Source organism: Haliotis cracherodii, unplaced genomic scaffold (assembly GCF_022045235.1).
Source record: "Haliotis cracherodii isolate W230 unplaced genomic scaffold, xgHalCrac1.p SCAF_9, whole genome shotgun sequence".
In the NCBI taxonomy this organism is placed as follows: domain Eukaryota; kingdom Metazoa; phylum Mollusca; class Gastropoda; order Lepetellida; family Haliotidae; genus Haliotis; species Haliotis cracherodii.
The window spans coordinates 59,779,958-59,852,046 of NW_027266343.1; the positions used below are offsets into that span (position 1 = coordinate 59,779,958).

The 72,089-nt window shown below is 42.6% G+C and overlaps 3 protein-coding genes across 3 annotated transcripts in view; 1 reads left to right on the forward strand and 2 right to left on the reverse strand.

Moving 5' to 3' along the window:
• Positions 1-32,836: 32,836 nt before the first annotated feature.
• LOC139452018 (uncharacterized) lies at positions 32,837-34,089 on the reverse strand. The gene is made up of 2 exons (XM_071233296.1): positions 33,756-34,089; positions 32,837-33,690 (listed from the first exon to the last, which is right to left on the reverse strand). Exons 1-2 carry the CDS (start codon positions 34,087-34,089, stop codon positions 32,837-32,839), a joined length of 1,188 nt encoding a protein of 395 aa, XP_071089397.1.
• Positions 34,090-34,570: 481 nt separating this feature from the next.
• On the reverse strand, positions 34,571-35,743 carry LOC139452019 (uncharacterized). Its single transcript, XM_071233298.1, has one exon. The coding sequence runs from the start codon at positions 35,741-35,743 to the stop codon at positions 34,571-34,573; it is 1,173 nt and encodes a 390-aa protein (XP_071089399.1).
• A 34,534-nt stretch (positions 35,744-70,277) lies between these two features.
• The window catches only part of LOC139452586 (uncharacterized), a 9,068-nt gene continuing 7,256 nt past the window's right edge, over positions 70,278-72,089 (forward strand). The window contains exon 1 of the mRNA XM_071234111.1: positions 70,278-71,302. Within this exon, the coding sequence (XP_071090212.1) occupies positions 70,322-71,302 (981 nt within the window). The 5' untranslated portion in view covers positions 70,278-70,321. The remainder of the gene's footprint in view (positions 71,303-72,089) is intronic.

Genomic DNA, 72,089 nt, shown 5'->3' on the forward strand with positions numbered 1-72,089 from the left:
GACAAAAGGGATCGGGTAGTCAGGCTCGCTGATTTGGTTGATGCATGTCATCGTATCCCAATTACGTGGATCCATGCTCATGATGTCAATCACTGGATTGTCTGGTCCAGACTCGATTATTTACAGACCGCCGTCATAAGCTGGCATATTGCTAAATACGGCGGTAAACAACAAACAAAAAACTTATTGCAGTAGTATTGCGATTTTTATTCCGCCATCATCATAACCATCAACGAAGCTGTGGCAGAGAGCGGGTCCATGTTGAGTGAGTGAGTATGGTTTTACGCCGCATTTAGCATTAGTATATCAATACCACGACGGGTGACACAAGAAATGTTAGTTAGTTATAGTCACATCGGCCATATTTCAGCCATATCGTGACACCAGAAATGTGCACGGTATCTATAAAATTTGAACAGAGATATGGTACACTGATTTATCGAGGATATAATTATTTGTGATGTCAAATGATACATTCATTAATTATCCCTGACATATAATGGCGTATTCATGAAGTTCAATGACAAGTGAGTGAGTTTGGTTCTTGTGATAGCCTCTTTGGGAGTAATAGGAAAATTAGATGGAACGATTGTAGACTGTAGATGTATTTCAATAATTTTTGTACAGTTAAAGACAACATGTTTAAAATTCTGACGAAAATGATATTTTTCTTGGCCATGTCTTGGAGTAACATTTGCTTGTTGCCAGTCAAAACATTCACTGATTGGGAGTTTCTGCATTAGTTTCTATACACTTATGAAAACTGGCGTTGTATATAATAAAAAAAAAAAAAAGAAGTATTTTGTACACATGAAGGAAGAAACTCTGAAAGGCGAGCAAGACGACTAGCCCAATCGTGTCACCGATAATGATTTATTCATGAACTAAAATGACGATTTATTCATGAATTACAATGACATATTCTAAAATTATTCCTGTAGTCCAAAGACGTATTCATGAATTATTCATGAAGTAAACTGAAGTATTCAAGACCCAAGTACAAATATTTATTTTTGAAGTGCAGGAGATACCCAGGTTGAGTTCAATACTGAGCGAGTTTTACCCATTTAGATAGGAAATGCACCTGTTGGGTTGTAGGGTAAATTGGGGAGTATAGTATCCATTTTCGAAATACTAAGGTCAGACAGTGTAACAGTGCGATGCTAATTCTCATCATTTATTATCAAAAGTGCTCGTTGGTAAGTTGACGAATGTGATTATTTCTGTGAAATCTACTTTCAATGTTTGATATTATTATCGGACCTTCTAAGGAACACTCCATGAATAATTATATTACCCTGAGAATATTAACTAGAACCCCAATGATTCATGATTTCGAATAAAGCGGGGATCGGGTGGCAATTTTTGATGCTATTAATAGATTATACTACCATGAGTTTTGAAAATACTCTATTCTGACTGGTCAATCAGAGATTACAAATTACAATAGCCACCTCTGATTGCAACAGCTGATTTGTCGGCCGCATAACCGCGGAGTCTTATATCTCAGTTATGGCTGGTGTCCCTGTATAAACACTCCCCCGAACAAATTCTCCCCCCGGAGCTTTTATACCGTTACAAATTCTACCCCGGAGAATCTGTTCTGAAAAAAAATCTCCCCCGGGCGGATATATTTCGCGCCCCCCTCAGAAGAAATTCTCCCCCCTGATTATTCGGTTTGTTGCAATGTCTTTAAGTACTATATTCTTTAAATAGTTATCTTTTATGTAAGGAGGGTTACTTTAAAAAATAGATTAGGAAATATGGTCATAATGAATTGATAAATTAGAATATTTTATTTGGTAACTGTACCTTCCATCCTAAAATATTATAAGACATGATCATACCAAACAAAGGATGGGAGACAAGAGTCTCTAAAGAGTTTGTTGTTTCTAATACAGTTGTTGTTGTCCGTATACATTTTTTAATATACCAGTTTGAGTCTACAATCGATGGTTGAAATGTTAGTCTAAGAACAAAACATGAACTAATTCTCAAGAACTCTGATGTATAAAGTTACCTTCATCTTTGATTGACTGATGTATTTTCAATCTTTATTCAGCACTGAAGAGGCCACAGGCCTATAGTACGAAGCATTACGTTTATGAATAATCAGCATTGATTTTGATTCCATAAACTGTTATAAAGTATTCATAAAGTATCAGGGGTCATTTCAACTTGCAAAATGATTGACATAGTCCTTTATAGAGCGAGGATTGGGCTGTTTTCCGAACCGATTGACTGATATTACAACATTCATATGGTTTAGAACGGTACAATGAATGGTAAAGCATGCACATTACACTAATACGCGATATTTCATCAGGAAATATCATATCTCCGTTGAAACATAAAACCAATATTTATGAGTCTACATATTGATATAAGACTTTATCACTGTATCCAATTCCAAAATTTTAGATATAAACTTTCGGACATTTCAGTTCAAAATTCTTCAACCTTTATTACATCACAGGATTTGTAGCTAGACGACGGGAATCTACAGTCTTGACTGTGTGTTTTTTTTATGAGAATGTTTCTCACCGAACTTAGCGTGTAGGGCTGTGATGTCCTGGGCAGGTGTGACAGTGTTTTGACTACTCGTCTTACATTAATTAACGTTATGGGCATCCCTAATAAACCTTTACTAATTCATGTTAAATCAACACAGGATATTTTCTGGAAGTGGACAATCGCGAATGTCATAGGGCTGACACGGCACGTGTTAATAACTGTCATAGAACTTCTTAAGTAACTAAACATTCTTTATATCTAACGACTAATATTATAATATATACCACTTTATTGTCTCATATTGCGGTAGTTAAAAAAACACAGTGCTCAAAGTGAAGCCCTTTTCACTCCACATTCTCAACATCGTCTCTATCAGAAGTGTTTGAACTGCATGGCAAGTATTTATAAAACGACCGGGGGAGGAAATATTCTGAAGGGTTGGGGGGGGGGAAGAGTTTATTTCGAGAGGGGCAGAACTGTACCGGTATAAATTCGCCGGGGGGAGATTTTATTCTGGGGGCGAATATATTTCGTGACATGTATAAGGCGTTCTGATACAATGATATGTACAATTATAGGTTACAAAATGCAACGTTGCTGTTGCAACAAATGGTCAAAGTATGTGTGGCAAATATGTTTATTATAATTAACTGCAACCGACAGCAAGAGCAATGCCTCAGTCTATCGATCACCGGATTGTTTGGTCCAGGCTGGTCCAGCCACACTACAACGCAACCCCCTCAATCCGTACGGTACACGAGTTTGGGATAAGGGAATTGTAGATTGGGGATTAGGGCTTGGGGAATGTTTATGCAAGTTTGAGATGAGAGGGTTAGGGTATTTTACGGCTCATGAATTAGATTATGAGAACAATGATCAAATATTGTAACAAACTGACCAAAAACAACACGGATATCGTTATATATATTTTTCTCAACTCAATTCCTTCGAATGAAACTCATCTAATGCGAACTCTGTTATCACGAACTCACCTAATGCGAATTTCTTTTATCACAAACTCACCAAATGCGAACCTTTTTATCACAAAATCACTTCAAGTGAACTCACGATCTCACCTTATGTAAATTCTTTTCTAACAAACTCACATAATATAAACTCTGTTATCACAAACTCACTATTCAACCACATGCAATAAATTATTAACATTCATGACCCATATTGCATCACATTACAAATTGTTAAAAAGGAAAAACATTTGTCAAGAAAGGATTGCTTTGTGTAAACAACTAAAATCGATACCAGGTTATTTTAACAGTCAAACAAAACACTTGAAAAGAATTTTGCACATTAATATGGTCTGTTTCCAGATGCCAACCTTTTAAACGTTACGAGCACCAAATTAACAACTGATTATGCAAGCTGCTGTGGGTTATCAGATTTGTTTAATAAACCTAATTTAAAATTGATAAGCATGCATAAAAATAGTCAGAAAAGCGAACAGAAAAATGCATTTAATAGAAATAGCATTCAAACCTAATTCATAAACATGTTTTAAGCATTACTCAAGAGTCGATTATCCCAACACTGCATACAATAAATAATCCCTTATCTCAAGAAATCGTCTCTCGAAGCAAAGATTACCCCTTACGTAGAAACACATCGAACAAGTCTTGCAATATGTTTATTTATTTTAAAGTAATTAAGAATGACGTGTTTCTATTAATCACAGCAAGAGCATAAGCGTTGCGATAACATGTTATAGGTTTGCGTTTCAGCCCCCAGAACGCCAGTGTTTTGCCGAGGCAGCTCGTGAAGACGGCCGAGGTCGAGGGGCCACCGCGTGCACCGACTCAAACTGTGTCATGCACACGTGATAGTCGGAAACTAGTCTTGCTCGAAGGCTGTACTGAACGAAAAGTCCATGGATGTGTAGTGATTTTTTCCTCCTAACAGGCAAGTCTAGATATGTGGACAGTACAAGGACTCCAGTCTCTTATTGGGACAACTTGTTGTTATTATTTTCATAGTCTAGAAATTATGATTAAAACTAATAATTTTTGCATTAGAAACTTATGCAAGGCTAGTCGCTCACACGTAACGACAGTTTTGGGGAAAATCTAACACAATGCGTATTTGTTTACTTTGGTTTGTATGAAGTTTGTCACACGTCACATTAAATGTTCTGTCTATTTCTTTGTTTTGATAAGTTTGAAACACTTAGAATCAGTTTTCTCTGTTTCATCAGTGAGCTGGGGTGTTCGGATGGTTTGGCTGTTAAAGAACGTAGAGGTAGAAATACCATACAGGTAGGTGTGATTCACACTGCATACGCCCATCCCTTATATGAGCAGTTACTAGCACATGTGAGCTGGGTGTGTGGATGTCGTACACGGGGTTCATTCATTCACGTGTGTCTCCTGACACGAGCATACATGGTGAAATCGTCTGCAGCAATTGTAGTCGTGCATGTGCATCTTTAATATTCACTCACGTACCTGTTACCCCTCTCCCCCTTGTGTGAGTGTTCATGTTTACATATGCACGTGCGCACGGGAACATAGGCGCTCCGCCGTGCATTATCACAGAACGCTTGCAATGCAGGTTACGTTTTCAAAACAACTTCGGATGTGACATTAAATGCATCTATTTCCAGTAACAGTCCAGTATCTTCGTGAAACACATTCATCTTCAAACATGACATAAAATACCCTTATCCACATTTGCTTAAGCTGATTCAGATATGTATATATCTTTCATTTCGACATGACATAAGACGGTACACTTAATGACATCGAGCACCGGGAGTATTCGTGGGAATTGTCAGAAAAGAAAGTTTTCATTATTGAACTTTCTTAAATATTTAATCCCTTGGGTCAGATACCTATGATCGTGGGTTCGGTTTGCCCAGATTATATTTCTAGGTTTGTCCGCACCATAGCCCTACTATGTGGTAAACGTCTGAGACCTGCATCAATTCGGGCTTACCTCCCACATTAAGCTGACACGCCGCGATATAACTAGAATACTGTTCAAAGCGGCGTTAAACCCAACTCACTCACTCACTTATATTTATGTTCTTTTCTTCTATTTTCTATAATGTAAACCTAATAACTTTAAGACGTATGATTCTGTAGCTTTTCTTTATCCACAATGGATGCGGCAGTCCTGAAACTAAACTGTATAACGTGAATATATAATTGAACGTGAACCACTGACACACACTGCTTTTTAACGAGTTTGATCAATGCTTCGGATCGGTTGCTTTTCTCCTGCAAATATGATATAGTTCATTCATAATACCATCACACAATCGTAGGAACCGTTTTAGTCTGGATTAACGACTGTCCACATTAGACTGATAAAGTTTAACTTTTTGGGGATATTGTACGAGAGTCTCATTTACACGACCCGCGGTCGGCATTTTCCAAGGAAATTAGAATGATGTGTCTCTGCCTAATGTGCATGGTATGAGTTATTATGCAGACATACGTATATACTTGACCCCCATAACCATATAGCTGATGACAAATAGCAGCAATAGACATGTTCCAACATAGGTTAATGGCGTCAGGTGAATGAGTGTGAATATATTATTTACGTTGCCTTATTACATACATGGTTGCATGCTGGTTCTCCCGCTATTGCATAAATGGCTGTATATGGATCTCTCCCGTTATAACGTACACTGAGAGTGAAAGGCGAAATAGCAGTGAAAATTATATGAATAGATCACTGAAAACCAGTGTTCGAGAAAAAGGTAAGTATGTCCTGCTCTACCGGTAGCACCCGCCACTCTCACATTTTGCATTACAAAGTAAGTTTGTTTGTTGCCTGCTTACAAAATAGCACAGTAATGTATGATGTTTTGTCTGCTTGTATTTTAATTAAGACTGCATTATCAGCAAAGTCCTATCTGTCAGAGTACGATGTCACACAACCAACCAAGTAACCATGCGTGGCCATTCCATCCATCCAGTCTCCTGTCAATTCAAGCACAGGTTGCTGTGACTGAAGCCGGAATCCCAACATGGAAGCATGGTATCTGACGGGCTTACACAGTTTCATCAAGAATTGTTGAAAGTTATCTTCGTCTTCCTAGGAAAAAAACTTCCATTTGAAGTCCAACTTGTTATAACCTTAGAAACTCAAAATTAAAGCTCGGTATAAAAACTTGAACAGGAAAATGTATCATTTCAGGGTATGCCCCATGTATATACAAAATGTCACAAAGAAATAATGTACAGTTGAGTTATGCTCAGAAACGATCCCAACTTGTTGCCATGGAAACGCGAAAAGTATTTCAATCCCATCTGACCAAAGGCACTATACCGGAGTGTGCCCTCTGCGTCAACGCAGTTTCATAAAGAAATATGAACCCTACGCTCATTTCAACCTAATTCCAACTAGATAATGCAACATGCAATACATATTTAACTCGAAAAAGTTCCTGAACACCAACAGGCACAACATGAGCACTTGCATGATCTGTATGCACAGTTTCACAATGTAACAATCAACTTATAATGAGACACTACCCCTACCTTCTGATGATCTGTATGCACAGTTTCACAATGTAACAATCAACTTATAATGAGACACTACCCCTACCTTCTGATGATCTGTATGCAGTTTCACAATGTAACAATCAACTTATAATGAGACACTACCCCTACCTTCTGATGATCTGTATGCACAGTTTCACAATGTAACAATCAACTTATAATGAGACACTACCCCTACCTTCTGATGATCTGTATGCACAGTTTCGCAATGTAACAATCAACTTATAATGAGACACTACCCCTTCCTTCTAAACCTTACCCCAACGTCTTGCCACGGAAACGAGAAAAGTAAAAATGTACAACCTTCCTGAATAGAAAAGGAGACATCAGTTCAGAGCACATATATATATATATGTAATTTCATGAAATAACGGTTTAAGAGTTTTGCTTTTGAAACATTCCCTACCATAAAAATACTAAAAATACTGAATAGCTAAAGGCCCAAGTTTAGTGCATGTCGCATGGGCGTACATCATAAAGAATTATTGAACGGTTTATTAAGCTCCAGAAACGAAACTTGACGGACGGACAGACAGACAAACGGAGCCCGTTTCTCTATCCCCCCCAAACAGTAACTGTTGAAGATTCAGTATGTTTCGGGTTCATCTATACGCGGAAAAGTGGAAGGGGCGGTGTAATATATGTCCTACTTTATCATACGTTTCAAAGAGCCTTCACTTTCATTATATTCATCAAAGTATAAAAGATTCGTGGCCTCTGGTTTAAAGACTTGAGCGGTTGAAAAAACCACACACTAATGTTTATAAGACACGTGCGTCTCAAGATGTGTACTTTCATCGTCGCCATTGTGTACTTAACATGTGACAGTTCTGTTTTACCGATTAATAACTATGGAAGCATGAAAGTCAAATAACTGTCTCTTGTAAAATCTACATGCGTCTCGTGGTAAGCACGAGACATTGATGGCTCGATCGTCTCAAGAGGACAGTTTAGGTACAGCAAGACAACAGGTACCATCACTGTAACTTGACTGCCGTGAACGCTGATTCCAGGTTTTCATTGTGCCAAGATAACTTGTTTGTTTGTTGTTTAACGCCGCACTCTGCTCGAGCAGGAAACCATTATTGACGTCGTGTGTATGCTAAGGACGTCACAATAGCAATGACGTGAGAGATTATCTTTACTGACGTCATGCTGAGACTGTTTACAAAATAGGAGAGACTTCTTCACCACAGCTAATTGTATATTCGACCATGAATTTATAATTACTCGATTCTGATTGGTCAATCATAGGTTATCAAATCAAAATAGACACACTCTGGTGGAATGAGCCGATTTGACGGCCTAATCACCGCGGCAGGTAATGTTTATAGAATGGTATTTCTTTTTCAGCCATTGTCGGACTAAAAAGCATTCGGTTCCAAATTTAATTTAGCGTGGGCAAATCTACAATGAACCTCTGTCTACATGGAAAACACAGCATAGTTCTCTCCTAAGTGTTGAGAGTACAGGATGTATCGCGTGAGTGTGTGTTCGTATCAGTATTTCCTGAGCTGAAAGTAGGGATTGAATTCTGACACATGCATGACATCAGTATGGTTCACACAGTAACTCACCCCTATGCAGAATGAATATCGTTCTTCAACATCTTCCCGAGACAGGGGAGTTAGTTGACTGTTTTTTTGTTTGTAGTTTAACACCGCAATCAGCGATATTCCAGCTATATGACAGCGGTCTGTAAATAATCGGGTCTGGACCAGACAATCCAGTGATTGACATCATGATCATCGATCCACGCTTTAGGGATAAGATGACATGCATCAACTAAATCAGCGAGCCTGACCACACGGTCCCGTTAGTCGCCTCTTACGACATGCATAGTCGCCTTTTCAACCTATTCTACCCCGGATCTTCATTCAACTGAAGGTGATCTTCGATTGCTATATATGTACATGCTGAAAGTGAGGGAATAAGAATTTTCGCCGCTTCCTACACTATTCTAGCAATATCACGACAGGGGTTACCAGGCTTATCCATTCAGAGATTCGAACTCGGGTTCGGCCTGACCCTCAATACCTTAACCACTGAGCTACCCATCGCCACTATATGATGACAGGACATCATGATAATGTTTCGCTGTTGTTTTTTGTATGATAATTCAGTGATTCCTATTGATGACTTATGTGAGACAACGGTCGCTCATGAACAGCGCGGAACGAAGCCTCAGACGAGAACACCACTTCCTATATCAACGTGGATTGGCAGCCAGAGGTGACTTCCCACAGACAACAGTCTTCCTTTCTTTCATGAGGGATAAAGACAACCCTGTAGAATTTTAACTTGGCTAATCCGTAGACTGTTTAATCTGGGGATTATTCCAGGCAAACCTGTTTACAAACGACAAGCAGATAAACACGTAGATATACAAGCAGTCAAACTACAACATTGAAACAATACAACGCTTCACATTCTCCTCGGATCAAAGACAAAGAAAACTTTTTTCCGTTTTTTTTTCATGTTCTTATTTTATTTTCAGTAAGCCGGCAACCTTAGCGAGATGCTGTTTTCCCTTGCACAAGTTCACAGAGGACGATTTCCCGGCATGCTATTTAACAAACCACTACCTCCATATGCCCAGTGCATCGCGACTTGGTTATGCAAATAGTGCAATAAAATACACGGATAACGATCTCCTGTTGAAAGCCTGGCTTGGAAATATCTCACATTTGCCACTTGAACGAGGCAGCGATCTATGAAAGATTAAGGCAACCCCACAGCAAGCATTACACTTTCTTTAACGTTCAGTTGTTTGGAAAGTACCACTGCGGCAACGGTATTCACAGTTGGTATATACATATATTTATGTCTTCAGTTGATCTTCAGATATTGTTGTGACAAACCTGTCTGCGAAGTTTTTCTGTGGCTAGGATGTTATTTGAAACTTTGTTTATTCCGTTTAAAAAATACACGCGCCAAAATCTTGCGGATTTTCTGTAAATGTCTAATAAAACTCAACGGTCCTGCGGTACGTTTTCAGCTGCTTGAAGGTACATTTGGAAGTGCCCGGATGAACACATGAATCTAGTCCCAGTCTATCTCAATGTTTGCAGTACGGGTGTCAGTAGGAAAGACGTCTTCATGGTGCCCGATATTTCTTTGTTATCATATTTCTTCTAATCAAACTATCATCATCATTATCATTATTATCACCTTCATTGTTATTATTATCATCATTATTATTATGCCTACGTCCTGAAAGGGCGGGGGTATATAGTTACGCCAAGGTATTCCGTCCGTCCTTTGTGTGCAACCTATAACAAGAAAACTACTGCATAAATTCTTTTCAAACATGGTGAACACTTTTAAGTCAATAGGAAAGGTGCAGTGTGAAGTTTGATTTTGATATGTATATTTTATGAAAACGTATGATGTTTTTTATGTTTTGAACTTAGAATTTCTTTACTTCAATATTTGAAGGACCTATAACTTGAAAACTACTAGATTCTTTTCAAGCTTGGTGGCCACCTCCTATATCTATAGGAAAGGTGCAGTGGGAAGTTTTGTTTTCAATACTAGAATTTGGATTTTCTGAAAAAATACATCTCATTTTCATGCTTTTCTGAGGATTGTTTTCATTTACATTTGTGCGACCTATAACTTCATGGATTCCTTTTCCAATTAAGGGCACAGTTTCTATACCAATAGGAGAGATGCAGGGCAAAGTTTGATTTTGATATGTTTTTTATTTCGGAAAAAAATATGATTTTTTTTATTTTTTGAACTTAGAAATATGTTGGAGTCGAGGTCGGCGGTATTAGTGAGCCCTGCTCACATTTGCCTTATTTGTTTACAAATATAAATAGCGCATTCAATTCTTAGTAGTTTGTGTAAACTTAAGCAAAGGAACCACTGCTATCAATATATGTACAGATTCTTCCCCAAAGTCGTCAATGCTTGGAGGATGTTTTTGTCTATAGACTAACACTGTGCCTCTGACCCCGTTATACAGCCCCCCAGGGCATCCGGGTGATATTCTTATCTTTTAAGTACACATTGATTGTAATTAACAATACCAACAATTGTGAAAGTGTATTTAATTTTATTTTTCAACATAATCCCCCTACCTTTCCATACACTTCTCAAATCGATAGTGAAGCTTTTCAATTCCAGTCAGGGAGAAGTTTTCTGAAGCCACCCTGAAAAACCCATTCACGGCAGCTTTGAGGTCATCGTTGTCGTCATAGCGTTTTCAGTTTAGCAAAGAGATGGAAATCACTTGGTGCCAGTCGAGAGGTGTGAGACGAGGCATTATCATGAAGCGGTACAACTCCAGCAGTCAGCATTCTTCGCCGCTTTTCTTTAATATTATCTCTCAGGCGATGAAGCAAATCAGTAAAGACCGGTAATCGTCTTTTGACTTTCCAAGTTATCATCAAGGATCACACACAATACAGTGACCATAACTTTGTTCACTGATCTTGAAGACTTGAATTTCTTTTGTGCCGGAGAAGTGGAATGGTGCCAGCCTTAAACATAGCTGCCCAACGTTTAACAGTGGAATAACTAGGGAAGCTTATTCCCTTACACTTGTGACATGCGGTCATGAGTTTCGTGGGAAATACTTTTCTCTAAAGAAAAAAACTTGATGACTGCTAGGTACTCTTTCTTTTCCATTTCTGTGCCCATTTGGACCCCTATCACGTTTAACTGGTTGTCAGTAATATACAAACAGCCTCAACAGACCAAATACACTTGCAATGAACTACTCAAACAATGTACTACATTGGATAGTTTACTTTCTTATGGCCCATAGTTGAAAGTTAGTCAGGCTTAGAACTGTCTGACCAGCCCTGGTTCATGAGAGGGAGATGGCAGCACTGAGGACAGGTGCACTGATCGGATTGTCGGCCACGTGGGGGGAGGTTAAACTCAAGTCACTTTTTACTGAACATAGCCAGGTTTACATTACCATGTCGGATTATGGGCTTGTGCATTCACTTATCAAGCCCATAGTCCGGGTTCGACTCCACAAATATTTAATTGAATGAGCAATGCCCCGTCACGTTATTGCTCAAAACTTGCTAAAGGTGGCGCAGTGCCTTAATCCTAGCCTTGCTCCAAGGCTGTACTGAAAGTAAGTCCATGGCTGTGTAGTAATTCTATCCTCATAATAGGGAAGACTAGATTTGTGGACAGGAAGGACTCCAGTCTCTTATAAGGACAACGTGTTCTCATTATTTACATAATCTAGAAATTATGATTTAAACTAATAATTTTTGCTTTAGAGACTTGTGGTAGTCTACGTACATCCATACCAGGGCGCGAAAGAGAAAGGTGATATTGCCGCTCCAAAACCATGGGCGGTTAATACATTGTCGCTGATATACACGACACATAATGAACCGTCTACCTGATAATGTGTAGATAAATCCCGACTTCATAGATATACCTGATTACGAAAATGACTGTGATAATTCACAGTTGCAGATGGGGCCTTTTTTTCCAAGTACAGATATAAGGGTATTTATGTATCAGTTCGATCAGGTATGAATTAGTATTTAACCTCAAGCACGCGGCTCAGTTCAGTGATAGGTTAACGTACGTTAGCCATACTGGGTCACAAAAACACGAGGACGTAAAAACACGAGTGTTTTGTGTGACTGGGTGAGTATGGTCATACGCACTATTTCAGCACTATCACGGTGGTGGAAGGAGAGACACCAGTAAGGACGGGTTCTCACACTGCCGATTATGGCTCCCGTTTGAGATCAGACAGCGCTACGACACGAAAAGTGACAAGGTCGGATTACTATCTTCAATGATCTGGAATGTCCTATCATTGTCTGAACGCAGTCGTATACGTTCGTAACATATTCCTACGGATCGGGAAAGGTCCAGAGAGGTTGACCAAGCACTCCCGGCAGTATGGTGCGTACCGTAACATTCGGGAAACTTAGCCGATTTTATTTTGTCTCGTCGGATTACATTCGTGACTATGTCGTGACATATTCTGCTGTATCGGATCAAAATCGTAACAGTGTCTTGTGTTGTCTGGACGGTGTTCTGCGGATCGGGAAGCTGTCGTGGTGAAAGGGCATGAATTGTTCATTGACGTTTCTTGTCGATTGAGTCCAGATTGCGTCCAGATCTTGCCGAATGCTAACCGTCTTTGTCGGTTCACTGTCCGGTCACTTTCTGATCGCTGTCGGATCGCATTCGGGAGAATCGGGACGTTGTCGGGACAGATTCGGTCCTTTTTTTTACCATGCGGAAGAATCGGGACGAATTCTGCTGGAAACGTCAGATTCGGGACGCTTCCTGAACAATATCTTGTGAACTGCCCGCCACGAATCACAGGATCTTGATCTTACTGTTGACAAATTTTAATCGAGAATGGTCCTATCAAGGACGGCAGTAAAACTCCTGAATGTTTGACTGAGCCCTAAAGGGACATTGTTGTACCCATGTGGGGAATCGAACCTGAGCCCTCGGCGTGATAGGCCAACGATAGCCATTGTCCGCGTGTCAGAATGAATGAGTACAAGTTGAGTGCTATTATAGCTAAATCCAGGATGTCTGCAAGTAATGGAACCTGTGACGTGCAAAAATATGGTTGATAGCGTGAGCAATAATCCACGTCGTTAGGATTTGACCCGATCTTGACGTTAGTCATCTCTTACACCAAGCATGGAGTACGGACGGTCTATAATCTTTAGATCTGTGCAGTTCATTATATTTGTTGTAGTCAATCGTGATCTCGTTATTGTGTACATTCCAACATTTTTGGTGCTCACGCGGTCAACCAATGGTTTGTCTGGCCCTGGCTCAGTTGGTAAATCACCTCCGTGGTAAGCCGTCAGATTGCTCACTGCGATGGTCACAATGTATTTGATAAAAAACTAACGTGTTTAGAAATGGGATGTGTCTTTAATGGTAGCAATGGAAACGGTGTACATATACTTCACTCAGCTCACACCATCATTAACCCGTAAATCAATACGTTTATTTGATCAATTCCATTCAAATACCCCGTAATCTCAAACCGTACGAAACAATCACACATACGGCACGTTTCTATGAGAAATCATTTCTCTGTTTCCAAATCCCCGAGCGTTTAATGGACAGCTTTTCATATACTTTTCTAATTTCTATGGTTGCTAGCGTAAGTCACGTAAACCAAATGTTAAATTTCATTGCTGTTATTTATAGGAAGAGCGATGTCCCAGGAAATTAATTGTTTCGTTTCGGTTGTCAACATATTTTATTTTATATGGTCGCTATGTAAACACTCCTGACACAAGGATCGATACCTGAAAGAATTTTAAATTGTATCTGGGCTATTGGATAAGCCCAATGATGTTTAGGAGTTTACAGTGCTACATTAACGTGACATTGAACTGTATATCAAGGCGTCAAGGTGAGTGTTGATAATTCAAGTTTTATAAAATACTCAGCGACCACAACTCTGTTCTTCTGGGGTATAGTCGCGCATGAACGACACCGCCAAACGGCGAGTCTCTGAAGTAGCGAGGGAGGTAGTTGGGTTTAACGCCGCTTCCAACAATACTTCAACACTGTCACCGTATAGTACCCATGTGGGGAATTGGACCACTGTCTTTGGCGTGACGAGCGAACGCTTTAACCACGAGGCTACCCCACCGCCCCAAAATACAAAGAATTATTTTCGATAATAATCTGGAATTCGGACCTATGACTAAAATAATAAAAGGGACATAACTCCGCACGGTCACACCCATGCCTTCGATAATATTGTTCGATACGAATATACAAGCAAGGAACGGCATGATTTGTCATAAAACCATTAACAGGACTCTGTGATGGATGGATTGCACTTTTCACGTGTTTCCGATTACATTCCTCTGGTTGCGCAGTAGAGAAGCGCAGCTCATCTTAGGTAGACAGTATCCAGGTTCAATCATGGATTGTAAAGTTTGTCTTCCCCTGGGGTCGGAAAGAATAAACCTGAATAAAAAAATAAATGCAACTCAGGATTTAAGTAATATCCATGCTCTTACTCTCATAATTCGATATACACAACCAACGATCAGTTCCTCTAATTCGTCAAACAGTTATAGTGATCAAAATTATAATACATGAAATCCAGCATCAAATGGTTGAAGACAAACCTCGGAATTCATACCGTTAAGATTATGTACGTGTAGTTAACAAAAGCTGATGTAATAGGTTTTCCAGATAAATAATACATATTGACAAAATCAAGATCATTACATAAAGCCATTGCACTTACGAAATAGTAGGTTACATAGCAAAGCCATATAGCACCTTGGTAAATATACAACTGTTATATCATACTGCTTGTAATATGAAATAGGCATGTGGTCTCTTGCATGTCTTGAGTACCGAGCTACAAGAATCTCCAAACATAGCACAGATGATTCCAGCATTGACTATACCGTCCTGATACAGTTGACTAGTATTGGCCTGGCCAGGGGTCTGTAAAAGTCTAACATGGATGATACCGTCCTGATACTGTTGACGGGTATTGGCCTGGTCAGGGGTCTATATAAGTCTAACATGGACTATACCGTCCATGATACTGTTGACGGGTATTGGCCTGGACAGGGGTCTGTAAAAGTCTAACATGGATTATACCGTCCTGATACTGTAGACGGGTATTGGCCTGGTCTAGGGTCTATATAAGTTTAACATGGACTATACCGTCCTGATACTGTTGACGGGTATTGGCCTGGTCTAGGGTCTATATAAGTTTAACATGGACTATACCGCCCTGATACTGTTGACGGTTATTGGCCTGGTCTAGGGTCTATATAAGTTTAACATGGACTATACCGTCCTGATACTGTTGACGGGTATTGGCCTGGTCTAGGGTCTATATAAGTTTAACATGGACTATACCGTCCTGATACTGTTGACGGGTATTGGCCTGGTCAGGGGTCTATATAAGTTTAACATGGACTATACCGTCCTGATACTGTTGACGGGTATTGGCCTGGTCAGGGGTCTATATAAGTTTAACATGGACTATACCGTCCTGATACTGTTGACGGGTATTGGCCTGGTCAGGGGTCTGTAAAAGTCTAACATGGACTATACCGTCCTGATACTGTTGACTGGTATTGGCCTGGTCAGGGTTCTATATAAGTCTAACATGGACTATACCGTCCTGATACTGTTGACTGCTATTGGCCTGGTCAGGGGTCTATATAAGTCTAACATGGATTATACCGTCCTGATACTGTTGACTGGTATTGGCCTGGTCAGGGGTCTATATAAGTCTAACATGGATTATACCGTCCTGATACTGTAGACGGGTATTGCCCTGGTCAGGGGTCTATATAAGTCTAACATGGACTATACCGTACTGATACTGTTGACTGGTATTGGCCTGGTCAGGGGTCTATATAAGTCTAACATGGATTATACCGTCCTGATACTGTTGACTGCTATTGGCCTGGTCAGGGGTCTATATAAGTCTAACATGGATTATACCGTCCTGATACTGTTGACTGGTATTGGCCTGGACAGGGGTCTGTAAAAGTCTAACATGGATTATACCGTCCTGATACTGTTGACTGGTATTGACCTGGTCAGGGGTCTATATAAGTCTAACATGGACTATACCGTCCTGATACTGTTGACTGGTATTGGCCTGGTCAGGGGTCTGTAAAAGTCTAACATGGATTATACCGTCCTGATACTGTTGACTGGTATTGGCCTGGTCAGGGGTCTATATAAGTCTCAGGTGGACTATACCGTCCTGGTACTGTTGACTGGTATTGGCCTGGTCAGGGGTCTATATAAGTCTAACATGGATTATACCGTACTGATACTGTTGACTGGTATTGGCCTGGTCAGGGGTCTATACTTGCACGAATTTAACCGTCCTGGTACTGTTGACTGGTATTGACCTGGTCAGGGGTCTATATAAGTCTCACGTGGACTATACCGTACTGATACTGTTGACGGGTATTGGCCTGGTCAGGGGTCTATACTTGCACGGATTTAACCGTCCTGGTACTGTTGACTGGTATTGGCCTGGTCAGGGGTCTATATAAGTCTCACGTGGACTATACCGTACTGATACTGTTGACTGCTATTGGCCTGGTCAGGGGTCTGTAAAATTCTAACATGGATTATACCGTCCTGATACTGTTGACTGGTATTGGCCTGGTCAGGGTTCTATATAAGTCTAACATGGACTATACCGTCCTGATACTGTTGACTGCTATTGGCCTGGTCAGGGGTCTATATAAGTCTAACATGGACTATACCGTACTGATACTGTAGACGGGTATTGGCCTGGTCAGGGGTCTATATAAGTTTAACATGGACTATACCGTCCTGATACTGTTGACGGGTATTGGCCTGGTCAGGGGTCTATATAAGTCTAACATGGATTATACCGTCCTGATACTGTTGACTGGTATTGGCCTGGTCAGGGGTCTATATAAGTCTAACATGGACTATACCGTACTGATACTGTTGACTGGTATTGGCCTGGTCAGGGGTCTATATAAGTCTAACATGGATTATACCGTCCTGATACTGTTGACTGCTATTGGCCTGGTCAGGGGTCTATATAAGTCTAACATGGATTATACCGTCCTGATACTGTTGACTGGTATTGGCCTGGACAGGGGTCTGTAAAAGTCTAACATGGATTATACCGTCCTGATACTGTTGACTGGTATTGACCTGGTCAGGGGTCTATATAAGTCTAACATGGACTATACCGTACTGATACTGTTGACTGGTATTGGCCTGGTCAGGGGTCTGTAAAAGTCTAACATGGATTATACCGTCCTGATACTGTTGACTGGTATTGGCCTGGTCAGGGGTCTATATAAGTCTCAGGTGGACTATACCGTCCTGGTACTGTTGACTGGTATTGGCCTGGTCAGGGGTCTATATAAGTCTAACATGGACTATACCGTACTGATACTGTTGACTGGTATTGGCCTGGTCAGGGGTCTGTAAAAGTCTAACATGGATTATACCGTCCTGATACTGTTGACTGGTATTGGCCTGGTCAGGGGTCTATATAAGTCTCAGGTGGACTATACCGTCCTGGTACTGTTGACTGGTATTGGCCTGGTCAGGGGTCTATATAAGTCTCACGTGGACTATACCGTACTGATACTGTTGACTGGTATTGGCCTGGTCAGGGGTCTATATAAGTCTCACGTGGACTATACCGTCCTGGTACTGTTGACTGGTATTGGCCTGGCCAGGGGTCTGTAAAAGTCTAACATGGACTATACCGTACTGATACTGTTGACGGGTATTGGCCTGGTCAGGGGTCTATACTTGCACGGATTTAACCGTCCTGGTACTGTTGACTGGTATTGGCCTGGTCAGGGGTCTATATAAGTCTCACGTGGACTATACCGTACTGATACTGTTGACGGGTATTGGCCTGGTCAGGGGTCTGTAAAAGTCTAACATGGACTATACCGTCCTGATACTGTTGACTGCTATTGGCCTGGTCAGGGGTCTGTAAAAGTCTAACATGGACTATACCGTCCTGATACTGTTGACTGCTATTGGCCTGGTCAGGGTTCTATATAAGTCTAACATGGACTATACCGTCCTGATACTGTTGACTGCTATTGGCCTGGTCAGGGGTCTATATAAGTCTAACATGGACTATACCGTCCTGATACTGTTGACTGGTATTGGCCTGGTCAGGGGTCTATATAAGTCTAACATGGACTATACCGTACTGATACTGTTGACTGGTATTGGCCTGGCCAGGGGTCTGTAAAAGTCTAACATGGACTATACCGTACTGATACTGTTGACGGGTATTGGCCTGGTCAGGGGTCTATATAAGTCTCACGTGGACTATACCGTACTGATACTGTTGACGGGTATTGGCCTGGTCAGGGGTCTGTAAAAGTCTAACATGGACTATACCGTACTGATACTGTTGACGGGTATTGGCCTGGTCAGGGGTCTATACTTGCACGGATTTAACCGTCCTGGTACTGTTGACTGGTATTGGCCTGGTCAGGGGTCTATATAAGTCTCACGTGGACTATACCGTACTGATACTGTAGACGGGTATTGGCCTGGTCAGGGGTCTATATAAGTCTAACATGGACTATACCGTACTGATACTGTTGACGGGTATTGGCCTGGTCAGGGGTCTATACTTGCATGGATTTAACCGTCCTGATACTGTTGACTGGCATCACCTAGTTCATGATGGCGGTGGGGACAGCGTGCCTTGCAGTGCGTTCACATAAACATTGTGTTTCGGCTTTACGCCTTTGACATTCATTCTGACATACACGTACACACCAACATTAACAGGGAGGACACACATTTTGACTGACCCTAAATATCATGTTGCCCCACAACCCTTACATGAGTGAAACACTTTAACAGTATAAACCCTTCGCAGAATCCATCCAATATGTTTTCGAAGCCTGACTAGCGCACAATAAAACTGTGGTCGTCTTTAAAATTGTACTCAGTGCAAAACGAGCCATGTCGCCAAAAGCCCGGGAATTATAAAGTAATATGAAACCTTTATAACCGTATTAAAGACATTATATTCACGGCCGTCTCTCTATCAAATGGCTTGACAGCGGGAAGCTGAACAATTTTGACAGTCTGACACGATCGGTGCCCGGATGCTTCAACTAGGGGCGGATAACTGTGTCAACCGCGGGAAGCCTTTGAGGTCATGAAGGTCATAGAGTTCACGCTAATCGCAAATACAGTAAAGAGATTTTAACGAAAGTTCAAAAGCGAAGTTAATATGCGGAAAGTGTCGTGATCAAAAGATGGGTTTGAAGCGAAAACAAATGTACAGTTTCTTGACGGATATTTTGTCACTTCGATATATTAGGAGCTATAAATGCTTCACCAATGATCTTGTTAACCTGGTTTGCGTGATCTAGACGTATCTGTAGAATCTTGAAGTATTGTATAAAAAGTTCATAGTATCCAAAATAACAGCATCAGTCTTTGCTTCAAGTGCCTGGTCAATATTTGAATGTTGAGAATAAGCTATTTGTAGAACTAACTCAATATGCGTTACAAAGAAGAATATATATAGAAATATCCAATATACGGATACTAGAATAATGTAAAAATAGATACATACACGGAGAATAGAATATAAAAAGAACTAAGTCAATATGCGGAAAAGAGAATTATTATATATATTCAAGTAAGTCAATGAACAGAGACAGTTATATTTTATTATGTAAATAACTGGTAATCGTATGTCTGTTAATCGTATGAAGAACTTTTCAAAACACAACACTGTTGAAAGTGATAATGGTAGTTTTTATCCATATGTTAGTGTTCAATACATTTTCTTTCAAACATGAACTTTAAAAACAAACTCGAAGTCGTGTTGTTAGTCTCATTTAAACGACCGAAAGAAGAAAGAAGAGGAGGTGAGGCGAGGTGAGGTGAGGTGAGGTGAAATGGGGTTTAACGTCGCGTCCAAGATTATTGCACTTATATAGCGACGTGCATGTACATGTAAGTGTGTGTGTGGCTGCTTGAACTAGTCCGGACTAATGGCGATTTATAGTGCTAGCACATTGAGATACCATGCCGCAGTTTAACATAAATACCCCACTCAGGCACAGTATACTGACTCCGAGCCGACCAGAAGAAAAAGAAGAAGAAGAAGAACAAAATCAACAAAATAATGATGTGTTATTAAGTTTTATATTTATATTACGATAGTCTCAATATAATCGTTATCATGATGCAAATGTTCCTCCTCAAATACAACGTTCACCTTTTTAAAAAAAAAAGAAGAAGTCCTTAGTATTTATAACATTGTTGATTGTCACTCTTTTGGAAAAATATCTAAGGACATAATTGCAATTGTCGACCATATTTGAATTCCGCTCACACTGCTGGACATGTGCTCCTACAACAAAATGCTGCCTTTGTGTTGGACTAATGTATAAATAATAGTCCTGAAACAAAGTTTTGTATACGGTTAAAAATAACCCTGAGAGTGTTAGCGTTAATCCCTCCAATATTAAGGAACACTCGGGTCTCTTACTTTCAGTGCTGTGAATGGGATGAGGCTAATGGAGTTGAAAGAGGGATGAGAATAGATGGAGGGGTGGCTGTTATATTACATATATGATATGGGGACTGTGCGATAGACCATTGTATGTATCTACACATCCAATAATACTCTTATCTACACAATACGAATACAAGTAATGAATTTCTATCACCATGTTGGTTCTTAAAAAAACATAAGTCTTCCGAACGCTTTTGCTGAAAGTACATATTTGGTGTACGAACGATTAGGGTGGGTATACCAACTCAATCTATTCTTAGAAAAACACAATATAAATGAATCAGATTTCCTATCACCAACATTCAAAGAGACAATAAAGTAAAAATTCGACTCCCTCTTCAAGGAATCTCTTCAAGATGTAAATGCAACTAAAGGCACAGAAACAAACTTAGGACATGCAGGAAAGTTAAAAATGAAATAAAATCAGAAACCTCTATCTATCTATCTATCTATCTATCTATCTATCTATCTATCTATCTATCTATCTATCTATCTAAAGGGCCTTAATATTTGACACCGACGACCGTTCACGTGTCACTATATTTTCAAACATTAAAGTGCAATCATTATAATCAAACACTGTCATGAAGAGATTGTATTTATGACCACAAAATTGGCGCAATTCTTTGCGGGATATTGGCGAAAATGTCAACATCAGTGAATGGTATTTGTGTGCCCGACCCAAGCCCATACTGAATCAATTATCGCAGAATTACATTCACCGGTTTTCGGGGGGTGAGGGAGTGCAGGTGATCGGTGCCGGTCTCCCTGTGATGGTATCGCGACCAACCACTCTTACTAGTTGTTGAGACTGGCATTTAACACGCATATATTTCTGTGATTTATACCCATGGTGAAGCGAGAAGACAAAAACTATTTCATCTCACAGAAAAACACAACAAAACGTAGCCATCTCTGTTTCATTAGGAATGCGTTTCAGGCGAGAAGGCCATTGGGTTGAAACTATCAGTTTTCAAACCCTACCTCTTGCCGAGCTCAACACGCTTGTATTTTGAACCAGTTCGTGCTGGTGGAAGATTGGTTGGGGAGATTGTAATGAGGAAGACTTTAAAGGGTGCCGCTTATTTAAGGGGCGTATTCTGTTAATACTATGGTCAAGTATGACCATTAGGTTTAAACGAAATCAGCTAAATGGGTCTGGTAATGTTATAATTGTGCCTCATGACTATATTGTATGAAACGGAATGGGAGGATTTAACTAAGCTACCTGTTTTATATTTCCAATATAAATGTCCCCATGTTGCCAGGTGTCGTGTTATTACTCATGCTGAACACCCTGAGGGCGCACACGGGGCACACTGGCAACTGTTGAGGAATAGATAGAGAAGACGAAAGATCAGCGATACGAACACAGAAAGAAAAACGGCTATCACATAAATAGTGATCATTATATATAAATATATCAACGTACGAATCTAACAACTACGGTCAAGCATATTGTTCAGAGATTGTAACAGAGCTCTCACGAGAAAACTAGCTATTAAACTGTCAAAATTATTACAACATTTTCACAAGTGTTTTAAATACTTGCTTTGAAAAAACAAAATCTGTTGCAAACATTCTCTCTGATATGTTTCCAAAAAGAACATAGCTTTTAGACAACGTTAGACAGAAGTTAATCTTTAATACAACGACTGTGAATTACCACCACTGTATTTCATTACGTGACGTCATCAGTTTATGTAGCGTGTATAGTACTGATGTATAATAGTCTATGCATCATGTACATTAGGCACATATTTACCTTAATTGTCATGCTTTAAAATTATATTTCCTTTCAATTATAGCTAGTTTGTACCCTGCCCCATGAGAGTGTTCTGTACAAAAGAATTCTTGATGCTTGATTATGAAATGTTCTCTCTGTTCTTGGGTGTAACTGGTAAAGGATCTGTATGTACTCTATATTACAGATTACTCTGTCCCATGCATGGGAGCCTTGGTGTTCGCTTCTCCGTGTAATGGTTGCACGGGTGCTGCATGGCGATTCATTGCATGTAGCATATTTATATTGTGTGTAATATTTGCGGAATTGGCATATATTGGTAGGCGGAATCCATCTTCCAATACATCACTGAAAATAAAATGCTCTCACAGCAAGAGTATATCCATGACTCGCCGTTCCGCATCATGATATGTGATATATAAATGTGTGTTGAAAGATGATATCATTTTGCCATATGCAATGAATGTCTCTGACATAGTGACAATTATAAAAACAATTCTTTCTGATCGTCTATTTAATCAGAAGTGTAATAAGTTTTTTAGCTGGCGTGATTGTCTAACAACATAACATAAAACTCACATAATCTGTTACAACCCCTCCAAACACTGTAATTAAATATAAATAAAATAAAAATAGTATAATCCGGACAAGCACCTGCGGCGCATAGAGGACACATATCTTGTAATAATTCTCCAGAAGACAGGGTGTCCGTACTAACGAGGTTTAATTGTATAAGAGTAGGGTTCATTGTGACTTAATTCCTGACTCAGGGTACATTATAGTACCGCTGTCCGAGACATAGGTCTGTGTTTTATAAGCCGCCAGTATTATATAAATGATGTAAACAGGAGCACTATGCCTAGTGTTTGCGACCTACTGTGTCGTTATCCCTGTACGGTTAGCGTGGAAACAGAGACTATGCATGTTGACGAAAGTGTGGGTAATAGCAACGAATAATGTCTATCTAAAGTGTCTACATGTCGTTTTTATAAAATCTAAGATTAATCCAAAGAACAATGATTTGTAAATTCTACTTTAATTTTATTGTTTGTCGCTGTAAATGATTTTTCATGTTAATGCATTTAACCAGTCCCTTGTACCCGGATATGTTACTATGTTCATGTGTTGAGCTTTACATATAGATTTACACGATATAGTCGTATAATCGACTCACATATGTCTTATGAATATGGAAAGGGTTTTGTTGCTTTTATTTACATATAATTACTGTTTTAATTTTTGCTTATTCAAGCTCGCAGCGACAATTGAGTGTTTCATGCATGAAATGTTGATGTCTTTGAAATTATGGTACCATTAACTGTAAAAGTTTACGTCATATAATGTTTTATTTACATGTCTCGACCATCATGCCTACAATCTACACAATATGGGTCATTTATTGTTTGCACTGAATCTCGAATGACGAAAGAAAAAGTCCTCGGTGAATCTCGTGGAATGGACACGTTAAATATATGCTCGTGTAGTGGCGTGTCAGCACAAAGCAGCCTATCAAAAACGGATGTATTCATAATCACACATGTAAAGGATTTGATACATTCTGACACATTCGTTTGAAACCATTTATATATTTTCTTTATATCCAGGTCATAATGTGAAGATTTATCCGACACCAACAAAACCGTTTGCTGTAAAACTTGAATATATCAAATTAAGATTTTTAACTTTATGTCCTTTTGTGAACGTTCGTGGGGCCCTTATCGCAAAGGAACATGAGCGAATTAACACGGCAAATAACTCGGAAAGGTTCTGACATTTAAAATGAATGTACCCATTGAGAAAAGACTTAGTAAACCTGTATTAAAAAATAGGTCGGTGTGGAAAATATATTAGGAAACAAAATGGAGGCAATAAAAGAAACCAGGAGCAGAAACAAAAAGGCTCCTGTGTGTGTTAATAGAACTGTTGAAACGAGTTTTTTAATTTAATGAAAGTGGGCATAATTTTTGTAAAATGAGACGTACTTTAAAGTTCAAACACAGCGAACGACTTGCGTTAGTGTTATCATTACACTGGATGTTTACCTACACATGCACGGTTTGACTCTACACGTGAAATTAAGAACGCTAGTGATAAAAAATACACAATGAAATACCCCCCACACTTGGCATGATTCAGGGACGACGGCCGGTATAGCGGTAAGGTGGTCGACACTCAGAACACGGGTTCGAGTCTTCGGGATGCAATTGTGATGCCCCTTGTGGTGTCCACGTGTTCATTAACATAAACATTCACACATATATTTATTCTTAATAAACCGAAATTCCCCAATCACACACTACAAGTTTATTTGCTGCCAGACGTTATGACGTTGTGTGAATGCCCTTGCTATAGTTGAGAGAAATGTAGTTTGCGCTGGTGTGTTCAACGAGACACCCATCAATGGATCATTGTTAAAGTTATAGTTTTCCCATTTAATAACTACCAATATATTTGGTTTTTTTTATCTAGAAATATCGGACTATTTGAATGAGACAATCTAATACAAATTTCATTTGACATGTTGATTAAAATATCAAATATTAATACAATAACTTTTATTCTCTTTTTTCACCAATTCTCCACACCGTCCCGTAACAAAACAATTCACTAATCGAAAAAAAGATAAGTATCTCAGACTACAAGTACAAACTATCCTAAATGGATATATCTGTGTGAAGACCAAAGACCCTCAGAAACCCCACCCCACCCCATCCCCGAATTATATTGGTCTATCTGTTAATTCAGAAAGAATATGTTCATATAATTTATGAAACATAAGTCTGCAAACAACAACGAAATTTAAGGCTTTTATCATATAGTCGATATGTTATGGAATATTTTATAATTCCGACGTACATGTATGGGAAAGATTAAATATTGTACAGGAAACTAATATTTACATTGCTATTCCATTAGGAACAGAAGCAGCATCGCATTGCTGACAACCACAACAAGGATACAAAACATTTATGTAGCAATGATAATCAAAATAATACCATGTATGGATTTGATAAATATACGCAACATACGACATGATGGTCATGCAATGAGTCGTATTGCATACACAGTCATGTGTTTACTGATTGTTGATTGAGTGCATGGTTTAAAAGGACCACTTTGTAGGTATACATGAAAGACAATAGCTTTGATTCTGTTGTAATTATTTTCTGATCGGTAAACCTCAGCAATTTGCAATAATTGATATAATTTTTCTCGATATCGAATTAAACATAATTGTAAAATAATAATTTCATCCCAAGTATTGTTCTTTCTTTCTTGTTGATTTCTTTCTTCGTCGTACGGATAGAACGACTACTCGGTTACAGCACCATCCCCTCCAAGTCAACAGTGCAATACACGATAATGAATCGATTTGGATTCTGTTTTATTTTTAATGTTACTTGTTTATAAAGCAATCCCATATACGCAGGCGAAGCCAAATATGGTCAGATCTATGTACAGTGGGCGGTGCAAACACCTTATTTGGTCATTTTTAACAAGATATAGAACTCTTACCCAGACAGTTTACCACAAACACCAAATCTTCACCAAATCAGTCACACAACGCTGTCGTTTACAAGATTAGGAAAACCGTTGACGTTTACTTCTGATTGACAAAACCAGAATGCAGGTATTATACCCCCAGGGAGGAGATCTAGGTGTGTATTCAGCGGGTGAACGTGGCTTAACGCCACAGTCGGCAAAAGTCCTTCTATCACCATGATATGTAAATAACTGAATCTGGACTAGACAAACCAGTGATTGACAGCATGAGCATCCATTCACGTCATCCGGGTACAGTCACAAAGCCTGTCCATCTAATCCCCAAATGTATAAACCGTGACAATATTATGTTAAAAAGTGTGAAAAAACAAAAGAAGAAACGAACAAAAACATAATCATTTAGATAGTTCTTGCGACAAGCGTGGTGCACCGGGCATCCCTGGTACCCGGAGTCCCTATACTGGGTCAGTGTATTTAGTGGTTGGAATAGTTCATCGAATTATGTCGATATTTATTTAATATTTCATCATATATGTTGAGTAAATGTAGTAATCAACAACTGACATGTTTTAAAATACCAGACTAAACTAACGCCCCCACTCTCATCTACTGCTGTCGAGATGCGTAAAAAAGCACTCCGTCATCAGTAGATGTGACCCCAGTCAACCAACACCCTATCGTCTTCGCACGAATAATGGATGTGACTGCAACACACGTCCTCATCCATCTTCAGACTGGGAATTTACTATGGAAGCGCTAACTCTTACCATTAGGGATATTTGCGCATTTCCTGGGGCCATCATCAGTGGTTAGCGTGTTTACAGATTGAGAGAGATTGCACTGGTTGGGAATAGTATACACGTTGTCTATAGCAACCCGATAACGTGGAGACGCGTACAACAGATGACTGGTGGTACTGGTACCTCCTTCAGTGAGTGAGTGAGTGAGTGAGTGAGTGAGTGAGTGAGTGAGTGAGTGTAGCATCAATGCCAGTAAAAAGGACAGGAAAATTTGTGTTTCACGTTTTCTGCAAGCATTTGTAATGTACACGTATCTAAAACAAGAAACAGAATAAAAAGGGTTTTATTTACCCTGACAGGAACACCGGCTTTTTTTTTAACAAACTCTCTTATCTTTAATTTGATTGGTTGACTTTGGCCCCGCCCATCTGTCGACATTAATTTTATTGGCTGATGTTAATTTGCGTCTGTCAGTTTGTAATGTAATCGGCAAGTAGGACATTCCTCCCAACCCAACTTCCTGAATAGAAGCCCATGTAATTCGTTCTTGTCTGCAGTGCTTTTGACGGATTCTATTTATTTTTAAGTTACTTTACGTCCCAGAACTAGAACTAAAGGAGACCACCATGTCTGTTTCATACTTAGATCTATCCATAAACACGCAGAGTGACAAAACATCTCCACAAGACTTCAACTTTCCGATAGTAAACCTTTCCTTTATTGAGCAATATTTCTAGCAGCTCCAGTCTTTGGTGTCTACATTTCACAATTTTAGAGCTTCAATTGAGCAGATTCTTTCTTCGAAGATGTCAAAGAGCGCCCTGCGAGTCAGAGTAAAGAGTTAGTCAACATTCTAGGCCTCCGTACAACATACTGGACATTTCCAAATTTGACGGAAATCAGTGACAAAAACTATGTTCAATGAAAATCCCAATTCGTTATCCATGTTTTTTTAGGTCAATTGAGGTCAACACTGACGCCTTTGCTTGTGTTTGTGACGAGTGCCAACGATGTGGCAGGATCTCATCACTATTTGACAGTGATTCAAATCCACATGGTCACGATACAGTCGACTCTGATTTCAGCAGAGATTTCTTGTGGCTTTGAAATAGTTTTGTTGCTTTTATTTGGTAGAGTCCACAAACATGATACAAAGTGAAAACCTAAGCATGTTTTGTTGTTTTAAACTCTTTAATAATCGCAATTTCTTTTTCATGGCGGACTGCGTTTTTTGTTGGTAACAAAGTTTTGCCTGTCATCACTCCCATAGGATAACACAATTCTACCACAAAGACAGCTTATTGTAACAGACTAATCTGTCACCCAAACCCTTGAGAAAGAATAAAAAAGGAGTCTAATTAAAGCCTAGATTGATTTTAGCAAGTCTAGATTGCCTCAGCTCTATATGTATATTACAGACATATTATCAAATAAGATTTATTTCTGCAACTAAATGTCAGTCTAGTAAAAGACCCCTAACCTGTAAACAATATTAACAGCGTTCGATTTGAATTAAACTATACATGATATTATGAATATATTTTCTACAGAAGAACGTTTGTTTCCACTGATATACATGTACATACATACTTGACGGAACAAGTGTACTAATTAACTTGATTACAGAGTAATGTTCCTTTGTAAACCTATTTATATGGACGTTTCCTGGGTTTCCGAACTGACGGGGTCCTTGCTATCGAGGTTTAACTATACTAAGAGGCAGGGTATTCACTGATGCAATTAAACGCGTATTCTAGTGTACAAGCATTTGCAAGAACATTGTTCTAATGTAAAGATCTGCAAGAACATTATTCTAGTGAAAGTATTTGCACGAACATTATTCAAATGTAAGTATTTACAAGAACATTATTCTAATGTAAGTATTTACAAGAACATTATTCTAGTGTATTTACAAGAACATTATACTAGTGTAATTATTTGCAAGAACATTATTCTAGTGTAAGGATTTGCAAGAACATTATTCTAGTGAAAGTATTTGCACGAACATTATTCTAATGTAAGTATTTACAAGAACATTATTCTAGTGTATTTACAAGAACATTATACTAGTGTAAGGATTTGCAAGAACATTATTCTAGTATAAGGATTTGCAAGAACATTATTCTAATGTAAGTATTTACAAGAACATTATTCTAGTGTAAGTATTTACAAGAACATTATTCTAGTGTATTTACAAGAACATTATACTAGTGTAAGGATTTACAAGAACATTATTCTAGTGTATTTACAAGAACATTATACTAGTTTTAGGATTTGCAAGAACATTATTCTAGTGTAAATATCTTCAAGAACATTATTCTAGTGAAAGTATTTGCACGAACATTATTCTAATGTAAGTATTTACAAGAACAAAATTCTAGTGTATTTAAAAGAACATTATACTAGTGTAAGGATCTGCAAGAACATTTTTCTGGTGTAAGTATTTGCAAGAACATTATTCTAGTGTAAGTATTTGCAAGAACATTATTCTAGTGTAAGGATTTGCAAGAACATTATTCTAGAGTAAGTATTTGCAATAACATTATTCTAGTGTATTTACAAGGACATTATTCTGGTGTATGTATGTGCAAGAACATTATTCTAGTGTATTTACAAGAACATTATACTAGTGTAAGGATTTGCAAGAACATTATTCTGGTGTAAGTATTTGCAAGAACATTATTTTAGTGAAAGTATTTGAAAGAACATTATTTTAGTGCAAGTATTTACAAGATTATTATTCTAGTGTAAGTATTTACAAGAACATTATTTTAGTGAAAGTATTTGCAAGAACATTATTCTAGTGTATTTACAAGAACATTATACTAACGTAAGTATTTACAAGAACATTATTCTGGTGCATTTGCAAGAACATTATACTAGTGTAAGTATTTGCAAGAACATTATTCTAGTATAAGGATTTGCAAGAACATTATTCTAATGTAAGTATTTACAAGAACATTATTCTAATGTAAGTATTTACAAGAACATTATTCTAGTGTATTTACAAGAACATTATACTAGTGTAAGGATTTGCAAGAACATTATTCTAGTGTAAATATCTTCAAGAACATTATTCTAGTGAAAGTATTTGCACGAACATTATTCTAATGTAAGTATTTACAAGAACAGAATTCTAGTGTATTTAAAAGAACATTATACTAGTGTAAGGATCTGCAAGAACATTATTCTGGTGTAAGTATTTGCAAGAACATTATTCTAGTGTAAGTATTTGCAAGAACATTATTCTGGTGTATTTACAAGAACATTATACTAGTGTAAGGATTTGCAAGAACATTATTCTGGTGTAAGTATTTGCAAGAACATTATTCTAGTGAAAGTATTTGCAAGAACATTATTCTAGTGTTTTTACAAGAACATAATTCTAGTGTATTTAAAAGAACATTATACTAGTGTAAGGATCTGCAAGAACATTATTCTAGTGTAAGTATTTGCAAGATTATTATTCTAGTGTAAGTATTTACAAGAACATTATTCTAGTGAAAGTATTTGCAAGAACATTATTCTAGTGTATTTACAAGAACATTATACTAGTGTAAGGATTTGCAAGAACATTATTCTGGTGTAAGTATTTGCAAGAACATTATTTTAGTGAAAGTATTTGCAAGAACATTATTTTAGTGCAAGTATTTACAAGATTATTATTCTAGTGTAAGTATTTACAAGAACATTATTCTAGTGTAAGGATTTGCAAGAACATTATTCTAGAGTAAGTATTTGCAATAACATTATTCTAGTGTATTTACAAGGACATTATTCTGGTGTATGTATGTGCGAGGACATTATTCTAGAGTATTTGCAATAACATTATTCTTGTGAAAGTATTTACAAGAACATTATTCTAGTGTAAGTATTTGCAAGAACGTTATTCTAGTGTAAGTATTTGCAAGAAGGCAAGAAATTAAGAACGGATTCTTGATGTTACAGATATGCATGACGAAACGATTTATGTATAAAAAACGTAGCACGTAAATCAGACAAGCCTACACAGAAATATGACTGCACCCAAACCGTTTAGCACTCGTCGATGTTGACAGAACAACAATGGTCAACATGCATTTCAACATCTATTTCAAAGTGTTGAGCTCTGTAGACATATGTATGGGTATTTATTTCAAAGCGAAACTAAATGCTTACGCATCTTAATTGCTTTTTGTCATTATATACCAAAAATCCAACATCTTACTCTTTTGAAATATAGCTTTGAGCAAATCACATATCATCAGTATAAACATGAGCACAGGGCCATCAAAGGTAGCAAGGATTTCCAGGCTCATAGTTATCTGGGTAAAACCAGTCATCACGTCTGAAGTATAGAATTTTCTTTAAACGGCTTGTCCAGTCCTACGTCTGTCCTGATGTCTACTTCGATGAAACAAGTGAAGAAAAAGGTTCACCTCTCATGGAACATTGTTAATGATCACACCGACAATCGGAAAAATCCACCTTCATGTGAGTAAGTGAATTAGGAGATTGATGTTTCGGGTTGTTTTTAATGAATATCTCTATTTCCACTAGATTTGAAGGCGTTAAGTAGAATTGGAAACTGTTACGAAACGTTCAGTAGACGTGAAGTACATGTTAGTTATTTGCACATGAAATTATTTATTGGGTCGTAAGAGAGATAGGGAGAGATCGGGCTGATGGGGACACTACCTGGGTCGTGAGAGAGATAGGGAGAGATTGGGCTGATGGGGACACTACCTGGGTCTTGAGAGAGATAGGGAGAGATTGGGCTGATGGGGACACTACCTGGGTCGTGAGAGAGATAGGGAGAGATCGGGCTGATGGGGTCACTACCTGGGTCGTGAGACAGTTGGGGGAGAGATCGGGCTGATGGGGACACTATCTGGGTCGTGAGAGAGATGGGGAGAGATCGGGCTGATGGGGACACTATCTGGGTCGTGAGACAGTTGGGGGAGAGATCGGGCTGATGGGGTCACTACCTGGGTCGTGAGAGAGTTGGGGAGAGATCGGGCTGATGGGGTCACTATCTGGGTCGTGAGAGAGATGGGGAGAGATCGGGCTGATGGGGACACTATCTGGGTCGTGAGACAGTTGGTGGAGAGATCGGGCTGATGGGGTCACTATCTGGGTCGTGAGAGAGATGGGGAGAGATCGGGCTGATGGGGTCACTACCTGGGTCGTGAGAGAGATAGGGAGAGATCGGGCTGATGGGGTCACTACCTGGGTCGTGAGAGAGATGGGGAGAGATTGGGCTGATGGGGACACTACCTGGGTCGTGAGAGAGATAGGGAGAGATCGGGCTGATGGGGACATTACCTGGGTCGTGAGAGAGATAGGGAGAGATCGGGCTGATGGGGACACTACCTGGGTCGTGAGAGAGGTGGGGGAGAGATTGGGCTGATGGGGACACTACCTGGGTCGTGAGAGAGATAGGGAGAGATCGGGCTGATGGGGAGACTACCTGGGTCGTGAGACAGTTGGGGGAGAGATCGGGCTGATGGGGACACTATCTGGGTCGTGAGAGAGATAGGGAGAGATCGGGCTGATGGGGACACTACCTGGGTCGTGAGAGAGATAGGGAGAGATCGCGCTGATGGGGACACTATCTGGGTCGTGAGAGAGATAGGGAGAGATCGGGCTGATGGGGACACTACCTGGGTCGTGAGAGAGATAGGGAGAGATCGGGCTGATGGGGACACTATCTGGGTCGTGAGAGAGATAGGGAGAGATCGGGCTGATGGGGACATTACCTGGGTCGTGAGAGAGATGGGGAGAGATCGTGCTGATGGGGACACTACCTGGGTCGTGACACAGTTGGGGGAGAGATCGGGCTGATGGGGACACTATCTGGGTCGTGAGAGAGATGGGGAGAGATCGGGCTGATGGGGACACTATCTGGGTCGTGAGAGAGATAGGGAGAGATCGGGCTGATGGGGACACTACCTGGGTCGTGGGAGGGATGGGGAGAGATAGGGCTGATGGGGGCACTACCTGGGTCGTGAGAGAGTTGGGGAGAGATCGTGCTGATGGGGACACTACCTGGGTCGTGAGAGAAGTGGGGAGAGGTAGGGCTGATGAGGACACTATCTCGGTCGTGAGAGAGGTGGGGAGAGGTCGGGCTGATGGGGACACTACCTGGGTCGTGAGAGAGTTGGGGAGAGATCGGGCTGATGGGGACACTACCTGGGTCGTGAGGGAGGTCGGGAGAGATCGGGCTGATGGGGTCACTACCTGGGTCGTGAGAGAGATAGGGAGAGATCGGGCTGATGGGGTCACTATCTGGGTCGTGAGAGATGAGGGGAGAGATCGGGCTGATGGGGACTCTACCTGGGTCGTGAGAGAGATAGGGAGAGATCGGGATGATGGGGACACTACCTGGGTCGTGAGAGAGGTGGGGAGAGGTAGGGCTGATGAGGACACTATCTCGGTCGTGAGAGAGGTGGGGAGAGGTCGCGCTGATGGGGTCACTACCTGGGTCTTGAGAGAGATAGGGAGAGATTGGGCTGATGGGGACACTACCTGGGTCGTGAGAGAGATAGGGAGAGATCGGGCTGATGGGGTCACTACCTGGGTCGTGAGACAGTTGGGGGAGAGATCGGGCTGATGGGGACACTATCTGGGTCGTGAGAGAGATGGGGAGAGATCGGGCTGATGGGGACACTATCTGGGTCGTGAGACAGTTGGGGGAGAGATCGGGCTGATGGGGTCACTACCTGGGTCGTGAGAGAGTTGGGGAGAGATCGGGCTGATGGGGTCACTATCTGGGTCGTGAGAGAGATGGGGAGAGATCGGGCTGATGGGGACACTATCTGGGTCGTGAGACAGTTGGTGGAGAGATCGGGCTGATGGGGTCACTATCTGGGTCGTGAGAGAGATGGGGAGAGATCGGGCTGATGGGGTCACTACCTGGGTCGTGAGAGAGATAGGGAGAGATCGGGCTGATGGGGTCACTACCTGGGTCGTGAGAGAGATGGGGAGAGATTGGGCTGATGGGGACACTACCTGGGTCGTGAGAGAGATAGGGAGAGATCGGGCTGATGGGGACATTACCTGGGTCGTGAGAGAGATAGGGAGAGATCGGGCTGATGGGGACACTACCTGGGTCGTGAGAGAGGTGGGGGAGAGATTGGGCTGATGGGGACACTACCTGGGTCGTGAGAGAGATAGGGAGAGATCGGGCTGATGGGGAGACTACCTGGGTCGTGAGACAGTTGGGGGAGAGATCGGGCTGATGGGGACACTATCTGGGTCGTGAGAGAGATAGGGAGAGATCGGGCTGATGGGGACACTACCTGGGTCGTGAGAGAGATAGGGAGAGATCGCGCTGATGGGGACACTATCTGGGTCGTGAGAGAGATAGGGAGAGATCGGGCTGATGGGGACACTACCTGGGTCGTGAGAGAGATAGGGAGAGATCGGGCTGATGGGGACACTATCTGGGTCGTGAGAGAGATAGGGAGAGATCGGGCTGATGGGGACATTACCTGGGTCGTGAGAGAGATGGGGAGAGATCGTGCTGATGGGGACACTACCTGGGTCGTGACACAGTTGGGGGAGAGATCGGGCTGATGGGGACACTATCTGGGTCGTGAGAGAGATGGGGAGAGATCGGGCTGATGGGGACACTATCTGGGTCGTGAGAGAGATAGGGAGAGATCGGGCTGATGGGGACACTACCTGGGTCGTGGGAGGGATGGGGAGAGATAGGGCTGATGGGGGCACTACCTGGGTCGTGAGAGAGTTGGGGAGAGATCGTGCTGATGGGGACACTACCTGGGTCGTGAGAGAGGTGGGGAGAGGTAGGGCTGATGAGGACACTATCTCGGTCGTGAGAGAGGTGGGGAGAGGTCGGGCTGATGGGGACACTACCTGGGTCGTGAGAGAGTTGGGGAGAGATCGGGCTGATGGGGACACTACCTGGGTCGTGAGGGAGGTCGGGAGAGATCGGGCTGATGGGGTCACTACCTGGGTCGTGAGAGAGATAGGGAGAGATCGGGCTGATGGGGTCACTATCTGGGTCGTGAGAGATGAGGGGAGAGATCGGGCTGATGGGGACTCTACCTGGGTCGTGAGAGAGATAGGGAGAGATCGGGATGATGGGGACACTACCTGGGTCGTGAGAGAGGTGGGGAGAGGTAGGGCTGATGAGGACACTATCTCGGTCGTGAGAGAGGTGGGGAGAGGTCGCGCTGATGGGGTCACTATCTGGGTCGTGAGAGAGTTGGGGAGAGATAGGGCTGATGGGGACACTACCTGGGTCGTGAGAGAGGTCGGGAGAGATCGGGCTGATGGGGACACTACCTGGGTCGTGAGAGAGATGGGGAGAGATCGGGCTGATGGGGTCACTACCTGGGTCGTGAGAGAGATGGGGAGAGATCGGGCTGATGGGGTCACTATCTGGGTCGTGAGAGATGAGGGGAGAGATCGGGCTGATGGGGACTCTACCTGGGTCGTGAGAGAGATAGGGAGAGATCGGGCTGATGGGGACACTACCTGGGTCGTGAGAGAGATAGGGAGAGATCGGGCTGATGGGGACAGTACCTGGATCGTGAGAGAGATAGGGAGAGATCGGGCTGATGGGGACACTACCTGGGTCGTGAGAGAGATAGGGAGAGATCGGGCTGATGGGGACAGTACCTGGATCGTGAGAGAGATAGGGAGAGATCGGGCTGATGGGGACACTATCTGGGTCGTGAGCCATTTCGGGAGAGATCGGGTTGATGGGGAGTTAAAGCATCTCCCTGTTTCAACTTAATCTGTTTGACATTGCTATTGCCACTAAAATCAAACTCAACAATAAAAAAACAAACATTGAAAAGATTCCTGTTGAGCAATAGAAGGGACATACCTTTCAGTTTGAAGATTACACGTTCCATTTTCAAAAAAGCTTACATGATTTGACATCTCAACAGTTATTAAAATAAAGACAAACTGTAATAATAACTAAACAAGGTTCATTTGAGGAACCAAAATGCCTTCCTTCTTTTTATCATAACTTTTGAAATAAACATTTCTCTCTTTCTTTCGTAGTTATTGAGCTACGCACGTAATACACAGTTCATCCACATTGTTATGCCTGTACAAGCATCTGTAACACGCCTGAGAAAGGTTTGCTTGGGGTGTACAAGACGACAAATCGCGGCTAACGCTCTAGGGGAAGTAACTCTGTATTAAGTATAGGCTTCCTACACGCTGCTCAGCGAGTGACTCGGTAGTTATTCTGTAGACTACATATTTAAGTTCAGTTATTTATTTGGACCTTGACACATTACTGAAACTGATTACTCTGATTCGGGGAAGACAAATACTTCATTTACAGAAACGAATAGATCTGGCACAAGAAGATTACTTGTTGGACGAATGCTACTGAACACGGCAGCGCCACAGTAGTCAGGGCGGTGGTCATTTTGTAATTTAACCTCAAGAAAATTGCAACAGAATATTTTACGACTGTTTCCTTTTTATTGAATGTATTTGAGTTTGTATAAAAAAGTCTACCAAAATCAACCTTCGGGAAAATGGTTAATTCCCGCATCAAAAAAGATCAAAACCAACGAGGAGAATATGGGATCTACGGTTCACCGTACATCAAGAAGAGCTCGCAAAGGGAGATAATTCGTAGTGATCCTGCTAATGCCTTGGAAAATATTCAGAAAAAACAACGATAACGGAGCCGTATTATTTCATGGTAAGTTGACAAATACACATTTATTTAAAAATGAAATTAATAATGATGAAAATAATAGCAGTTGGCTTCCGATATACTTCTAACATGCCCATCAACCATAAATTGTGTAGCGTCGTCTGCTATATAACTACGGCCGCACCAGCAGAGAACATGTGTGTTAAACACGACCGATAACCATATTCCTGTCTTTTATAAGTTCAACCAATATTGTTACAGTTAGTAGAAACATAATTATGTGAAAAATTAAATCGAAAAGTGGACCCTCCTTGATAAAATAAAAAAATGTATGGAAGCCCATGAGTGACATGATGTATAATCATTTGCGTAATGCGTACGGAATTTGCAATTCATTAGATTCATTACGTTTTACAACCAATCTTGACAATATTGATATCGGAACAAGTTGCCTATTTCTAAAACACCCGATATTGACATTTCTCGTCTTGAGTGCATTTGTTTTATTGTTTAAAGTCACAAAATTAACTCTTTTAACCGGCTTGTAACTTTTTTTTGTCTAGGAAATTGGTGAAAAACGGAACCAGGAAAATTCAGCAAATGCAGATGTAATTACTTGAAATATATAGGAATTTAAACAACTTTACTCTCTTTTGGCACGATGCTGTAAGACATTTTTCTTCTTTCAGAATTACGGCTACCATACTGGAACGGCATGATTTCAGACAACAGCGCCAGTGGATTCTGTACTCCGTTTCTTGACTTGAAACTAAATTTGTAGCAGGAGTAGACCAAATTCTGTCCCCAAAGATTGTTTGTAATACAGCGAGGCACTTGTGTGTTTATTCGCCGAAGGCGCAGGTTCGATTCCCCACATGGGTGCAAAGCGTGAAGCCCATTTCTGGTGTCCCTCGGGGCAATCTAATTAAAATCAAATCTTTGTACTCGCTACCGCCAAACAAAGATCTGAGGACATCCCATTAGGGGTCGCGTCAGAACGACCTTTCATCCGACCAATCAGAGCGTCGCTTCATAGATCATGAAAGGGACAGTTGGAAAGTGTTTTCTAATCATGCAACCACGAAATATTCTGATCAGTTGGTTTTTTAAATCGAGAATACGTCAAAATATGTTTCGAAGCGTAGTTAGTAGTTAGTAGTCGCCTTTTACGGCAAGTATATATGATACTGTGATGTTGTTGTGCTAGATGTAAATAATATAACGTAGCTGTAGTTTCAAAAGATAATCCAGTAATAAAACACTTACAGAACAATAATCATCTTTTATGTCAATTATATCATGTATGCTATTTCTCATATCACTTTAATACATTGTAATTTGTATGTGTATCATGTTTGGGAGAGGCATTCAGATAAGCAAAATTTGTTTGTTTGCAAACCCCTCCACTTTATGGAAATAAATCTGTTAATATCATAAAGAACTGGAACTTGGTAACGCATGGGTAGTTGGCCGACTATAGTCTATTTTGATGAAAGGGGCCCCGGCGAAACTCATGTCAGCCGGTTATCTATTTCTGTCGCTGATACGCTGAGTGAACACAGGCTAAACTGACTATAGATTCATTTATTTTAATGAGCGAATCTATTCAATTTGAGTATCAGTACAAGATAATCATAGACTATTGCATAGCATAGCAATATGGCAAAAGCTCAAGTGAGTGAGTGAGTATGGTTTTACGCCGCTTTTAGCAATATTCCAGTTATATCAAGGCGGGGGACACCTGAGTGAGTGAGTGAATTGGGATTGTCGCCGCTTTTGACATTATTCCAGTTATATCACGATGTGTCAGCTTAATGTGGAAGGAAAGCCCGAAGTGATGCAGGTCTAAGACGTTTACCTCTTCGGTGAAACCCACGAGCAGGGGTATGGTGCTGACAAGCCTAGAAACGTAATCGGGGCGAACCGGGATTCGAACCCACAATCATAGGTTTCTGGGGTTTCAGCAAATCGCGGCGCCTTAGACGATTTGGCCACCCATGTCCCCGAGAGCAATCTCATTAAAATCAGATCTTAGTTCTCGCTACCGCTATACAAAGGACTGACGACATCCCATTACTAGTCACGTCAGAGCGACCTTTCTCGAATTTTGACCGACCAATGAAATGACTGACAAGAAAACGACATTAGCCGATCAGAAGGCAGCTTTCTCGAGCTTAACGACGCTAGTTTCAAACTGACGACTACGCTTCGAAACATATTTTGACGTAATCTCGATTTAAAAAAAACAACTGATCAGAATATTTCGTGGTTGCATGATTAGAAAACACTTTCCGACTGTCCCTTTCATGATCTATGAAGCGACGCTCTGATTGGTCGGATGAAAGGTCGTTCTGACGCGACCCCTAATGGGATGTCCTCAGATCTTTGTTTGGCGGTAGCGAGTACAAAGATTTGATTTTAATTAGATTGCCCCGAGGGACACCAGAAATGGGCTTCACGCTTTGCACCCATGTGGGGAATCGAACCTGCGCCTTCGGCGAATAAACACACAAGTGCCTCGCTGTATTACAAACAATCTTTGGGGACAGAATTTGGTCTACTCCTGCTACAAATTTAGTTTCAAGTCAAGAAACGGAGTACAGAATCCACTGGCGCTGTTGTCTGAAATCATGCCGTTCCAGTATGGTAGCCGTAATTCTGAAAGAAGAAAAATGTCTTACAGCATCGTGCCAAAAGAGAGTAAAGTTGTTTAAATTCCTATATATTTCAAGTAATTACATCTGCATTTGCTGAATTTTCCTGGTTCCGTTTTTCACCAATTTCCTAGACAAAAAAAAGTTACAAGCCGGTTAAAAGAGTTAATTTTGTGACTTTAAACAATAAAACAAATGCACTCAAGACGAGAAATGTCAATATCGGGTGTTTTAGAAATAGGCAACTTGTTCCGATATCAATATTGTCAAGATTGGTTGTAAAACGTAATGAATCTAATGAATTGCAAATTCCGTACGCATTACGCAAATGATTATACATCATGTCACTCATGGGCTTCCATACATTTTTTTATTTTATCAAGGAGGGTCCACTTTTCGATTTAATTTTTCACATAATTATGTTTCTACTAACTGTAACAATATTGGTTGAACTTATAAAAGACAGGAATATGGTTATCGGTCGTGTTTAACACACATGTTCTCTGCTGGTGCGGCCGTAGTTATATAGCAGACGACGCTACACAATTTATGGTTGATGGGCATGTTAGAAGTATATCGGAAGCCAACTGCTATTATTTTCATCATTATTAATTTCATTTTTAAATAAATGTGTATTTGTCAACTTACCATGAAATAATACGGCTCCGTTATCGTTGTTTTTTCTGAATATTTTCCAAGGCATTAGCAGGATCACTACGAATTATCTCCCTTTGCGAGCTCTTCTTGATGTACGGTGAACCGTAGATGCCATATTCTCCTCGTTGGTTTTGATCTTTTTTGATGCGGGAATTAACCATTTTCCCGAAGGTTGATTTTGGTAGACTTTTTTTATACAAACTCAAATACATTCAATAAAAAGGACACAGTCGTAAAATATTCTGTTGCAATTTTCTTGAGGTTAAATTACAATGACCAGACTACTGGAGCCAGATTTATATACCTATACTGCTACTACAGAGGAATTTTTTATGTAAAAATGATGATGCGATTCAACGATAGTCATGAGTCGTATTAAAAGAAACATCAATATTAATTAATAATGAATAAAATTTACTATAGCCCACGAGGATATTGGAAAGGTATAGGAGCAATAAAAAAATTAGCCACCGCGGCTAAGGTATCTAAAGATGTGGCCAAGGATTGGTTAAAGAAACAAGCGATGTGGCAAATATATTTACCGGCACTGCGTTATAAACCGAGGAAGAAGTTTGATATTTTTACAACGAATGAAGTTCATCAGGCTGACCTCTTGTTTCTTCCCCACGATAAGGTAAGACGCAAAACGTATAAATACGCTTTAACCGTAGTGGATGTGATACAAAAAGGCTGAGCCATTAACCTCGAAAGATTCAACAGAAGTAGCTAATGCACTGAGTCGCATATATAAACGGGGACCACTAAAATGGCCTAAGCTATTTCAAGTAGATCCTGGTCGCGAGTTTATGGGATCAATAACTAAACTGTTAACAAAGCACGATGTCGAAATCAGGCGTGGTGAAAAAGAGGCCCACCGTAGTCAAGCTATCGTCGAAAGATTTAACAGGACATTAGCGGAACGTTTGTTTGGTTATCAGTATGGGATCGAAATGAAATCGGAACGATTAAGATCAACCGAATGGGTGACACGATTATCAGCTGTTGTATCAGCACTGAATAATGAAGTGACGAGATTAATCGGGAAGAAACCATCCGATGCGATAAAAATGAAATCCGTGACTTCCGAATCTTCAGCACCGAGGAGAGGCAAAGAACAAAAACATGCGGATAGACTAAGCGTAAGATATTTATACCAGCCCGGTGAACTCGAAGGAGGCCTACGTCGTGTAACAGATCCGATTTGATATATATATATACTTTTATATACTTCGGTTTGTATTTCCATCAACAAAGAATCTGTGTCGGTATATAACACCTCGCGTCTATCGCCGTATTGCTTCTTAAGTTCGTTGTAATAAAAGTCATACATTAAGTGTTTTGACAAGTCGAGAATACTCATACCGACGTACACCGGTCTGTTGAATTTTATATTACTCTTCTGCATATGCAACGCGGCTAAGTCGTTATCGAATATCTTGCTTCTGTTAAAATCCGGACTGGCTATAAGTTTCCTGAGTCTTTCTTCCTCATTAGATCTGACTAATTTAACATCAACACGCTTCCTCAGATTCTCCATAGTTTTACGAAATACTGAGATTGATATCAATACAAACGTAAATCCATAGTTCAAAAGAATAATCTTAATTTGAGTGAGTGAGTGATTTGGGTTTAACGCCGCGTTTAACATTATTCCAGTTATATCGCGGCGTGTCAGCTTAATATGGGAGGAAAGCCCGAAATGATGCAGGTTTCAAACGTTTACCACCTCAGTGAGTGAGTGAGTTTGGTTTTACGCCGCTTTTAGCAATATTCCAGCAATATCAGGGCGGGGGACACCAGAAATGGGCTTCACACTCCACGGGAATCGAACGCGGGTCTTCGGCGTGACGAGAGAACGCTTTAACCACTAGGCTACCCGACCGTCCCACCACCTCAGTGAAACCCACGAGCATTTAATAAATATTTACCATAATATGGATTTCCGAATATATAAACGACTTCAACGTTGATATTTCAGACAAAAACAAGTCTCCTGTCTTTTAACGTTCAGGGGAAAAGGGTTTGCTTTCACAAATGAACATTTATTTTCACCAATTGACAATCAAATCAAGCCAAAAACACGACAAATACTTATATATGGTTAGCGACCGTCATTATACAGCGATTGGGAAAATTCGTCTGCTCTAACTGCCTTCACAAAAACATTCCAGCCCTTAATTACCGAGGCAGCTGTGACGTATTAGCATTACATTCGCTGCGTTTGCAGCATATAAGATGTGTAATCTGTGGAGTAACTAAAGTAATATTACGACTGAAATCTTACTTGCATGGTTGTTTTAATAGAAAACTTACGTTTTAAAAACACAATTGTTCTCATGTAATGTTTTTAGGTTTGGTTTATAAATACTAGAGAAGATTTTTTATACATATAAAACTGATCGAAAATACAGCTGAACAATAGAAAAAACAATAGGACTTGTGAATAGTGACAAATTTTAATTACATCACTGTGTCAATAATTATTGACTGATTCCGTCAAACAACTGTCAAACCATTTATTGCCATGTACGTACATGTACACAGGAAGTCGGCGCTATCTGAGGCTCCAGGTAAATAAACATCGTGGTTTTATGACGGGAGATCAGACGAACCGTGAACCAGGGGCATGCGACGTAATTATACCTAAAGGTGGTAGAACCAGGGTATTGTCTCTTGAACTGGCTAATTGACGGGATTGCCTAAAAGTCGGACCGGGCCGGGCCAAGACGGGCCAAAGTTGTATCGGCTAATTACTCCATTATCGGCGACCATACCTATATATCATTGATGCAACACACACACATGACATAAATGAACAATCATCAACCATGAAAGTGCACCATAATTAAGTGATTCGGAGTAAATCGCTTGAAAACCAGAAAGTGGAGCTGTGTGTAAGCGTCGCTGATCTAGGTAACATGTAAAAGGGCAATCGTTAAACGAAATTAAGCTATTAAGAAATTAGCTATCGTGATACAAATTTCCATCTGTCCGCATAGCGTTTACATTTATAGGACAGTACTATATCTAAGTAAATACCACTTAATAATGTCACTGTTCATCGTATTTAAAGCAGACACGTTGGTTAAAGTAGATCTCTTCTCCCCATACTCTCAACAGTCTCACAAGTGTTCGGTCCGACTTGGCCCGGGCTGTCAAAATCAACTTAAAACACAGATGTATCATCAAGTGTATTTACATCTATAGACTGGTATTATATCTACCTATATAGCACTTTATAATGGCACAGTACATCGCATTGAAAGAAAACTGATCCGTTAAAGTCAAACACTTTTACTGTATTTTCTTAAGAAAATCTTTGTCAGAGGTGTTCGTTCCGACTTGACCTGGGTTGTCAAAATCAACTTTAAACACACAGATGTGACATCAAATGTGTTTTCATCTGTAGATTAGTATTAACTCTACCTATATACCACTTTCTAATGTCTCAGGTCGCGGTATTTAAAGGAAACAAGGTGCTCAAAGTGAAGCCCTTTTTCCTCTCCATTCTCAACATAGTCTCTATCAGAAGTATTTGGCTTGTGTTGGTTCCGACTTGGCCCGGACTGTCAAAATCAACTTAAAACACAGATGTATCATCAAGTGTATTTACATCTATAGACTGGTATTATATCTGCCTATATAGCACTTTATAATGACACAGTACATCGCATTGAAAGAAAACTGATCCGTTAAAGTCAACCACTTTTACTGTCAGAAGTGTTCGTTCCGACTTGGCCTGGGCTGTCAAAATCAACTAAACCTCACAGATGTAACATCAAATGGTTTCACATCTATCAACTAGTATGATATCTACCTATATATCACTTTGTAGTGTCACAGATCGCGGTATTTAAAGAAAACAATTGCAAGGTGCTCAAAGTGAAGCCCTTTTCCCTCTCCGTTCTCAACATAGTCTCCATCAAAAGTGTTTGGCTTGTGTTGGGTCCGACTTGGTCCGGGCTGTCAAAATCAACTTTAAACACACAGATGTATCATCAAATGTGGTTACATCTATAAATTTGTATTATATCTGCCTTTATACTACTTTATAATGTCACAGATCGCGGTATTTAAAGAGAGTAAGGAGCTCAAAGTGAAGCCCTTTTCCCTCTACATCTATCAGAAGTGTTTGGCTCAATTCTCATATTGTTTCCACACTATTATAATACACTTGTTTTAAAATAAACTTGTTATAATGTGCCTTCTCTGTATGTTGAATGTACTTATGTGTTTTGCACTTATTGTGCATATATTTTGTAGTTTGTTATAGTGTAATATTGCCACTGTTTCTTCATGGAATGTTACGCAATACATATCTCATCTTCAACATCTTTGTTGTATGATAGTTTGTTACAGTTGTGTACGGGGGCACGGTTGGCCAAAGTCGCCTTATGCGCTGCAATTCGATTTGCAGAGTGGTGTCCCTTGGGCACGCCAGAAACCTATGACAGTGTGTTTTAATCCCGGTTCGCCCCGATTATGTTGTCAGCACTATACCCGTGCACATGGGTTTCACCAAACTGGTGAACGTCTAATACCTGCATCACTTCGGGCTTTCCTTCCACATCAAGCTGACACGCCGTGATATGACTGGAATTATACTGTTCAAAGCGGCATTAAACCCAACTCACTCACTCACTACTCTTGTGTACGGTTCCGTTTGGTTAACTGGCTTTGTGTTGTGATTACTTCCGGCTTAAATTTGAAGTATGTTCAGAAGAATGTTACTATGTTCAAGCCAAACATCGTGAATATATCATGCAACCGAATTATTTTTCAGGAGAATAATTGCAAACTAAGGGCCAACATATTGATTTCCCATGTATCCAGAAGCAAAGAACTTATACGGGTGTGTAAATCTCTGCAGGAAGTTAAAACAACTGTCAATACAATAAACCATGCAGAACCATAAACCGCCGTATGAAACGGTATGAATCATATTTTACAAACAGTGAACGACTTGAAACTGTGCTCAAATCTGCACAGCAAGCACCATACATGTGATTGTGAAGACAACTTATTACAAATATTTGATATCAAACCCGTTGTTTTACATGTGTTGTTTATTGAACAATGTCATGCTTCATAGAAACCTGGGATTTAATCGTGTTGAACAATAAGTTGCAATAGCAGTGTGAAGGGAGAAGGACTGAGTGCACGTTACATGCATGACCTTAATTAATTCCTGGAACCATTCTCGCTCTCTGCCTTAATAACATACGATAGATTGCAAAGGTAGTGCGCAAAAGAGCTATTCGGGTAAGGGAGATTGTCACTCATTCTTAGTGATACAGCTTGATACGATGTACAGCATTGCAAGGTCGCGCGTGATAAAGCTCTATACTACGCATACAGCTAAAGGAGATAATCGCTCAATGCGCAATAGGTAGATTTGTTAGTAATTTTATTTAACCTAATAAAGTCGATATATTTAATATCATAGCTACAAATATGAAATTTTTGAGTCCGATAGTCACATGTTGTCGTTGTACAAAGGCATTGAAAACTGTTCGTTGTCATGTCACATAAGGCCACAAGGGTGCGCTGAGCTCAGTATCTCGTGTAACCGCCCTTGGCAGCAATCACGGCTCAATCACCAGCTGTCAATATACAAAACAGAATAATACATCAAGATAACAGTTTTCATGTAAAGATAAAGTTTTTCTAAGCAAATTAAAGATACATATATCTAGATATTGTACATATCTTTACGTTTCTTAGAAATACTTAATCGTTACATGGAAACTGTCATCTTGATGTATTATAATGTATTGTATATTGACAGCTTGTGATTAATTGTTACCAGATGGCTCCAGCTGGGGTAGCAGGGGAGTAGTGCACTTTACCGGGCGCACTTTTTCAGATCCAATTGAAGCGAGAGTCACCAGAGTGTGAGGCACGGTAACGGTATAACGAGACAGCGGTGGCACTATAGCGCGGTAATTGAGCGGATGGTAGAAATCGGGTTTCGCCCGGTAAACTGCATTGTTGCCGTTTTATGTATGTACAGAAGTGAGACATTAATAAATTATTGTCTGTCTACAATGTATACCGTACAATTAAACCGATTACACAAAGGAGCTTCACTTTGAGCTCCTTGTTTTCTTTAAATACCGCGATCTGAGACACTATAAAGTGGTATTTAGGTAGACATATTACTTGTCTATAGATGTAAACACATTTGATGTTACATCTGTGCTGTTTAAGTTGAATTGGACAGCCCGGGCCAAGTCGGAACCAACACAAACCAAACACTTTTGATGGAGACTATGTTGAGAATGAGGAGGGAAAAGTGCTCCACTTTGAGCACCTTGTTTTCTTTAAATACGATGTACTGTGACATTGTAAAGTGGTATACAGGTAGATAAAATATTAAGCTACAGATGTAAACACATTTGATGATACATCTGTGTGTTTAAAGTTGATTTTGACAGCCCGGGCCAAGTCTGACCCAACACAAGCCAAACACTTCTGATAGAGACTTCTGATGTTGAGAATGTAGAGTGAAAAGGTTAGTATTACCCGCTGGCCCGGCCCGGCCCGACTTTTAGGCAATCCCCTAATTGACCGTACATATAATTGGTAAATATATTCGTTTTGATACCCGTGTTTCATGCGCATCCCGGCTCATAAGCAGAATACAGAAAAATGAGGCCCCGTGATCAGCGGAGCGTGAACAACATGGATGCCGCCTTTCGGCCGTACCGAACAGTCAAGCTGCGATCTCGGAACTGCCCGCCCGATTGAATCCAATTGCAAGCGGAGACAAGATTTACTTCCCTTACCTAAACATGATCGTTGCTCAGAAATGTTCAAATCTATCTTCAGTAAATCATGAAATTAATGCGAGCATGACATTTATGTCCCTCTGATTATTTTAATATGTTTCATTTCATCATGATAAAAAAGTTAGTCACTTATAAGGTTACCACGTTGAAAGCCAAAACGATCGTTAACAAAAACAACAAAACGTATTCTCTCATCACTCAGCCTAACAGTGATATAACTGCAAATTAAACAATCAAGTGCGCTAAAGTATTACACATGGTGGGTGGAGGACCAGGGGCACTTTGAGTTTGACAGACAGACAGACAGACAATAGTTTATTAACGTCTCACTTCTGTACATACATAAAACAGCTTTATACAACTTGACATAGATAAAATGTACAGAACCATTCAATAGAATTATGAGAGACGAATTATCACAGAATTTATACATAAATGATATAAAGATGATATAATAAAAAGTTATCCATATAAAAGATGTTTTCTACGATTAAGAATTAAAAAGCAGACTTTGGCAAGTATAAAACACACACTGGAGTCACTGAAAATAAAACAAAGTTTGTCGACATCAGGCATATCTAAAACATTATAAGATTTAGCAATACATTCATTAAAAAGAGTTGCCCTGATATCATCATATAATGCGCAGTGAAACAAAACATGGACCTCGTCTTCTACGCTGTCATTACAGTGAAAACATCTTCTATTATTGACAGGTACACCTTCGCATCGACCGGTTTCCACTCGAATAGGAGCCACACCACATCTAAACTTGGCTAGTGCCGATCTATAGTTTCTGGGCATCTTATTTGAAACATAGTATTCTGTCCCATATACTTGTTTGTAACATCGATACATTCCCAATTTATTAAGCCCATTTCGCCCCTCTTCCTTTCTTAACATATCGCTCCAAAGGGTAACATATTCATTTTTACACCATTGTTCCACCTGTGTACAAACAGAAAATTTATCAATAAAACCTGTAGCGTTTGATAGATGTCCTAAATCCATATTATTAAACTTCTTTCTTACCAAACCATTCTAATTTTTACAACCACTTACAGCGTAACTATCAGCCCAGTTTAACACATGTTTGTTTAACCTACTAGACATATTCTTAAGGCGACACCATTGTCTTGCTACACTTTTCCACTGTCTGACAACAGGCAGTATCCATCCCGTGTCCCCATTTATAGCGACGTTAGGGGCGTATTTGCCGAGTCCCAAATAAAATCTAATGGCTCTATGGTGTACAACATTTATTGCTGACACATCATAATTACCCCAGATAGCCGCCCCGTAGTCAAGAACAGACCACACCATACTATCGTACAATTTGGAATAGGTTTGGAAATGCATACCGCCTATTGTCTTAACTTTGGACATGAACAGACCCAAAGCCCTATTAGCAGACTTCGCTGCTGCACGTGCCATTGCAGTAAAATCTAAGTGGTCTGTGAACAGTAGACCAAAATAATTATACTTAGCAGCAATGTCTAAAATCATATTTCCGACATTAAAAACATGCTTCGTATGTATGACAGACGGATTTCTAAAATGGACAATTTTAGACTTTTCCTTATTGATCTCGATCTTATTTGTGCAACACCAAGTATGTGGTGTCATCAACTGGTCAAGTAACATCACGGTTTGTATATTCACGTTGATTGCACAGTCTAGACTGGCGCCAACTAATCATGACGGCGTCTTCAGAACAGAACTTTATTTCTCCCAGGTTTAGGCTTACATGGATAACGGAAAATTTTGTGTTTTAGCGATAGCACATTTTTAATTCAATCTAATATACTTTCCTTGATTGATTATATGACTGCGGTCGTAGATCCGGATGTATCTAAATATGCTCAGTAAATACACAGGATTTATTGTTATACTATTAGAATTAATAGATACAATTGAGTATTTCTACCCTTGATCATAAAGTTAGTCACTACTTTTATTTTCACATGTTCGATTTGTATGATTTGGGTTATGATTAAATTGTCAAAATAAGAAATCATTCCGTGTATATGTGTATGATATATATTGTACCCCAATACGTAATTAAATTGTGTATAAATAAGGACACTAGTTTAATTACTGTAATTGATTATTTGATAAATGTATTCACCTTTAGTTGCGTAATATGTCACGGAGGTAAAGCTAATTCATAACAACTAAATGTCCCATTTATTTGGCTTTTATCTTTTATGTGAAATAAATGCTATAATATGGGGTGATAAACTTCATTGGCAATAGACGTAGCATATAATTGTCCACATGAACAGTCTACTCTGTTCCAGATATGTTTATTCATTTTGTCAGCATTTAAATCGTTGCATTCCTGGCTCAATGATTCATTTGACGAAATCTTGTTCCCTGTTTTGAATTACCGTCAGATAGTTCCAGACCAATTATAAAATTTCCAGTCCTATGTGTTGCGCATAAATCCGATATTCTTGTACGAACACTTATCAAAATTCATTTATACCTAGTACTATTATGTACATATGTAAATTAGTTCAAATTATAATAATGAGCTCCTCTATTCTCGAAACGGTCTTTGTTCTACGACAACCGTAAGTCGGTATGGGAAAACAAAATATTTGTTTAATTGTTCAAAAGTTCATAGTCAATGTCATATGATTATAGATAAGGAAGATAAGAAATTAAATATAAAGAGTAGCCACTTTAAATGACAGAAATTCTTTTAGTTAAATTTGCTAATGATTTGGTCTTTTCGTGGTAAATAGTGCCAAAATACTCTTAATTATTTACTTTCATGTCATTACTAATCTCACATAAGGTCAAAAGTTGTATCCAAACATATTCCAAACAAATCCAAACAAATCCAAGCTTGGAAATATGACCTTGACAAATTTTGGAATGGTGATATTTCCTTTTGGAATGGTGGTATTTCCAAGTTTTGGATTGTTTGGAATGGATGATATTTTGTCCAGTGTATGTTAATGAGTACATCTTCAATAATCTTGGAGTAAGATTTTTTTCCCCAGATTTCAGCACCATAACACAGAATAAGAGTGATTATAGTAATAAAAAGATGTTGACTAGTTCCTTGTATGGAAGATCGCCAACTGTCATGTGATGTCTGTTAATGATCATCACAACTTCAGTATTCTGTGCAACTAGATAGGTTTGAGTCTGTGTGCGAACCAATTTAGTTGTAAACATTATACCACTATGGCTATAGAATGAAACCACCTGAAAAACGTTCATAAAAACTTCCAAAGCATTTATTTCCTTTTGCAGTAATTTAGAAACGTCTGACACGGGCATTCGATACATCACAAAGTACCATACACTACTGTTACCATCAAGAGTTTGATATATTTGGTGGTGTAGCTTAATTAAATCGATGAACAGTCGAATGACCAGCTTGCAAGTCTGTTTAATATTTTGTACAATAATTGATTCTCACAAAATAGTTTGACATGTGTTTAAAACAACCCACTCGACTACTTTACCAATGCATCTAATAAGCGACATGGGTTTACAATTTGGCTCTTTCATTTTATCCCCTTTCTTTAAAAAACGGCGAAATATAAGCTAGCATCCATTCAGATGGATAACAATATTTTTGTAGTGACAAGTGAAACAATGAACACAGCACCCGTAATCATTGGTACATCCCCTATTATGACGCGTAAATGACTTTTTAAACGGCTTTTCCCAACGATCATCATGAATGTATTATTTGATTTTGCGAGAAACAGGCTCTTTCCATAACTGTTATGAGCCCACGAGAACATATTCACCGCGTATTGGTACAATGGGATCACATATCATGTATCCTGTCATAGCGGAGTTGCAGCGGCTCGGTTCAGTGGGACTACACACACACCACGTGTCCTGTCATAGCGGAGTTACAGCGGCTGGGTTCAGTGGGACCACACACACCATGTGTCCTGTCATAGCGGAGTTACAGCGGCTGGGTTCAGTGGGACTACACACACATCATGTATCCTGTCATAGCGGAGTTACAGGGGCTGGGTTCAGTGGGACTACACACAACTATGTGTGGAGTTCCAGCGGCTGGGTTCAGTGGGACCACACACGCACCATATGTCCTGTTATAGCGGAGTTGCAGCGGCTGGGTTCAGTGGGACCACACACTCACCATGTGTCGTGCCATAGCGGAGTTTTAGTGGTTGAGTTCAGTGGGACTACATACACGACATATGTCCTGCCATAGTGGAGATTTAGTGGCTGGGTTCAGTGGGACCTCACACACACCATGTGTCCTGTCTTAGCGGGCTTTCAGGGGTCGAGTTCAGTGGGACCACACACAAACCATGTATCCTGTCATAGCGAAATTTTAGTGGTTGAGTTCAGTGGGACTACACACATACCATGTGTCATGTCATAGCGAAGTTGCAGTTGCTGGTATCAGTGGGACCTCACACACACCATGTATCCTGTCATAGCGAAATTTTAGTGGTTGAGTTCAGTGGGACTACACACACACCATGTGTCATGTCATAGCGGAGATGCAGCGGCTGGGTTCAGTGGGTCCACACACACACCATGTATCCTGCCATAGCGGGGTTGCAGCGGCTGGGTTCAGTGGGTCCACATACACACCATGTGTCCTGCCATAGCGAAGTTGCAGCGGCTGGGTTCAGTGGGACCACACACACACCATGTGTCCTTTCATAGCGGAGTTGCAGTGGCTGGGTTCAGTGGGACCTCGAACACACCACGTGTCCTGCCATAGCGGAGATGCAGCTGCTGGGTTCAGTGGGACCAAACGTACACCATGTGTACTGCCATAGCAGAGTTCCAGCGGCTGGGTTCAGTGGGTCCACACACACACCATGTATCCTGCCATAGCGGGGTTGCAGCGGCTGGGTTCAGTGGGTCCACATACACACCATGTGTCCTGCCATAGCGAAGTTGCAGCGGCTGGGTTCAGTGGGACATCACACACACCATGTGTCCTGTCATAGCGGAGTTGCAGTGGCTGGGTTCATTGGGACTACACACACATCCTGTATCTTGTCATTGCGGAGTTGCAGTGGTAGGGTTCAGTGAGACCACACACACACCATGTGTCCTGCCATAGCGGAGTATTAGCTCTTGGGTTTTCTTGGACCACACACACCATGTGTCCTGTCATAGCGGAGATACAGCGGCTGGGTTCAGTGGGACCTCACACACACCATGTGTCCTGTCTTAAAGGAGTTGCGGCGGGCGAGTTCAGTGGGACAACACACACCATGTGTCCTGTCATAGCGGAGTTTCTGCGGTTGAGTTCACTGGGACAACACACACAGCATGTATCCTGTCATAGCGGAGTTGCAGTGGCTGGGTTCAGTGGGACCACACACACACCATGTATCCTGCCATAGCGGAGTTGCAGTGGCTGGGTTCAGTGGGACCACACTCACACCATGTATCCTGCCATAGCGGAATTGAAGCGGCCGGGTTCAGTGGGACCACACACACACCATGTGTCCTGTGGTAGGTGAGTTGCAGTGGCTGGGTTCATTGGGACTACACACACACATCATGTATCCTGTCATAACAGAGTTGCAGCGGCTGGGTTCAGTAGGACTACAGACACACACAATGTATCCTGTCATAATAGAATTGCAGTGGCTGGGTTCCGTAAGGCCACACACAAACCATGTATCCTGCCATACTGGAATTGGAGCGGCTGGGTTCAGTGGGACCACACACACACCATGTATCCTGCCATAGCGGAGATGCAGTGGATGGGTTCAATGGGACCACACACACATCATGTATCCTGTCATAGCGGAATTGAAGCGGCCGGGTTCAGTGGCACCACACACATACCATGTGTTCTGACATAGCGGATTTGCACTGGCTGGGTTCCGTGAGACCACACACACACCATGTATCCTGTCTTAAAGGAGTTGCAGCGGGCGAGTTCAGTGGGACAACACACACCATGTGTCCTGTCATTCCGGAGTTGCAATGGCTGGGTTCAGTGGGACTACACACACACCATGTGTCCTGTCATAGCGGAGTTTCTGCGGTTGAGTTCACTGGGACAACAGACACAGCATGTATCCTGTCATAGCGGAGTTGCAGTGGCTGGGTTCAGTGGGACCACACTCACACCATGTATCCTGCCATAGCGGAACAGAAGCGGCCGGGTTCAGTGGGACCACACACACACCATGTGTCCTGTGGTAGGTGAGTTGCAGTGGCTGGGTTCATTGGGACTACACACACATATCATGTATCCTGTCATAACAGAGTTGCAGCGGCTGGGTTCAGTAGGACTACAGACACACACAATGTATCCTGTCATAATAGAATTGCAGTGGCTGGGTTCCGTAAGGCCACACACACACCATGTATCCTGCCATACTGGAATTGGAGCGGCTGGGTTCAGTGGGACCACACACACACCATGTATCCTGCCATAGCGGAGTTGCAGCAGCTGGGTTTTCTTGGACCACACACACTATGTATCCTGTCATTGCGGAGTTGCAGTGGCTCGGTTCAGTGGGACCACACACACACCATGTGTCCTGCCATAGCGGAGTTGCAGTGGCTGGGTTCAGTGGGACCACACTCACACCATGTATCCTGCCATAGCGGAATTGAAGCGGCCGGGTTCAGTGGGACCACACACACACCATGTGTCCTGTGGTAGGTGAGTTGCAGTGGCTGGGTTCATTGGGACTACACACACACATCATGTATCCTGTCATAACAGAGTTGCAGCGGCTGGGTTCAGTAGGACTACAGACACACACAATGTATCCTGTCATAATAGAATTGCAGCGGCTGGGTTCCGTAAGGCCACACACACACCATGTATCCTGCCATACTGGAATTGGAGCGGCTGGGTTCAGTGGGACCACACACACACTATGTATCCTGCCATAGCGGAGATGCAGTGGCTGGGTTTTCTTGGACAACACACACACCATCTATACTGCCATAGCGGAATTGAATCGGCTGGGTTCAGTGGGCCCAAACACACACCATTTATCCTGCCATAGCAGAATTGAAGCGACCGGGTTCAGTGGGACCACACACACACCATGTGTCCTGTGGTAGGTGAGTTGCAGCGGCCGGGTTCAGTGGGACTTCACACACACACACACCATGTATCCTGTCATAACAGAGTTGCAGTGGCTGGGTTCAGAGGGACTACAGACACACACTATGTATCCTGTCATAACAGAGTTGCAGTGGCTGGGTTCCGTGAGGCCACACACATACCATGTATCCTGCCATACCGGAATTGGAGCGGCTGGGTTCAGTGGGACCACACACACACCATGTGTCCCGTCATAGCGGAGTTGCAGTTGCTGGGTTCAGTGGGACCTCAAACACACACATCATGTGTCCTGCCATAGCGGAGTTGCTGCGTTTGAGTTCAGTGGGACCACATACACACCATGTATCCTGTCATTGCAGAGTTGCAGTAGCTGGGTTCAGTGGGACCAAACACATACCATGTGTCCTGTCATAGCGGAGAAACAGCGGCTGGGTTCAGTGGGACCACACACACACCACGTGTCCTGTCTTAGCGGAGTTGCAGCGGTCGAGTTTAGTGGGACAACACAGACCATGTATCCTGTCATAGCAGAGTTGCAGTGGCTGAGTTCAGTGGGACTACACACACACCATGTGTCCTGTCATAGCGGAGTTGCAGTGGCTGGGTGCAGTGGGACTACACACACACCATGTGTCCTGTCATTCCGGAGTTGCAGTGGCTGGGTGCAGTGGGACTACACACACACCACGTGTCCTGTCTTAGCGGAGTTGCAGCGGTCGAGTTCAGTGGGACAACACAGACCATGTATCCTGTCATAGCAGAGTTGCAGTGGCTGGGTTCAGTGGGACTACACACACACCATGTGTCCTGTCATAGCGGAGTTGCAGCGGCTGAGTTCAGTGGGACCACACACACACCATGTATCCTGCCATAGCGGAGTTGCAGTGGCTGGGTTCAGTGGGACCACACACACACCATGTATCCTGCGAAAGCGGAGTTGCAGTGGCTGGGTTCAGTGGGACCACACTCACACCATGTATCCTGCCATAGCGGAATTGAAGCGGCCGGGTTCAGTGGGACCACACACACACCATGTGTCCTGTGGTAGGTGAGTTGCAGTGGCTGGGTTCAGTGGGACTACACACACACATCATGTATCCTGTCATAACAGAGTTGCAGCGGCTGGGTTCAGTAGGACTACAGACACACACAATGTATCCTGTCATAATAGAATTGCAGTGGCTGGGTTCCGTAAGGCCACACACACACCATGTATCCTGCCATAGCGGAGTTGCAGTGGCTGGGTTTTCTTGGACCACACACACTATGTATCCTGCCATAGCGGAGCTGCAGCGTTTGAGTTCAGTGGGACCACATACAAACCATGTATCCTGTCATTGCGGAGTTGCAGTGGCTCGGTTCAGTGGGACCACACACAGACCATTTATCCTGCCATAGTGGAGATGCAGTGGCTGTTTTTTCTTGGACCACACACACACCATCTATACTGCCATGGCGGAATTGAATCGGCTGGTTTCAGTGGGCCTAAACACACACCATATGTCCTGCCATAGCAGAATTGAAGCGGCCGGGTTCAGTGGGACCACACACACACCATGTGTCCTGTGGTAGGTGAGTTGCAGCGGCCGGGTTCAGTGGGACTTCACACAGACACACACTATGTATCCTGTCATAACAGAGTTGCATTGGCTGGGTTCCGTGAGGCCACACACATACCATGTATCCTGCCATACCGGAATTGGAGCGGCTGGGTTCAGTGGGACCACACACACACCATGTGTCCCGTCATAGCCGAGTTGCAGTTGCTGGGTTCAGTGGGACCTCAAACACACACGTCATGTGTCCTGCCATAGCGGAGTTGCTGCGTTTGAGTTCAGTGGGACCACATACACACCATGTATCCTGTCATTGCAGAGTTGCAGTAGCTGGGTTCAGTGGGACCAAACACATACCATGTGTCCTGTCACAGCGGAGAAACAGCGGCTGGGTTCAGTGGGACCACACACACACCACGTGTCCTGTCTTAGCGGAGTTGCAGCGGTCGAGTTCAGTGGGACAACACAGACCATGTATCCTGCCATTCCGGAGTTGCAGTGGCTGGGTGCAGTGGGACTACACACACACCATGTGTCCTGTCATAGCGGAGTTGCAGTGGCTGGATATTTTGGACCACACACACACCATGTGTCCTGTCATAGCGGAGTTAACGTGCCTGGGTTCAGTAGGACCACACTCACACCATGTATCCTGTCATAGCGGAGTTGCAGTGGCTGGGTTCAGTGGGACCACACACACACCATGTATCCTGCCATAGCGGAGTTGCAGTGGCTGGGTTCGGTGGGACCACACACACACCATGTATCCTGCCATACAGGAATTGCAGCGGCTAGGTTTTCTTGGACGGCACACAACATGTATCCTGCCATAGCGGAATTGAAGACGCCGGGATCAGTGGGACCACACACACACCATGTATCCTGTCATAGCGGAGTTGCAGGGGCTGGGTTCAATGGGACCACACACACACCATGTATCCTGCCATAGCGGAGATGCAGTGGCTGGGTTCAATGGGACCACACACACATCATGTATCCTGTCATAGCGGAATTGAAGCGGCCGGGTTCAGTGGCACCACACACATACCATGTGTTCTGACATAGCGGATTTGCACTTGCTGGGTTCCGTGAGACCACACACACACCATGTATCCTGCCATACCGGAATTGCAGTCGCTGGGTTCAGTGGGACAACACACACACCATTTCCTGTCATTGCGGAGTTGCAGTGGCTTGGTTCAGTGGGACTGCACACACACACCATTTATCCTGTCATAACAGAGTTGCAGTGGCTGGGTTCAGTGGGACTACAGACACACACTATGTATCCTGTCATAACAGAGTTTCATTGGCTGAGTTCCGTGAGGCCACACACACACCATGTATCCTGTCATACAGGAATTGCAGGGGCTAGGTTTTCTTTTACCGCACACACCATGTATCCTGCCATAGCGGAATTGAAGCGGCCGGGATCAGTGGGACCACACACACACCATGTGTCCTGTGGTAGGGGAGTTGCAGTGGCTGGGTTCCCTGAGGCCACACACACACAATGTATCCTGCCATACCGGAATTGCAGCGGCTGGGTTCAGTGGGACCACACACACACCATATGTCCTGTCATAGCGGAGTTGCAGTGGCTGGGTTTTCTTGGACCACACATACTATGTATCCTGCCATAGCGGAGCTGCAGCGTTTGAGTTCAGTGGGACCACATACAAACCATGTATCCTGTCATTGCGGAGTTGCAGTGGCTCGGTTCAGTAGGACCACACACAGACCATTTATCCTGCGATAGTGGAGATGCAGTTGCTTGGTTTTTTCTTGGACCACACACACACACCATCTATACTGCCATAGCAGAATTGAATCGGCTGGTTTCAGCGGGCCCAAACACACACCATATGTCCTGCCATAGCAGAATTGAAGCGGCCGGGTTCAGTGGGACCACACACACACCATGTGTCCTGTGGTAGGTGAGTTGCAGCGGCCGGGTTCAGTGGGACTTCACACAGACACCATGTATCCTGTCATAACAGAGTTGCAGTGGCTGGGTTCAGTGGGACTACATACACACACTATGTATCCTGTCATAACAGAATTGCAGTGGCTGGGTTCCGTGAGGCCACACACACTATGTTTCCTGCGATACCGGAATTGCAGCGGCTGGGTTCAGTGGGACCACACACACACCATGTATCCTGTCATAGCGGGGTTGCAGTGGCTGGGTTCAGTGGGACCGCACACACACCATGTATCCTGCCATAGCGGAGTTGCAGTGGCTGGGTTCTGTGGGACCACACACACACCATGTATCCTGCCTTAGCGGAGATGCAGCGGCTGGGTTCAATGGGACCACACACACACTATGTATCCTGCCATAGCGGAGTTGCAGGGCTGGGTTCAGTGGGACTACACACACACCATGTGTCCTGTCATAGCGGAGTTGCAGTGGCTGGATATTTTGGACCACACACACACCATGTGTTCTGCCATAGCGGAGTTGCAGTGGCTGGGTTCAATGGGACCACACACACACCATGTATCCTGCCATAGCGGAGATGCAGTGGCTGGGTTCAATGGGTTCACACACACATCATGTATCCTGTCATAGCGGAATTGAAGCGGCCGGGTTCAGTGGCACCACACACATACCATGTGTTCTGACATAGCGGATTTGCACTGGCTGGGTTCCGTGAGACCACACACACACCATGTATCCTGCCATACCGGAATTGCAGTCGCTGGGTTCAGTGGGACAACACACACACCATTTCCTGTCATTGCAGAGTTGCACTGGCTTGGTTCAGTGGGACTGCACACACACACCATTTATCCTGTCATAACAGAGTTGCAGTGGCTGGGTTCAGTGGGACTACAGACACACACTATGTATCCTGTCATAACAGAGTTTCATTGGCTGAGTTCCGTGAGGCCACACACACACCATGTATCCTGTCATACAGGAATTGCAGGGGCTAGGTTTTCTTTTACCGCACACACCATGTATCCTGCCATTGCGGAATTGAAGCGGCCGGGTTCAGTGGGACCACACACACACCATGTGTCCTGTAGTAGGTGAGTTGCAGTGGCTGGGTTCATTGGGACTACACACACACATCATGTATCCTGTCATAACAGAGTTGCAGCGGCTGGGTTCAGTAGGACTACAGACACACACAATGTATCCTGTCATAATAGAATTGCAGCGGCTGGGTTCCGTAAGGCCACACACATACCATGTATCCTGCTATACCGGAATTGGAGCGGCTGGGTTCAGTGGGACCACACACACACCATGTGTCCCGTCATAGCGGAGTTGCAGTTGCTGGGTTCAGTGGGACCTCAAACACACACATCATGTGTCCTGCCATAGCGGAGTTGCTGCGTTTGAGTTCAGTGGGACCACATACACACCATGTATCCTGTCATTGCAGAGTTGCAGTAGCTGGGTTCAGTGGGACCAAACACATACCATGTGTCCTGTCATAGCGGAGAAACAGCGGCTGGGTTCAGTGGGACCACACACACACCACGTGTCCTGTCTTAGCGGAGTTGCAGCGGTCGAGTTCAGTGGGACAACACAGACCATGTATCCTGTCATAGCAGAGTTGCAGTGGCTGAGTTCAGTGGGACTACACACACACCATGTGTCCTGTCATAGCGGAGTTGCAGTGGCTGGGTGCAGTGGGACTACACACACACCATGTGTCCTGTCATTCCGGAGTTGCAGTGGCTGGGTGCAGTGGGACTACACACACACCACGTGTCCTGTCTTAGCGGAGTTGCAGCGGTCGAGTTCAGTGGGACAACACAGACCATGTATCCTGTCATAGCAGAGTTGCAGTGGCTGGGTTCAGTGGGACTACACACACACCATGTGTCCTGTCATAGCGGAGTTGCAGCGGCTGGGTTCAGTGGGACCACACACACACCATGTATCCTGCCATAGCGGAGTTGCAGTGGCTGGGTTCAGTGGGACCACACACACACCATGTATCCTGCGAAAGCGGAGTTGCAGTGGCTGGGTTCAGTGGGACCACACTCACACCATGTATCCTGCCATAGCAGAATTGAAGCGGCCGGGTTCAGTGGGACCACACACACACCATGTGTCCTGTGGTAGGTGAGTTGCAGTGGCTGGGTTCATTGGGACTACACACACACATCATGTATCCTGTCATAACAGAGTTGCAGCGGCTGGGTTCAGTAGGACTACAGACACACACAATGTATCCTGTCATAATAGAATTGCAGTGGCTGGGTTCCGTAAGGCCACACACACACCATGTATCCTGCCATAGCGGAGTTGCAGTGGCTGGGTTTTCTTGGACCACACACACTATGTATCCTGCCATAGCGGAGCTGCAGCGTTTGAGTTCAGTGGGACCACATACAAACCATGTATCCTGTCATTGCGGAGTTGCAGTGGCTCGGTTCAGTGGGACCACACACAGACCATTTATCCTGCCATAGTGGAGATGCAGTGGCTGGGTTTTCTTGGACCACACACACACCATCTATACTGCCATAGCGGAATTGAATCGGCTGGTTTCAGTGGGCCTAAACACACACCATATGTCCTGCCATAGCAGAATTGAAGCGGCCGGGTTCAGTGGGACCACACACACACCATGTGTCCTGTGGTAGGTGAGTTGCAGCGGCCGGGTTCAGTGGGACTTCACACAGACACACACTATGTATCCTGTCATAACAGAGTTGCATTGGCTGGGTTCCGTGAGGCCACACACATACCATGTATCCTGCCATACCGGAATTGGAGCGGCTGGGTTCAGTGGGACCACACACACACCATGTGTCCCGTCATAGCGGAGTTGCAGTTGCTGGGTTCAGTGGGACCTCAAACACACACATCATGTGTCCTGCCATAGCGGAGTTGCTGCGTTTGAGTTCAGTGGGACCACAGACACACCATGTATCCTGTCATTGCAGAGTTGCAGTAGCTGGGTTCAGTGGGACCAAACACATACCATGTGTCCTGTCACAGCGGAGAAACAGCGGCTGGGTTCAGTGGGACCACACACACACCACGTGTCCTGTCTTAGCGGAGTTGCAGCGGTCGAGTTCAGTGGGACAACACAGACCATGTATCCTGCCATTCCGGAGTTGCAGTGGCTGGGTGCAGTGGGACTACACACACACCATGTGTCCTGTCATAGCGGAGTTGCAGTGGCTGGATATTTTGGACCACACACACACCATGTGTCCTGTCATAGCGGAGTTAACGTGCCTGGGTTCAGTAGGACCACACTCACACCATGTATCCTGTCATAGCGGAGTTGCAGTGGCTGGGTTCAGTGGGACCACACACACACCATGTATCCTGCCATAGCGGAGTTGCAGTGGCTGGGTTCGGTGGGACCACACACACACCATGTATCCTGCCATACAGGAATTGCAGCGGCTAGGTTTTCTTGGACGGCACACACCATGTATCCTGCCATAGCGGAATTGAAGACGCCGGGATCAGTGGGACCACACACACACCATGTATCCTGTCATAGCGGAGTTGCAGGGGCTGGGTTCAATGGGACCACACACACACCATGTATCCTGCCATAGCGGAGATGCAGTGGCTGGGTTCAATGGGACCACACACACATCATGTATCCTGTCATAGCGGAATTGAAGCGGCCGGGTTCAGTGGCACCACACACATACCATGTGTTCTGACATAGCGGATTTGCACTTGCTGGGTTCCGTGAGACCACACACACACCATGTATCCTGCCATACCGGAATTGCAGTCGCTGGGTTCAGTGGGACAACACACACACCATTTCCTGTCATTGCGGAGTTGCAGTGGCTTGGTTCAGTGGGACTGCACACACACACCATTTATCCTGTCATAACAGAGTTGCAGTGGCTGGGTTCAGTGGGACTACACACACACTATGTATCCTGTCATAACAGAGTTTCATTGGCTGAGTTCCGTGAGGCCACACACACACCATGTATCCTGTCATACAGGAATTGCAGGGGCTAGGTTTTCTTTTACCGCACACACCATGTATCCTGCCATAGCGGAATTGAAGCGGCCGGGATCAGTGGGACCACACACACACCATGTGTCCTGTGGTAGGGGAGTTGCAGTGGCTTGGTTCCCTGAGGCCACACACACACCATATATCCTGCCATACCGGAATTGCAGCGGCTGGGTTCAGTGGGACCACACACACACCATGTGTCCTGTCATAGCGGACTTGCAGTGGCTGGGTTTTCTTGGACCACACACACTATGTATCCTGCCATAGCGGAGCTGCATCGTTTGAGTTCAGTGGGACCACATACAAACCATGTATCCTGTCATTGCGGAGTTGCAGTGGCTCGGTTCAGTAGGACCACACACAGATCATTTATCCTGCCATAGTGGAGATGCAGTTGCTGGTTTTTTTCTTGGACCACACACACACCATCTATACTGCCATAGCGGAATTGAATCGGCTGGTTTCAGTGGACCCAAACACACACCATGTGTCCTGCCATAGCGGAATTGAAGCGGCCGGGTTCAGTGGGACCACACACACACCATGTGTCCTGTGGTAGGTGAGATGCAGTGGCTGGGTTCAGTGGGACTTCACACACATACCATGTATCCTGTCATAACAGAGTTGCAGTGGCTGGGTTCAGTGGGACTACATACACACACTATGTATCCTGTCATAACAGAGTTGCAGTGGCTGGGTTCCGTGAGGCCACACACACCATGTATCCTGCCACAGCGTAGTTGCAGTGGCTGGGTTCAATGGGACCATACACACACCATGTGTTCTGTCATATCGGAGTTGCAGTAGCTGGGTTTTGTTGGGCCACACATACCATGTGTCCTGCCATAGCAGAGATGCAGAGGCTGGGTTTAGTAGGACCACACACACACTATATGTCCTGTCATAGTGGAGTTGCAGCGGCTGGGTTTTGTTGGACCACAAACACCATGTGTTCTGCCATAGCGGAGTTGCAGCGGCTGGGTACAGCCGGACCACACACACACCATGTGTTCTGTCATATCGGAGTTGCAGCGGCTGGGTTCAGTGGGACCACACACATACCATGTGTTCTGACATAGCGGATTTGCACTGGCTGGGTTCCATGAGACCACACACACACCATGTATCCTGCCATACCGGAATTGCAGTCGCTGGGTTCAGTGGGACAACACACACACCATGTGTCCAGTCATTGCGGAGTTGCAGTGGCTGGGTTCAGTGGGACTGCACACACACACCATTTATCCTGTCATAACAGAGTTGCAGTGGCTGGGTTCAGTGGGACTACAGACACACACTATGTATCCTGTCATAACAGAGTTTCATTGGCTGGGTTCCGTGAGACCACACACACACCATGTATCCTGCCATACCGGAATTGCAGTCGCTGGGTTCAGTGGGACAACACACACACCATGTGTCCAGTCATTGCGGAGTTGCAGTGGCTGGGTTCAGTGGGACTGCACACACACACCATTTATCCTGTCATAACAGAGTTGCAGTGGCTGGGTTCAGTGGGACTACAGACACACACCATGTATCCTGCCATACAGGAATTGCAGGGGCTAGGTTTTCTTTTACCGCACACACCATGTATCCTGTCATAGCGGAATTGAAGCGGCCGGGATCAGTGGGACCACACACACACCATGTGTCCTGTGGTAGGGGAGTTGCAGTGGCTGGGTTCCCTGAGGCCACACACACACCATGTATCCTGCCATACCGGAATTGCAGCGGCTGGGTTCAGTGGGACCACACACACCATGTGTCCTGTCATAGCTGACTTGCAGTGGCTGGGTTTTCTTGGACCACACACACTATGTATCCTGCCATAGCGGAGCTGCATCGTTTGAGTTCAGTGGGACCACATACAAACCATGTATCTTGTCATTGCGAAGTTGCAGTGGCTCGGTTCAGTTGGACCACACACACCATGTATCCTGCCATAGCGGAATTGAATCGGCCGGGTTCAGTGGGACTACACACACACCATGTGTTCTGTCATATCGGAGTTACAGTGGCTGGGTTTTGTTGGGCCACACACACCATGTGTCCTGCCATAGCAGAGATGCAGAGGCTGGGTTTAGTAGGACCACACACACACCATATGTCCTGTCATAGTGGTGTTGCAGCGGCTTGGTTCAAAGGGAACACACTCACACCATGTGTCCTGCCATAGCGGAGTATTAGGTCCTGGGTTTTCTTGGACCACACACACCATGTGTCCTGTCATAGCGGAGAAACAGCGGCTGGGTTCAGTGGGACCTCACACACACCATGTGTCCTGTCTTAGCGGAGTTGCAGCGGTCGAGTTCAGTGGGACAACACACCATGTATCCTGCCATTCCGGAGTTGCAGTGGCTGAGTTCAGTGGGACTACACACACACCATGTGTCCTGTCATAGCGGAGTTGCAGCGGTTGGATATTTTGGACCACACACACACCATATGTCCTGTCATAGTGGTGTTGCAGCGGCTTGGTTCAAAGGGAACACACTCACACCATGTGTCCTGTCATAGCGGAGTTGCAGTGGCTGGGTTCAGTGGGACCACACACACACCATGTATCCTGCCATAGCGGAGTTGCAGTGGCTGGGTTCTGTGGGACCACACACACACCATGTATCCTGCCATACCGGAATTGCAGCGGCTGGGTTCAGTGGGACCACACACACACCATGTGTCCTGTCATAGCGGACTTGCAGTGGCTGGGTTTTCTTGGACCACACACACCATGTATCCTGCCATAGCGGAGTTGCAGTGGCTGGGTTCTGTGGGACCACACACACACCATGTGTCCTGTCATAGTGGTGTTGCAGCGGCTTGGTTCAAAGGGAACACACTCACACCATGTGTCCTGCCATAGCGGAGTATTAGGTCCTGGGTTTTCTTGGACCACACACACCATGTGTCCTGTCATAGCGGAGAAACAGCGGCTGGGTTCAGTGGGACATCACACACACCATGTGTCCTGTCTTAGCGGAGTTGCAGTGGCTGGGTTCTGTGGGACCACACACACACCATATATCCTGCCATAGCGGAGATGCAGTGGCTGGGTTCAATGGGACCACACACACACCATGTATCCTGTCATAGCGGAGTTGCAGTGGTTGGGTTCAGTGGGACTACACACACACCATGTGTCCTGTCATAGCGGAGTTGCAGTGGCTGGATATTTTGGACCACACACACACCATGTGTTCTGCCATAGCGGAGTTCCAGTGGCTGGGTTCAAAGGGGCACACACACACACCATGTATCCTGCCATAGCGGAGTTGCAGTGGCTGGGTTCAATGGGACCACACACACACCATGTATCCTGCCATAGTGGAGATGCAGTGGCTGGGTTCAATGGGACCACACACATCATGTATCCTGTCATAGCGGAATTGAAGCTGCCGGGTTCAGTGGCACGACACACATACCATGTGTTCTGACATAGCGGATTTGCACTGGCTGGGTTCCATGAGACCACACACACACCATGTATCCTGCCATACCGGAATTGCAGTCGCTGGGTTCAATGGGACAACACACACACCATGTGTCCTGTCATTGCGGAGTTGCAGTGGCTGGGTTCAGTGGGACTGCACACACACACCATTTATCCTGTCATAACAGAGTTGCAGTGGCTGGGTTCAGTGGGACTACAGACACACACTATGTATCCTGTCATAACAGAGTTTCATTGGCTGGGTTCCGTGAGGCCACACACACACCATGTATCCTGCCATACAGGAATTGCAGGGGCTAGGTTTTCTTGGACCGCACACACCATGTATCCTGTCATAGCGGAATTGAAGCGGCCGGGATCAGTGGGACCACACACACACCATGTGTCCTGTGGTAGGGGAGTTGCAGTGGCTGGGTTCCCTGAGGCCACACACACACCATGTATCCTGCCATACCGGAATTGCAGCGGCTGGGTTCAGTGGGACCACACACACCATGTGTCCTGTCATAGCGGACTTGCAGTGGCTGGGTTTTCTTGGACCACACACACTATGTATCCTGCCATAGCGGAGCTGCATCGTTTGAGTTCAGTGGGACCACATACAAACCATGTATCCTGTTATTGCGGAGTTGCAGTGGCTCGGTTCAGTAGGACCACACACATACCATGTGTCCTGTGGTAGGTGAGTTGCAGCGGCCGGGTTCAGTGGGACATCACACACATACCATGTATCCTGTCATAACAGAGTTGCAGTGGCTGGGTTCAGTGGGACTACATACAAACACTATGTATCCTGTCATAACAGAGTTGCAGTGGCTGGGTTCAATGGGATCATACACACACCATGTGTTCTGTCATATCGGAGTTGCAGTAGCTGGGTTTTGTTGGGCCACACACACCATGTGTCCTGCCATAGCGGAGATGCAGAGGCTGGGTTTAGTAGGACCATACACACACCATATGTCCTGTCATAGTGGAGTTTCAGTGGCTGGGTTTTGTTGGACCACAAACACTATGTGTCCTGCCATAGCGGAGTTGCAGCGGCTGGGTACAGCCGGACCACACACACACCATGTGTTCTGTCATATCGGAGTTGCAGCGGCTGGGTTCAGTGGGACCACACACACACCATGTGTCCTGTCATAGCGGAGTTGCAGTGGCTGGGTTAAGTGGGACTACACACAATGTTTCCTGCCATATCGGAGTTGCAGTGGCGGAGTTCAATGAGACCACACACACACCATGTATCCTGCCATAGCGGAGATGCAGTGGCTGGGTTCAGTGGGTCCACATACACACCATGTGTCCTGTCATAGCAGAGTATTAGCGGCTGGGTTCAATGGGACCACACACACACCATGTATCCTTCCATAGCGGAGTTGCAGTGGCTGGGTTCAGTGGGTCCACACACACACCATGTATCCTGCCATAGCGGAGATGCAGCAGCTGGGGTCAGTGGGACCACATACACACCATGCGTCCTATCATAGCAGAGTTGCTGTGGTTGGGTATAGTTCTATAAAGATACAGATCATGGAACTGTGAACACTTCCACAAGAAAATGTTCACGATGCAATGTGTCCCGTGTTTATGTCACAGTCTCAGTGACTGAAAAGAGACATTTGCAAAATCAAATACATCTATGCTTGGCATGTAAGTTCAGCATCTCTGCAAGAATGTAAGTTTTACGTCACTTCTGGGATGATGTAGATTATTTTGGCAAAACAAGCTGAGAAAAAACTTGCCCGTCAGGTATTAATATATGCAATTTTCGAGTAAATATCAACTATCAGAGTGCTTGCATACACAACGACCTTCACAACCATACAACTACAACAGCACTACCACATTAGAGACCCGTGAAGATTATTCAGCATGTACATATATAGCAATTGAAGATCCGCTTCCCGAGGCAAGGGAGTTAACAGTAGATGCGAGGTAGAATAGATCTTCAGCAAACCATGCTTGCCGTAAAAGGCGTCTATGTTTGTCATAACAGGCGACTAACGGGTTCGGGTGGTCAGACTCGCTGACTTGGGTGATGCTTGTCATCGTATCCCAATTGCGTCGATCAATGCTCATGACATCAAGAGACAAGATGGCGGACGGGTGAAAAGCGGGTGTTTCAGGTCTCTCAATACGGTTTGTGTGAACTGAGTTTATATCTACATTAGGCGTTCAAACTAACTGAATCAGAAATGGGAATATCTGTGGAGCAATTCCGTGCAAGTATTGGATTGTTTGCACCTGTTAATATAAAGATTCTGACGAAAATCAGTCGACGTGCTGCTGCGTCCCGTCCTCCGAGAAGGTTAGTAATGGTGGGCCTCGCTACCCGTTTGACTGTACTGAATCTGATACTCATGCTGCTACTATGTGCCGGGGTAGAACAGAATCCTGGGCCACGTACAGGGATCAGAGATGACCAGGGACCCATTACCCGTGGTAATCCTCGCCAGTTACGTTTGACAACAGAGGGTGAGTCTGTAAATCTTGAATCAGTCATGGACGCCTTGAACAAGCTCACACACAAGGTTGACGATGTCATGAAATCGAACATTGACTTCGGGTGTAAACTCGATAATATTGACTCTACTCTTGTATCTGTTACTACTCATCTCGCAGAGGTGAAATTAAAATGTGAGAAATTGGAATCGGAAAATGAGAGACTAAGAAAATATGTGTATAATCTTGAAGATAAGGTTGATTACCTCGAGAATCAGAGCAGACGATGCAATATTATCTTCCACGGCGTAGACAGGGCGACGGATGGCGAAACATGGGATGACTGTGAGAATGTAGTGCGTAAGATCATTAAGGATAAAATGGAACTGGATGAATCGAATATTGTTATGCACAGAGCCCACAGAATCATTAATGGAAAAGCGATCATAGCAAAGATACCGGACGATCATGATAGGAAACGGATTTACGAAGCGGCAAAGAAACTTAAGAGTTTCAATATGTGGATTACAGATGATTTTTCAAGATTGGTCAGGGAAAAGCGGAAAAACCTTAAACCTATGTTGACGAAAGCCAGGGAAGAAAATCGTAGAGCGGTTCTGCGCTTTGATAAGCTGATAATTGACGACCAGGTTTTCACGTACGATGTTGACAAGGATAGGGTGATTGAATTAGATCGGCGTCGGGGTTCCCGATCTGCACGTGCGGGTAGTCCCCAGAATGTCAACACGGATTCACATGATACTACATAGGAATGTGGCCGGGCCCACAACAGTGATATTGATGACGATGATCACACTGTATCTGTGAATGATGACGTGAGTGACTGTCAATTTATTATTAAACATTTCGAGTTTATGTCATGGAACATTAATGGTTTAAGGAGTAAGTTGGATAATACTGAACTAATTGATTTTTGTTCACAGTTCAACATTTTTTGTCTTCTTGAAGTTTGGAGAAACTGTGAGAAAGACATGATTGCAACAGTGTTCCCCGGTTATTGTGTTTATGTAAATTACAGAGATTACAATCCGCGAGGCGGTGTGGTTGTATGTGTTCGGTCTGAACTTGAGCGCTATATCAAGTATGTGTGTCTAGATTTCACCGATATTATATTGGTAGTCTTTGAGAAAAGTTTGTTCTGTTCATTGTATGATTACATCTTTGTATTTACATATATACACCCTACTGGTTCCTCTGTGGTAACAGATGTTAGACCACTGCAAGGTATAGAGTATCTCGAGCAAAGCTTTTTATTTATCACTAATCATTTTCCAAATGGTAAGTTTATAGTATTTGGGGATCTTAATGCCAGGTGTGGAAATCAGTCCGATTTTGTTGTGCATGATGGTAATCGGTACATACCGAGCTTTGAGGACATGGACTATGTGTCTGATTCTTTTGACATGCCAAGACGAAGCCGTGATGATGTATGCAATGAATATGGAAAGGAACTCCTAGATTTATGTTCAACCCCTAACATTCACATGTTGAATGGGAGATGTGCGGGTGATACAGAGGGTAGCTTTACTTGTTTTAAAGGAGACGGAGCAAGCTTGGTTGATTACTGTTTATGTTCAAGTGACTTATTTACCAGAGATATTGACTTTACTGTACGTACACGGTGTGAGTCTGATCATTTTCCAATCGTTATGTCATTGCAAGTACATACTGACAGTACAACGGAGTATGGGGCAGAAAACGAGGAAAATAATACATCGTCAGATATACTAAGATATGTTTGGAAGGACACTGTTATTGAAACTTTTCGGCAGTCTGTCGCCGATATGTTATCACCTTATGTATTAGATAGTGACAGAGACCAGGTTCCACTTAATATCGAGTCTGCGGTAGAAACTTTGGTTGATGTATTTCATATTTGTGCTGAGTCTTGTGGTCTTTTAAAAAAGAAGTATAGTAATGTTTGCCGGACTAAGGATAGTAAGAATTGGTACGCTGATGAGTGTATGAAATTAAAAAGACAAAAGTTTAATAAACTTGATCTATTCAGAATCTCAGGAAGTAAGGAACTTTTGAAGGAATATGTTGTAATTAAGAATAAATATAGAGAAATGTGTAGACAGAAGAGATTGAAGCATGATGAACATTGTATAAATGATCTGGTTAATAATAGTAAAAGTGGTAAATCCTTCTGGAGACGCATCAACAATATTATTTCTTCACCTTCTGTGACAGGGAACCCAGGCATTACCAATATACAGTGGACCGAATATTTCCAGCATGTGTTTAATTTAACTGATATGCTTGTGGATGAGGACATTCTAGATGAGGCAGAAACTTTTATGAACAATCATGATAATAATGAGTGCAATTACTGTAATGATGATGTTATGAATAATCTCCTTAATGCTGATATAACTGAAGAAGAAGTATCATCAGCTATACATAACTTGAAACTGAGTAAATCGGCTGGACCGGATGGAATTCTACCGGAAATGGTGAAATGTTGTAGTACTTCAATCATATCATACTTAACTATAGTTTTTAATAGGATTATGCAAAGTGGTGTATTCCCTTACGAGTGGGCAAAGGGTATAGTAGTTCCCCTGCATAAGAAAGATAATATAAATGATGTCAATAATTATAGAGGAATAACGCTGATGGATGTATTTGGAAAGTTGATGACAACAGTATTAAATAATAGACTCAAGACCTTTGCCGACGTTTATGATACAATCCCTGAATCTCAGGCAGGATTCCGAAGCGGATACAGTACAATTGATAATATATTTACATTACAATGTTTAGCACAAAAATATCTCTCTAAACGTCGGGGTAGATTTTATTGTTTGTTTGTTGATTTCCGTAAAGCATTCGATTCGATTAACCGAAATCTCCTGTGGTATTCATTAATGAAAAATGGAATACATGGTCGTTTATTGGTGGTTTTGAAGGATCTATACTCTAAGATTCAGTGTGCTGTCAGGACATCAAATAACTCTCTTTTAGATTATTTCGAATCACTGAGTGGTGTAAGACAGGGCTGCGTGTTGAGTCCTTTTCTGTTCACGATGTTTATCCATGAATTACAGTCAATGATAGAAAGTAGTGATATGCGAGGGATTTTTATTGGAGAGGAGTTTATGGACATATTACTTTTACTATATGCAGATGATTTGTGTATTTTTGATGACACAGTAATAGGTCTGCAAAGAAAAATTGATATTTTATCCAATTTTTGTAAAAAGTGGGGACTTGAAATTAACATGTCTAAAACCGAAATTTTGGTTTTCAGAAGAGGTGGTACTTTAAGGTATGATGAACGATGGTTTTTGAATGATAAACGTATAAATGTTAGTACTTACTATAGTTATCTGGGTGTTCTGTTTTCAAATAGATTGTCTTGGACTAAATGCATTGATACTCTCAAGATAAAAGCCAATAAGGCTTTGTTTGCCATTAAACAATTGCAATTTCACTTTGTAAATATGCCAGTTAATATTTTATTTAAATTGTTTGATATTAAGATAAAGCCCATTCTTCTTTATGGTGCTGAGATCTGGGGCTGCAAAGGTAGTCAAATTGTCGAAACTTTTCATACTAAGTTTTGTAAATTTGTTTTAGGAGTTGGTAAATATGTATCAAGTACGGCAATATTAGCTGAAAGTGGAAGAAATGGTTTGCATGTGGATTATCATATGAAGTGTGTTAAATACTGGTGTAAACTGATTAGAATGAATGATGAAAGATATCCCCGACAGTGTTATTTGTTAATGAAGAAGCTGGATGAATGTGGTAGAATTACTTGGGCAACTCATGTTAAATATTTACTCGACATATATGGATTTGGTAATGTGTGGTACGAACAGAATATTGGTGATGTTAAGTGTTTCTTGCAGCTGTTTAGACAACGTTTGTTGGATTGCAACAAACAGAGTATACAGATGAAAATTTATGAGTCTCGTAAATTAAGGTATTATTCACACGTCAAGATATTATTGGATATGGAATATTATGTTACAGCTTTCAGAAATAGAGACCATAGGAAATTTGTGTCACGTATTGAATCAACCACAAACACAAATGAAGTTGTAATACAGATTTATTCCCTCCCTTAGAGTAATTTTAAATCCCAATAACAATATCTAAATTCAAACTAATACCAAATTAACTAACACAACTAACTAAACTAGCTTCTCCTACCAATAACAATACTACCACCTACTACTAATACTAATATCTTAATACTAACAGTACAAATGTCTACTACTAATAATACAACTATCTCCTACTAACAATACAACTATCACGATACACTATCCTAATACTAATAGTCTACTTCTAAAAATACTAACACTAATACAGATGTTCTAAGAATAACACAACTAATACACAGTAAAACTTTGTGTGTGTATATATATACAACAACAACACACAACCACAAAAAAAAACAACCAAAAGATACAAAGCCACTTCACTGTCACTGTCACAACAGTTCTATACAGAACTTTAGAATCTCTGATGTTATTGAGCAGTTCATACGAGAATTCTTCCTCGTAATAACGAATGGTGATCTTTCCACCCAGGCGATGTTGTCCCCACGGAGTTAGGGGTGCCTGTTTACATGGATGCCACGGCTGTGTTCATCCTACGATGTGCCACGGAGACGAAGATACTTCTCTCCTTACGTTGGGTCGGAGAACTTCTCTCCTTACGTGATGTTGGAGGTTGTTACTTCCTCCTACGTAATATCGGAGGTTCTTCCCTCCTACGCACTCTAAGGTTAACCGGCCAGTTCCGGGACACTACAATGTAATATACGCAATTACAGTCACTGAG

Bases quoted from the DNA above. Each gene is read 5' to 3' on its own strand.
- LOC139452018 (XM_071233296.1), bottom strand. From the start codon at position 34,089: ATGTCCCCATCAGCCCGATCTCTCCCTATCTCTCTCACGACCCAGGTA. The intron at 33,691-33,755 runs GTAGTGACCCCA...TGTCCCCATCAG, and splicing joins CCAACTCTCTCACGACCCAG to CCCGATCTCTCCCCATCTCT.
- LOC139452019 (XM_071233298.1), bottom strand. From the start codon at position 35,743: ATGGCTCACGACCCAGATAGTGTCCCCATCAGCCCGATCTCTCCCTAT.